A 72089-nucleotide genomic window follows, 5' to 3' on the forward strand; every position below is an offset into this window, starting at 1 on the left:
AAGCCCATCAGAATCACAGCAGACTTCTCAGCACAACCCCTCAAATCAAGGAGAGCCTGGAGTGAAGTATTTTAAGCCCTAAAAGAAAATAACTTCCAACCAAGACTGTTGTATCCTGCAAAATTATCTTTAAAAATCGATGGGGAGCCAGGGATTTAGCTCAGTGGTTCCGCACCCTGCCTCACAAGCACAAGGTGCTGAGTTTGATCCCTGGTACCAAAAAAAAAAATCGATGAGGAAATTAGATACTTCCATTTCAAAGAACAGCTGAGAAATTTCATGAACACCAAAACAAGTACTCCAAACAATCCTAAGCAATATTCTAGAAAAAGACAATGAAAGTCACAACTCCATGAGGCCCAACAGAGGGAAGCCACCAGGTAAGGTAAGAAACTAAGGGGAAAGGGGGAAAAAATAAGAAATAAAAGAACCAACAACAGCAAAACATCATGACAAGGATGAGTCAATATCTATCACTTATAACTCTCAATGTTAATGGCCTCAATTCACCAATCAAAAGAAATAGACTGACAGAATGTGTTGAGAAGCAAAATCCAGTAATATGCTCTATACAAGAAAGAAACACACCTAACTCAAAAAGAAATTCATACACTGAAAGTAAAAGGATGGAAAACAGTTCTCCATGCGACAGGAACCCAGAAAAAAGGAGGGGTGCAATCTTATTTGCAGACAAAGTAGATTTCAAACCAAAACTAATTAAGAGAGACAAAGATGGTCACTACATACTTGTGAAGGGAACAATCCAAGAGGAAGAGATGAAAATCCTAAATATATATGCACCAAATATGAATGCCCCCAACTATACAAAACAAATATTAATGGACATGAAAAACCAAATAAACACTAATACAATTGTAGTGGGGGACTTCAATACCCCACTATCACAAATAGACAGATCATCTAGACAAAAAATTAACAATGAAATTCTAGAACTAAACTAAGCTATTGAACAAATGGACTAAATAGATGTTTACAGAGTAGTACACCCCACAAAATCAGAATACACATTCTTTTCAGCTGCACATGGGTCATTCTCCAAAATAGACCACATGCTAGCTCATAGGACATGTCTAAGTAAATTTAAAAGAATTGAAGTTACCCCTTGTATATTATCAGACCGTAGTGCAATAAAATTGGAAGTCAATAACATAAGAAACTGCAAAACTCCCACAAACACATGGAAATTGAATAACACCCTCCTGAACAACCAGTGGCTCACAGAGGAAATTAAAGAAGAAATCAGACAGTTTCTACAAGTAAATGACAATGCCAGTACAACATACAGGAATCTATGGGACACAATGAAAGCAGTTCTATGCAGGAAATTCATAGCAGTCCATGCCCATATTAGGAAAACAGAGAGAACTCAGATAAATAACCTAATGCAGAACCTCAAGCTCCTAGAAAAAGAAGAGCATAACAAACCCAAAGCTCGTACAAGAAAGGAAATTATAAAAATCAGAGCAGAAATCAATGCAATGGAGACTAAGAGAACAATACAAAAAAATAATGAATCAAAGAGTTGGTTTTTCAAAATAATAGAATCAATAAACCTTTAGCCAACCTTATCAAAAGAAGGAACTAAAAGGCTCAAATCCATGCAATTAAGAACAAGAAAGGTGAAGTCACAACAGACCCAGCAGAAATCCAGAGGATCATCAATACCTACTTTGAAAACCTGTACTCTAATAAAATGGAAAACACAGAAGAAATGGACAGATTCCTAGATACATATGAATTGCCAAAGTTAAATGAAGAAGATATAGAAATTCTAAACACCCCAATTACAATGAGTGAAATTGAAAATGTAATTAAAAAATTTACCAACAAAGAAAAGCCCGGGTCCTGATGGCTTTATGGCTGAATTCTACAAGACATTTAAAGAAGAACTATGGCCATTACTCTTTAAGCTCATCAAGGCAATTGAAAGGGAAGCAGGGCTTCCAAATTCATTCCTGGAAGCAAGTGTTACTTTGATTCCAAAACCAGAGAAAGACCCAACCTAAAAAGAGACCTACAGGCCAATCTCCCTAATGAACATAGATACAAAAATCCTCAACAAGATACTGGCAAACAGAATACAGAGGATCATCAAGAATATCATACAGCCTGACCAAGTCGGATTTATCCCAGGGATGCAAGGATGGTTCAACATTCATAAATCAATAAATGTAATACACTATATTATCAGAGTCAAGGACAAAAACCACATGATCATCTCAATAGACGCAGAAAAAGCACTTGACAAAATCCAACACCCATTCATTATAAAAATCCTACAGAAAATTGGAATAGAAGGTCTCTATCTCAACCTGATTAAGGCTATCTATGAAAAACCAACAGCCAACATCATACTAAATGGTCAGAAACTGAAAACTTTCAAGCTAAAATCAGGAACAAGACAAGGATGCCCACTATCACCACTCCTGTTCTATATAGTTCTGGAAACATTAGCCACAGCAATTAGAAAAGAGAAGAAATAAAAGGAATAAAGATAGGAAAGGAAGAAGTGAAGCTGTCATTATTTGCTGATGATATGATACTTTACATAGAAGACCCAAAAAACTCTGACAAAAGACTTCTAGACCTAATTGACAGATTCAGTAGAGTAGCTGGATACAAGGTCAACACTTCAAAAACAATAGCCTTCTTGTACACAAATAGCAGACTCGCTGAGAGAGAAATTAGGGAAACAATTCCTTTTACAATAGCATCCAAAAAAATGAAATATCTAGGAATCAACCTCACAAAGGAAGCAAAAGACTCTACACTGAAAACTACAGCACTCTGAAAAAGGAAATCGAGGAGGATATAAGAAAATGGAAAGACATCCCTTGTTCCTGGGTAGGAAGAAACAATATAGTGAAAATGGCCATACTTCCAAAATGACTATATAGATTTCATGCAATGCCAATTGAAATTCCAACAATGTACTTCACAGAACAAGAGAAAACAATCCAAAAATTCATTTGGAACCAGAAGAGACCTAGAATAGCAAAAGCAATTCTAGGTAACAGAGAAGTGGCAGGAGGTATCACAATCCCCAATTCGAAACTATACTACAAAGCTACTGTGATAAAACAGCATGGTACTGGCAAAGAAACAGACCCAAGGATCAGTGGAATAGATTAGAAGATGCAGAAACAACTTGAAACATACTCAGCCACCTCACCTTTGACAAAGGAGCCAACCATCCGCATTGGAGGAAAGATAGCCTATTTAATAAATGGTCTTGGCAAAACTGGATTTCAACCTGCCAGAGATTAAAACTAGACCCATACCTATCACCATGCACTAAACTAAGATCAAAATGGATTAGAGATCTAAATATTAAGACAGAAACACTAAACTTGCTGGAAGATAAGTTAGGTAGAACTCTTGAAGACATTGGCATAGGAAAAGACTTTATAATCGCTTCTCAGCCTTTTGACTAAGATCAACTGTAGGAAAAGACTTTATGAACAAAACCTCAGTAGCACAGGAACTAGCGCAAAGAATCAACAACTGGGCTCTCTTTTTTTTCTTGGTACCGGAGATCAAACTATGGTCCTTGCTCTTGGGCAGCAGGTGCTGAAACCACTGAGCTAAATCCCCAGCCCGGGATCTCATTTTATTAAAAAGCTTCTGCACTGCAAGAGAAACCACCAACAAAACTAAGAGACAACCTACAATGTGGGAAAAAATTTTTAGCAGCTGTATCTCAGATAAAGGTCTACTATCTAGAATATACAAAGAATTGAAAAAAATCAGATCCCTCAAATTCAAAGACCCAGTTCAAAAATGGGCATCCGAAATGAACAGACATTTCTCAGACAAAAAAGTAAAAGCAGCAAATAAATATATGAAAAAATGTTCAACATCACTGGTCATTCAAGAGATGCAGATGAAAACAACACTGAGATTCCACCTCACCCCACAAAGAATGGCTTCTATCAGGAAATCAACCAATAACAAATGCTGGTGGGGGTGTGGAGAGAAAGGAACCCTTCTCCATTGTTGGTGGGAGTGCAGACTGATGCAACCACTGTGGAAATCTGTATGGAGATACCTCAAAGAACTAGGGCTAGAGGTCCCATTTGACCCAGCTATTCCCCTGCTGGGAATCTTCCCCAAAGAATTAAAAGAATCATACCACAGTGATATATGTGTACCCATGTTTATAGCGGCACAGTTTGTAATAGCTAAAGCTTGGAAACAGCCCAAGTGCCCATGAATTGGAAACTGGATAAAGAAGTTGTGGGATTTTTTATAAAATGGAGTATTACTCAGCCATAAAGAATGAGAAACTAGAGGCATTTAAAGTTAAATGGATGCATATTGAGGCCATACTCTTAAGTGAAATAAATAGGACACACATGTGTAAATACCGAATAGTTTCTCTAGTGTGAGAAACTGAAAGTGTAAATAAGGACTAAAATGATTAAAACAAATAATTGATAATTTGAAATATTAAAAGGTACAAAGGTGTAGGGGTGGTGGGAGGGGAAGGGGAAAGGAAAAATTATGAGAAAAGAAAAAAATGGAAACGAAATCTATGTAAATAAGGAAGGGTGGAGGGGATGAAGGGTGCACAGGTAATGGGGAAAAAAATAAGAACCAAGATACATCATCTACAGGTACAAGCATCCAATGATAAATGTAAATGTATTGTATACCTAAAATGTACCAATAAAATAATTTGAAAAAAAAAGAAATGCAACTTGAGCCTATCGGTCCTTAGTTACTCCTTTGAATTTTCTGAACTCAGTGTGCTTGCTGGCTGTCCAGGAAATGGGGACCACACATAGCCGTGAAAGGTTTGGCACATGTGATTGGCGTGCAGACATTGATAGGCCATGCATGAAATGTTCTGTGACCATCCTGAACCCTTGGTGTGTGATGCTGGACCTCCCTATTTTGAAATTAGGAGTGCATAATGCTAAAGTGCTCTTGGATGAGCCTGGGCCCTTTGAGATCATTTCAGCAAACCTAACATTGAATGCTGTGGTGCAATCCATTTGCTAATCATCCCAAATGCCATCCATGCGTATGGCTCACAGACATAGGCTGGGGAACAAATCTACCCATGAGGAGATGGTACCTGGGACCTTGGTACCAGTGGAATTGGATGAAATCATGCTCCCTGGAGGTGGAGAAGATGATCCTCAAACTTGTGTTTTCACCTGGATAGAAGACCTCAGCTGCTGAGCTCCAGGGCAAGAGGGCTGAAGATTCCATCAGGGGCATGAAGGGGACCTAGTTTAAGTAGTCAGGAGCATTCAACTGTCCAGTCCACAAGAATAAAGCACACATACACATATGCACACATCATCTATGTACTTATTTGCCAGGTGCTGTTAACTTCCACCTCCACTCTGACTCAGGACTTTGCAGCCACTTCCAAGATGTGGCCTTTGATTATTACCATTCTGCTCCTGCTGGTTCCTATTTTTGTGAGTGATTTTCTTCTTCCCAGATGCTTTTCCAAAAGAGTCCACAAGGATGGAGATGTGGTGATTGGTGAGTTTTTTCCCCTTTATACATATTTAGATGCTAATACATACTATGAAAAGCCTAACAAGGACACTTTATTTCTTACAGTAAGTGCTTTCTTCATTTATTCATTTCTGCTTCATTATGAAGATAGCTAAGGCCCATGCCCTAGGGCCTAGGGATCTGTCCAATCATGTCTCCACAGGTTTGTCCCTAATTTATTCTTTTCCTATTTTGTTTTATCCTTTTCAGAAATGGGAGGAAAACATGTGTGTTTCACTTTTTTACACCAGAAGCTGAGGGAAACACTATTCTTCATCTTATCCCACTATCTTCATTTCCCCTCCTGCCTGGGCTGCCACTGCAGTGAGTCTAGTCATGTCCCTTAGAACCCCAATCCAAACTACCAAATTAATCCCCCAATACTTCCCACTGCCCAATTTCAGATGCCAATTGCAAGCCCCAGTTTCTTCAACCTTAGCTTCTAACTGACCAGTTGTGAGCTGGCGATCCCATCTCCTACCCTCTCCTTAAGTTAGACTAACTGGCTAGAGTGGCTGAAAGAACTCTTTTTTGGGGTCGCAGGACTCAAAGAAACACTTATGTTTAACAAATTATTATGAAGAATATTTCAAAGGATACAAATAAGCAGCCAAATAAGGAGATACCCAGGGTGAGATCTGGAAAGATCCTAGATGTAGGCACTACTGTCTCTGTGGAGTTGGGCTGCACAATCCTCCTCACACATGGATGTATCCTTGTTCACCTTCCTGGTGTTCACGTTCAGGCCCACACATTTAGCTAAATGCAAGCTCTCTGAACCCAGTCTTTTGGGAAATTTCATGGAAACTTCATTACACAGGAGTGAATGATTAAACTCCTGGCCATTGGTTATCCGTTTAACTTTCAGCCCTCTGCCTGCTCAGAGGTTGGCGGTGATGTATTACAATAGTCTTCCTTGCCAGTATCAAGATAAATTATCTTTACTACAGTTAACAAAATGATGTCCCTCTCCAAAAAAACCTTGTTATGGCCGGGACTAGTGGTGCACATCAATAATCCCAGCACTTGGGAGGCTGAGGCAGGATTGTCAAAAGTTCGAGGCCAGCCTGGCCTATAAAGTGAGACCCTGTCTCAAAAGAAAAAGAGAAAGCCTTGTATGGTTTGGCTATGATATGCCTCCTATTGGCTGCTGACAGGCTTTGGGGAAATAGTTGGATCCTGAGGGCCATAAGTCATCAGTGTATTAATCCACTGATTAATTTCTTGGCCTTACTAGGAGGTGAAGGAAACAGGAAGTGGGGTCAAGGAGAAGGGAGTGGATCATAGATCATGGGGCGTGACTTTGGGGACTGTATCTGGTCCCCTTCCTCTCCTGCTCTGGCTTTTTCCTCTTTCTCTACTTCCTGGCCACCTCGGAGTGAGCAGCTTGCCTCTGCCTGGCCCTCTTGCTGTGATGTATTTGCCTGGAAACAAGGAGCTAAGTAAGCATGGACTGAACCAGGAAAGGATTCCAGGCATCCCTCAGTTGTTTCTTCCTCCTCTCTTAACACAGCCTGTTCCATCTGTGTTAACCAGAGAAGACCAGGTGATAGATGAGTGTGCTGTAGTGCAGTATTCCCAGTCCACTCCCCAAGGTGCTCAGTTTGAATCCCAGCTCTGCCATTTGCCAGGAATGTGCAAGTCGCTGTCTGCCTCATCCTCTGTGCCTGCATTTTAAGGCAGCAAGGGATGAGCCCTGCTCCAAAGTGCATCAACAGGCCAGGGTGAATGCTGGATGTGAGCCCATGCAGGGCATGAAGAGGACCTCTGGAAATGGGCATCCTTCTAACTTCCCTTCCCTGTCTGCCCAGGGACTCCTCAGCTGAGTTCTGAAGACCCAAGTGCTCCCTGATGGGTCCTTCGCTCCCCAAGACCTCTGAGGGCAGAAGACACAGGGCCTAAGGGGGTAGCTCCTGAGCACTCCTCAGAGCACTAGCCTTGGGGAACCACCCGGAGCATAGCTGGGACCACACTGCCCCTGCCCTCCCCTGAGACCAGACTGGGATCTGCTCAGAATGGAAGGAGATAGGTGAGGATGGGGCTGAAAAGATTTCCACCATAGAGGGCTTGCCCTCACCCATGAGCCTTGGTCCCACTATTTTGGTTTTTTAAAAAGGCTTCTCCAAAGCTCCTACCACATCGTGTGCTTCCTAGCAGCACCGGAGAGGGCTCACCCCCGGTCCAGTACAGTGCTGTCTCCCCAAACTCTACCCAACCAGGGCACCTGAAGGAGCTTCAGGGTCACATGCAGCATTGCAGAGAGAAGAGCTTGCTTCTGGGTCCAGTGTAGAAGGGTCAGCCTCCTTGCACTGGGCTCTGTCCGCCCTCCCCACTGCCTCTGTCCTCCGGTTTTGAGCCAGCTGCTTTCCTTCTCATCATGACTGTGACGGTTTGGATCGCAAATGACCCCAGAAGGTGGGTGTGGGGGAGGCTTGGTCCCAGAGTGATGGTGTTCAAAGTGGGGCTTTGGGAGATGATTGGCTCATGAGAGCTCTGACTTCACTAGCGCATTAGCCCACTGATGAGCTCATGGCTGGAGTGGCCATTAGGAGCCTTGGGGACGATATCTTGTTCTCAGCCCTCCCTCTCCAGCTCACTCTCTGCTTCCATGAGGTGAGAAGCTTTCCTCCACCACAAGCTTCCATGGTGATGATCTGTCTCACCATAAGCCTAAAAGCCACCAGGCCAAGTGACAATGGGCGGAAACCTCTGAAACCATGAGCCAGAATGAATTCTTCCTCCATTTAAGTTCTTTTTCTCAGGTACTTGTCACAGTAGTGGAAAGCTCATGCTTGTTTCTCCTTCCATGTGCTTCCCCTCCACTCCAGCCTCCCCAGAAAGGCTTCCTTAGAGAACTTGGGTGTGCCACACTCCAGCTTGCATCCCCAGGTGCCCCAGAATTCTGAGGTGCAAAGAGCACACAGGGAATATGCCAAAACAGAAGTATGATTGGACTGAGTGTGACTAAGCCAGGAGCGGGTGCCACCACAGGGTGTGTAAGGACCAAGTTCTGTGGGTGTGAGCAGCAGGAGAGCAGGAGCCCTGGGCACACAGCAAGCAAGTGTGTTACATGAGCAAGAGGGTGAGTATGAGGCATGACTATGAGAACAGTGTCTTTGGCTACTACAGCACATTACCAGACCTTGGCTGGCTGAGAACCAAAATCCATCTCAAGCGTTGGAGGCTAGGGGTTAGGGTCAGGGCACTGGCAGATGGTTTGGGGAGGACCTGCTTCCCGGTGCACAGATGGCTTGGCTGTCTTTCACTGTGTTCTGCATGGCCTGAGAGATGAGGGTCCTAGGCCCCCTCATGAAGTCCCTTAGACTGTTTCATGGTGCTATAACAGAATACCACAGACTGGTGGCTTTTAAAGAGAAGGAACTTATTTCTCAGCTTTGGAGGTTAGGAAGGCAACATCAAGGTGCAGGGATCTGGTGAGGGCCTTCTGGCTTTGTCATACCATGGCAAAGGAAAGCGGGTGACAGGGAGGAGGGAGAGAAAGGAAAGAGAGAGGAGAGAATAACTGCAAAAGAGCAACACTTGTGTAATCAGCATTAACCTATTCATGAGGGCAGAGCCTCTCAAAGACCCCCTCTTAGCACTGTTGCTTTGGGGAGTAAATCTCAACAGATGCTCTTTTTGGGGACACAGTCAAACCACTGCATGAAGGTTCTGTCTTCATGACCTGATGACCTCCCAAAGGCCCCCTGTCGAATGCCATCACATTGGGGATTGAGATGGGGGAGGGAACACCACACTTGTTCCCTAGCAGTGTGTCTGTGTGAGTGTGAGGCTGCCTGGAGGGCAGGATGGTGTGTGAGTTCATGGCATGTGGGGGTAAGTCTGTAAAGCGCAGCGTGACCAGATGCTACTTAGCTATTTTTATAATAACAAAATGTAAAAATATACTTCCCAAAACTTGTTGGCTTACAACATCAATCATTTGTTTCATGCTCATGAATCTGCAGGCCAGCTGAGTCTGGTTAATCCAGATGGGCATAGGTGGGCTTGGCATCAGGTCACAGGTTGGGTTCAGACCTGCTGCCCATGTCCCTCCTTCTTCCTGGACAAGAGGACTCCAGAGCATGCTCTTCTAGAGGCAACAGAGCGAGTCCAACCCCACATGCATTCTTAACCCATCTGTTGCCATGACATCAACCACATGCTATTAGGCCCAGCAGGTGACATTGCCAAGCCAACACCAGTGGCCTGGAATTACATTCTTCCTCCAGCAAAACCTGAAAATTCATGTAAGAAAGAATGTGAGTAAGCAAAGAACTAAAACAAGCATTTCTGGTTCCAGCCCCATTTCTCCAAGTCCTCTCTCCTACAGTTAAAACATCCTGGACGTCACACAGGACACAGTCCCTGGAGGACACTTCAAGTTAGGAAAATAGGCAGACTGCCCACGTTGACTGGGGCCTTGGGCCTGAAGAACAACAGAGAGCTCCAAGATTTTATTTTTCAGACCAAACCCAGATCCTCAAGAATGCTAGGCAAACACACTACCACTGAGCCACAGCCCTGCCCAGTTTCCATGTTTTCTTTCGTGCTTCCCATGTATGGCAGACTTGGCAAAAACCACCGTACAGAACCACCCACAAGCACAAACCAAAAAGTCAAAAGCTCCAAGAAAATCTGGTCTCCAGGACAAAAACCTGGGACAAGAAGGTCAACAGACAATGCTTCCGGACACTGCCTGCCCCACTGCACCTAGGCCACAGTGGAAACTGACTTGGCTCCTTCCCATCCCACACTTCAGCTTCAGCAGACCCAAGCGAGTGGCTGATATTGCACCCACTCCACTGCCCCATGCTTCAGAGGTATCCAGTGATGCTCCAGGTTACCTGCCCCTCCCTGCAGTGCCCAGGAGGGAGCTCACCTGTGCTGTACCTGAGCTATGCCACCAGCCTAAATAATGTTTATTTTTTTGAGGTAAGACCTCACTTTGTAGTTCAAGGTCGCCTTGAACTCACTATGTAGCCCAGGCTGGCCTTGAACTCACAGTGATCCTCTTGCCTCAGACTCCTGATTACTGGGATTACAGGCATGTGCCACTATACTCAGCTTAAAATATTTTATTCTGAACTTACACCACTGAAGTGTAACGACAACTTTTCCAATGGATTGGTAAGGAAAAACACTTAATCACAGTGGTTTAACAGAATATGAAAGGTATTAGAATTTATTCCTAACAAAACATTTTGAGAGGGTTTGTTATAAAAGGAAGCAGAAAAATAGAGGGGGAATGGGGGATGGATAGTCTATAGAAAATAGGGGGCCGGGGATTTAGCTCAGTGGTTCCGCTGCCTGCCTCGCAAGCACAAGGACCCGAGTTCGATCCCCAGTACCAAAACAAAAAACAAAAAACAAAAAACAATAAAAAAAGAAAATATTGCTGTGTATTCATTAGTATGTTGGTAATTCAATGTTTGATTTTCACAGGGACACAGAAAGTAAAGTCATCAGTTATCAGCAAGTGGAGAGGAGTTACTGGAGGCTTGGAGGAGCACCGTGAATTAGTTGCTTAGAATGGCCAGACTAAGAAAACGGAGAATAATACCTGGGCAACATGAGAGGTTGTATTGGTCAGCTTTCCCACTGCTAAACAAAATACCCAATGCCCACAGCTTAAACAAGGACAGGTGTAACTTTCCTCCTCATGGTTTCAAAGGATTCAGCTGGCTCCAAGGCAGGAGCATCATGGGGAATGGCCTTGTGAAATAAAGTTATATAGTTCATGGCAGCTGGGGAGTAGAGCAGGGGACAGTGCCAGAGATGAAAAATCAGAGACCAGATATAGACCCCAAAGTCAGGCCTGCATTATCTACCCAGACACACCCAGAAGTGTGCTTTACAAATCCCTCGGGTGGCTCCCAAGCCAATCAGGTTGACACATTTAAGCTTAACCATTGCAGAAGCCCACGTGAACTTTGTGGTCATAAATTCAAAGTGAGACCAGTCTTCAAGGGTCATGTATTCTTCTCAACCCACATCTTCCACATGGGCCCAGGCAAGGAAGAGACAGGGAGTTAGATTCACTTAGGATTTGTAATTTTAGAATAAGATCAAGTGAGAGAGAGCGGCAAGAGAGTTAATAGTTAATCCAAAGAGACTGATCTTATTATAGCAATGGCCTCTAAACTGGATGAGGAGGGAGAGATGTGAGGACATGAAGGGTGAAGGTCAGACAAGAGTGACAGACTCAGAGGATAAGGGAAGAGCTCTGCTGTTTTCCATTTTTAAAATGTATTTTCCCTTTTATTAGAACATGCTTGTGATATGTGATTAATACTTGTTTTGTGGCGAATTGGCACATACATATATTGCAGTTGTTTGCCATTAAAGATTGAGGAGTGAGGTCCAAGCGAGGTATCTCATGTTCCCCAGAGCTCAGAGGGGAAATACGTCTGTCCATGCATGCATGATGGGCTGAAAATTAGGTCCTCCAAATGCGTCCATCCTGTAGTCCCTGAAAGTTGTGAACTTTTATGACACAAAATTCTAAAAATGTCATTAGGAATTTTGAGATAGATTATCTCCTAATATCCAGCTGGGCCCGATCTTCACAATAGTCATTATTCCAGAGATGAAGAAGGTGTCATTTCCTGAGAAAACAGTGTGGTGGGGAAGCTGAGACTGAAGTCATGTACTCCAGAGAAAGGGGCCACAACCCAAGGAATAAGGGAATGGATAGAAATGGTCTCGTCTAGAGCCTCCAGAACCACACAGCCCTGTGGACATCCTGACTTTTAGCCCATCCTGACTTTTATCTCAGAACTGTAAGAGACATTTGGGTTTAGTGTACATCATTGTAGTTATCTATTACAGGAGCAACTGGAAACTAATGCACCTAAGAAGACAGAAGATGCAGAGGAAAGGTGCATGCCCCAGCCCTGCCTTCCAAAGTAAATCTGAAGGGAAGTGAGGAGAGACAAATGGGTAGCCTGTGTCACACAGTGAGAGTAGAAGAGAAGAGAGGTACAGCTGGAGAACGTAGGTGCCACTAGATGAAAGCATCAACAACTAGAAGTGTCTCCAGAGCAAACTTCCTATTTCCTCAATAAATCTGACATATCATGGTACTAAATTATAGAAAGGAAACTGCAGGCCCACACATATGGCAGGACCACATTTTTGTTTAAAAAGTCTACCTGTATGTATCAACAGGCCTGCGTCCATTCAGAGTCCTAACTACAGAGCCTCAAGTGACTGTCCTCTGCCTCTTGTCTTTGCTAATTTCCCCTAAATAAATTGCAAAGAGCCAGGTGTGGTGGCACACGCCTGTAATCCCAGCACTCAGGAGGCTGAGGGAAGAGGACTGCCGTGAGCTCAAGGCCAGCCTGAACTACATGATGACCCTGTCTCACTCAATCAATCAACTGCAAAAAGTGCATGGCCAACCCACACACAGCCATGCTCATCCTCCTGTCCCTAACACTTTATCCACAACACCTTCCCATAACATTTTCACATATTGCCTGTGACACACTATGCAATTTACTTATATTTACAGATTGCTTTTTCTCTCCACTAAAATTTAACAACCACGAGGGCGGGGATTTGAGGGAATTTTTTTTTTTCTTAGCGGTACTGGGGATTGAGCTCAGGGCCTTCGAACTGAGCTACATACCCAGTCCTTTATTTTTTGAGCCAGGGTTCGCTAAGACGAGAAACTGGGCTCGAACTTGCGTTCCTCCTGCCTTGGCCTCCTCAGGCTCCCACAAGGTTAAGGCTTTGAACAGCTCTGGTTAAGAATGAACTCTGGAGGTGACAAGATGTCAGGTATTTGATATTAATATTAATTTATCCATGTATGTAAATGTAAAGACGAAGTTATGGCGGACTGACCTCTTTCTCCGCGGTATTTTACTTTTTTTTTTTTTTTTTGGTACCGGAGATCGAACTCGGGAACTTGCGCTTGCGAAGCAGGCGGCAGCACCACTGAGCTAAATCCCCGACCTTCTCCGCGCCATTTTAACACCTAACAATCGCCTCACAAGGATCGCTAGGATAACGCTCAAAGCGACTTGTCTAAAAACCCCCACGCTAACCGGAAGCCCCGAAGGCGCCGGAAGTGGTCTCCGGAGGAGGGCGCCGGAAGTGGTCTCCGGAGGAGGGCGCCGGAAGTGGTCTCCGGAGGAGGGCGCCGGAAGTGGTCTCCGGAGGAGGGCGCCGGAAGTGGGCGAGCCCGCTCGCGGCTCGTTGGGACTTGTAGTTCGGAGCCCTCGGGGAGGGCAAAGTGGGTATCCGGAGTCCGCTTGGCCAGGTGTGGGCGCCAGGCGGGAGGGAGGCTGCCGGGTTGCAGTCGCTGCGGGCGGGCGTCCGGGGCCGGGGAGGGCGGGGACTGAAAGGTGGAGGGCAGCCAGCCGCAAGTGTGTCCGCGCCTCGTTACCAGCCGCCGCGCAGGGCCGCGGTCACAGGCAAAACCCACGCGAGCAAGGCCGCAGCGCCCTGCCGGCCTTTGCTGCGCCTGTGCCCGGCCTTGGGCTGAGAACGTTTTCACCGGGCGTCAGGGGCTGAGGAGAGGAATGTTGGGTCCCCGGAGCCCTGCGCCCCAGAACGAGACAGGCTTGGAAAGAAGGTCGAGGAGGGGGCCTGAGCAAAGATACCCCACCCCGAGCTCCAGGGCAGAACCTGGGAGTCCGAGGAATTGGCATATCTCAGCGATGCTGGCGGCCCCTGGGTTCGTTCACCTGAGGATTTGCGGGGGAGATTTGGCGTGTTTGATCCAAAGCCCACGAAAGGGCTGAGGGAGGAAAAGGAGCCAGGGCTGGAGCTGAGTGACTCCCCGAGTCTTGTTGAGCTTACTGTTCACGCCCTTGGAAGATGAGCTTGGTTTTCATGCATGGCTTTCCCCCCCGACTGCCTTTCCAGGAATCTGTCCTTCCCTGAGCAGAGGACATGACCAAGTTCCAGGTGAGCTGGGCTTTCTCCTGAAATGCCTTCTGACACTAGACATAAACTTGCTTTCTCCGGAGGAAGGTAGGCATCGTCACTAGGTGCCTGTTTCAGTGTCTGACCCTGTTCCTGTACCATGCGTTTTCCTCCTTGTTGTCAAATTTCAATGTGAGACCTGGAATTTGCTGTACATGGGCATAGGGATACTGAGGCATTAAAATACTAAGGGCACAGAGCTGGCAGATGATGTCTCCGGGCTTCATACAGGTATCCACTCCGCCTCCATAACTTTGGTCCACTTCTCAGAGTGTCTGGCTGTGTTCTGTTGCCCAAAGACTCCGTAGAGCACCTTCGCTTGGGCTTCTCAGAGCTGGCATTTTCTTTTTATTTTCTTTTCTTTTTTTTTTTTTTTTGGGTACTGGGGATTGAACTCAAGACCTTGCACTTGGGAGGCAGGTGGCAGAACCACTGAGCTGAATCCCCAGGCTCATGGCATTTTCTTGTCAGACATTTCACTCAGGCAATGTCTTAGCTTTCCCTGTCGCTGACAAAGCCCCTGAGGTAATCAGCTTAGAAGGAGGAAGGATCGATTTAAACTCACACTTTCAGAAGTTTCAGCCTATGGCTCTTGGCCTCCTTCCTTTGGCCTGTGGTAGCAGGAGCATTTTGGGGAGGCGCTCTGTTCGCCTCATGGTGACCACAATGGTGAGGGAATACGGGCTTGGGATCCTAGTGTTCCCTTCAAGGTCACACCCTCAGTGTCCTAACATCCTTCTACCACCTCCAAGTGGTGCCACAGGATGGTAATCGTGCAGTTAGCCTGTGGGCCTTTTGAAGACACTCCAGATCCAAACTCTAGCATGTCAAAAGTCATTCTGAGTGTCTCAGGAAAACAAGTAGAATGATCAACTGTGGTGCTTTTCTTCAAGAAACTCATCCTCTTGATGAGCAGATTGACTACATGTGTACATGCATGTTGTGATCATTTATTTACCATGAAAAGAGTGAAAAACATGAGAAAGTTTGCTAAATGGCAGCACAGTTATTACACAATCAGTCCTAGAAATCCTCTTCAACCAATCTGTGCATCAGAATCATCTGTGGTGGTTTTTAAGAATTTTGCATTTCCTAGCTTCCCCCGTCCAGACAGGAGATTTTCCTGGTTTTGTTATCCCATCGATCCAAAGATTTACTGTCTAATACTTCTATGTGTACGTGATGCCACTGTACCTAAAGTGGGTAAGATGAGTTACTAACCAGAACGCATCTGCACACTTAACTGATGCAATCGATTTTGAATTACCAAATACCACTTTGTTAAAAAAACACTTTGTCATTTGTTTCCATAAAACCATTTTAGGAGAAAGTCACCTCCAGGGCCAGGGAGGGATGTAGCTCAGTGTTGTGGCACCTGCATGGCAAGCACAAGGTCCTGAGTTTGATCCCTGGTACTGGGAGAAAAAAAAAAAGAAAGTCACCTCCAGATTAGCACTTAACATCATAGAGTGTCTGGTGGAAGGGGTTGACCAGTCCCCTCCCTGCCCTGCTGCTACTGTCCGATGAAGAGCTGTGATTTGGGGGGAGGGGAAGGGCCTCATCATTTATTGCAGAGAGCAGCAGAGCCAGAAGTGAACCCCATGTTTTTTTGTTTTTGTTTTGTGGTACCAGGAATCAAACTCAGGACCTTGTGCTTGCGAGGCTGGCACAGCACCACTGAGCTAAATCTCCAGCCCATGAACCCCATGTTTTATAGGTCTGGGCTGCATTCTCCATAACTAAGCAGGTTGTCATACCTGAAGATGTTTGAATAAAATATCAGGCTGGTGGGCTGGGGATTTAGCTCAGTGGTTCCAGCGCCTGCCTCAAAAGTGCAAGGTCCCAAGTTCAATCCCTGGTACCAAAAAAAAAAAAAAAAAAAAAAATCAGGCTGGAATATTTCTTCCTTAATGAATAGAGTCTGCTATGTTACTCAGCCAGGCGGAGCTCAAACTCCTGGGCCCAAATGATCTTCCTGCCTCAGCTGTCCAGGTAGTGAGACTACAAGTGCACACTACCATGCTGAACTCAGGCTAGAGGGGAAGAAGTTGGTTTTCTCTGCAAAATGAGAATGTTGGATTTGATGATCTTTAGGTCCTCTTCTAGTTGTTTCATTATTCATTTAGATTGTGAATTTATAAATACTTATCATTTATATTGCAAATCATTTGTGCTAGCTGTGGGGATTTAAAGATGGACTGAGGCTCCCCTAACCTTCAGGATCTTACAGGCAACTTGGAGACAGACTTAATAGTTGTGGTAGAGGTGTGCAGACAGTGCTACAGATCTCAAAGTAGGAAGCACCTGACTCGTCCTCATGCATCAGAAAGGGGCATTGGCTGTCCTGACTGAAGAGCTGGCAGGGAGGGGACAGTGTACAGAGGCTTCGCTGGACTAGAGCATGCTTACATGGTGGCGCTGGGTAATCCAGCATGACCACAGTGCTTTTTCACTTGTGCACTACAATTTCCTTCCCCTCAGTAAATTACCAGATTGGGGAGGGGGGGTCTGTAATGGAAGTGAAAAGCTACATGGTGACCTGTCTACAGCTCTAGAGTTTGACATTTGTCAGGTGGGGATGAGAAACTGCTGTCCTGTTTCCTCCCTCCTTGGCTGGCCTTCAGGACCTTGAGTCTCCTTCCCTATAGTAACCAGGCGTTCAGTCCTGGGGTGACTCATCAGCTCACTGATAAGGGAGACTTCATTATCAGATACTTTCAATCTCAGCATTGTCTTGCTGTAATGGGAGCACTGATATTTCTCTTTCTTCTTTCCCTGACCACAGCGATTCTTCTCACTTCTCTGCTTTTGTGCCTTATGCCATTTCTCCTCTTGAAATGTTTCACACACTACAAAGTTGCCAGTCCACCCACATAACCATCCTTCCTGGCGTGGAAGTCCCCCACCACTTTATTTGCAAAATCTTTAAAACTTAATAATCCTGACTCTGGGTTGGAAGACAACAAACCCTATACTATGGAAACTTGGTGAGGAATGATTACGGTCTAGGGTTTTTATTAATACATGTTTGCAGTCTATAATGTTTACATTCCTTGTGTGGAAGTGACATATGTACATAACACATCTTAATTTTTTTGTTCATCCCCCTTCGCTGTCTTGATCCCCTGAGGGCCATTCTAACACAGTGCAGCAGCACTGGAGGAGAGAGGACATTGGAGGGAAATTTAGAGGGGAGAGTCAGAATCTGAGGTGCTATATTGTTCAGGTGAAGAAGGCTTAAACAATCCAGACAACTGGTAGAAAATGAGTAAAAAGTAAAGGGGAGAAAAGGTAACGAATGGATCTAAACCTCTGAAGAGAGGAAGGATTCAGTGTAGAATGCACAAGGTGAGATCAACTGGAGCAGAAAGAAACCTTTCTTCTCTGAGGTCTGGTTGAGAGGAGCAGCTGATCCACCTTCTTTTTCCTTTTTGGAATGCTGGCCTCATGCAGGCCAGGCAAGCGCTGTACCTCTCCACTCCAGGATCCACTAGCCTGACATGCTCCTGGAGAGCATGTGGTTGGGGCGCCAAAGCAGCACCTTACAATTCTGCTTCTCTGTCCTGCTTCCACCCAGCATTCAGACAGTGGAGACCCTCACTGTCTCAGTCACTTTTTTGTCACTAAGACTCAAAACCCAACACCCCCAACTTAAAAGAGGAGAGGTTTGTTTTGGCTCACGTCACTCCAGAGGCAGGATGGCATGGCAGAGGGGCCTGGTGAAGGAAAGCTACTCCCCTCAGGGCAGCCAAAAAGCAGAGAGAAAAGGAAGGAGCCAGGGATGAAGATAAACTCTTCCAGGCCACACCCCCATGACCTGCCTCTTCCAACCAGGCCCTACCTCCTAACAGTCAGCTATGGACCCCCATAATCTAGTCACCTTTTTTTTTTTTTTGGTACCAGGGATCGAACTTAGGACCTTGTGCTTTCAAGGCAGGCAGTGGAACCACTAAGCTAAATCCCTAGCCCGTGGCTTTTTTTTTTTTTTTTTTGAGCATATGAGGCCCTCAGGGAACATCTAGATACAAACCGAAATACTGACCTTCAAAACTTGGGAGAGAGAAAGCTGCTGCTCTCCCTCACTGTCGCCTTCTCCGTTGGCGACCCTCTAGGTGAGTCCCATCTCACCCAGGGCAGGCACTGTCCTGATCCTGAGGAGGGAATGCTGCTTCCCCATCCTTTCGGGGGAAGCCATCCAGCGGATCCAGTGTTGTAGGACAGCAGCCTTCTGAGGCCAGAATTGGACATAGCATGTAATTTGGCCTGTTATTTGCACTTTGCCACTCTGCTTTTCTTTCTTTCTTTCTTTCCTTCTTTTTTTTTTGCCACTCTGCTTTTCAAAGCCTGGCCCACAAGTGGGTGTGGCCTGTGAACTTGCAGATTTTGAGAGTAAATGTTTGTTAAAAAACAAAGCCTGGCACCAGGGATTTAGCTCAGTGGTTCTGCCACTGGCCTCGAAAGTGCAAGGACCTGAGTTCTATCCCTGGTACCAAAAAAAAAACAAACCCAGGGCCAGGGATACAGCTAAGTTGCCCCATGCCAAGCACAAGTCCTGAGTTGGATCTCCGGTACCAGGAAAAAAGAAAACCAAAGCCTAGCTTGCCCCTGCATGCCCCATCAGACCCGTGGCAAGAGCTGTGCAATCTGAAGGACCTGAAGAAGTACAGTGTCTGGCTCCTGTCCCCTGCCAGCCTCAAACTTGAGGTTACAGTGACCAAGTCACTCTCCTCTCTGTCTTGGTGATCACAACTTTGGGGGAGACACACAGTAAACAAGAAAGCAAGCACACAGGCAAGATGGCCAGGGTAGCAGGGAGAAACGAAACTCCAGAGGTGAGAGCTGCTGGGTGCTCACGTGGGCTACATGATCAGGAACCCCTGTCTCTAAGGCAGAGATGAAGCTGAGACCCTGTGAGAAGGAATGGCATGAGAAAACAGGGAGCAAGCTTTCTGGGCAGGGTAGGCACTGCCCCCCAGGCACTGAGCTAAGAAGGAGTCTGTTGTGGGTTGGGACCTACAAGTATCAGAGGAGAGCAGTGGCTGAGGCTCAGAAGGACCCAAGACCACATCTGTAGGTCCTCATGGGACAGGATGAGTCTGGGTTGTACTCTGCCCCCTCAAAAGCCCTGGAAGGGTCTCAGGCCTGGCCTGGCCTGGTAGGTATTCTCCAAGGTCATCTGGCCGGCAGCTGTGTAAGACACTGAGGTGCAGGAGCTCGTAGAGATGTGCTTAGGAGGCAGTACAGGGGCAGCTGGCAGCTGGAGAGGCACAGGCGGGTGTGGATCCAACCTTGGGGGATGGCGAAGAGACCTGGGTATGGAGACATGGCAGAGGGTCAGTAGTGAAGGCACCCCCTGCTTGTGGTTGCTGCACTGGCAGGAATGGAAGGGCTCCTTGGCACCTGGAGACTGGGAAGTGGCAGTGTGGTGGGAATGGGACCACAAGGGTACAGCGGCAGTGGAAGGCAGCCAGGCGAGAGCTCACATGCACAGGTTGCAGGTTTAAATGGAAGTGGCCACATCATTGTGAAGGGAGGATCTTGCTGCACAGCCCGCTCCCTGACCCCAGCCCGCAGTGGGACCTGGTGCTAGCCCCACCAGCCTCCCCTGCCCTGGCTGAGGATGGATGTGCTTCATGTTCTAGGAATCAGCAACACTCGGTGATGCATCTGTGGACCCCGTGGAGGCAGAGCGAGGGTGCCTGGGCCCTACCCAGAAGAAGCCAGAGGGTGCTATGACTGCAGGGCTGCAGGAGCTTGGCAGTAAGAACAGAGTGGAACCCTGGTTGCCCCATTCTTTTTTTTTTTTTTTTTTTGGTACCGAGCATCGAACTTGGGTCCTTGCGCTTGCGCAGCAGGCAGCAAAACCACTGAGCTAAATCCCTGGCCGACGATTCTTTCTTGTCACTGGTGTGCTAAGAACTAGAGAGTGAATGGTTTCTCAGCCTAGATCTGGTCTGTCCCTCCCGAGCCCAGCTTGGGACCCATTGTGCTTTCTGCGGTCAGCCAGTTGCCATGTGGCTCTGGGATGAGCTCTCAGAGCAGAGACCATGAGGCAATGCACAGCATGCTCCAGGAGCCCCCAGCACTGCAGCAGTGATAGCCAGGCAGGCCCCTGGGGGGAAGAAGCCCCGTGTGTGGCTGTGGTTAACGTGTTCTCTGCTGACTGTGCAACCTGTGGTCCCACCAGTCCCCAGCTACCTCTTCAGGAGATTGTGGTCCTCAGCACTCACTTTTATCTTTGCGTTCACATCTCCCATCGTGTCCTGAGCCCGTCTCATCCCACCTGTGCTGGCTCTGCTTTCCTGTGCCTTCCTGCCCTCCCAAACGTGGTCAGAATGTGGGGTAAGGCGCTCTCACCTAGGGACAGGTAGCGTCATCAGTGATGCACTTTTTCTGGAAAACACTTTGAATCAAATAGCATTTTCAGGTGTTGTCTTGAATTTTAGGTATCTGTCCTAAGGAATTAATCACTCATTTCACCTGACAATCATGGCCAAAGACACTATTAGTTATTTAAAATAGTGAAAATATTAGTTTCTCATTAAATACAAGAAGATTTGTCAAAGAAACGATTGTGCATCTTAGAAAAGGTATGTAGAGCTCAGTGTGAAGGATCCAAGTTCAATCCCCAGTAACATGATAATAATTTTTTAAAAAGAAGAATTTACCAGATGGGAAGTTGGACAAGCACCTGCCTGCCTGGCTGAACCACGTGAAGTTGCCATTCTGTAGTGAAAGCAAAGACAACTAAAGAGAAGCACACCACTGTCCGTGGCTGTTGGGTCCTCCTGCCTGACTCCCAACAGGGCCCTGGCCCTCCTGCCTTGGTGACCAGGGCTCTGGCTGTCCTTGCATCCTGGCTGGGGAGGCAGGCACTGCAGGGAGCTGCTACCCCGGGTGGGATGGGTGGACAGCGTTCCCTCCACACCGTGCATAATCAGGGCTCGCTCTGCCTGGGCTGGAGTTGTTCACTCAGAAGCCACTGCCTTCCAGGAGAAAGCTGGGCATGTGTTGTGTTGTTTTGTTTTCTGTTTTTGGAGATCACATCTCACTCCTTTACCCCAACTCCTGGCTCAAGTGGTCTTCCCGCCTTCCCAAGTAGCTGGGGCTCCAAGTGTTTGTCCTGTTTCCTCTGGCCTCTCTCTTATTCCCTTTCTCGGCAAGTTCATTTTTCTTGTAAATTTGGAAATCCTAGAGGGCTGTGTGTTGTGTTTTGTTGTTTTTGCCATGCTGGGGATGGAAGCCAGGCCTTGCACACACAGGTCAGCGCTTCCCCTGAGCCACACCCAGCCCATGTTCCCTTTTGGATCACTGTATGTCCGGTCACAAAGTCAGTAGGCACAGCCTTTCATGTCAATCACCATCCCCAAGGAGACATTGAATTAAACTTTCCTCTGAGAAAAATTAAGTACTAATGAGGAAGACTTTGTCCAGTATGCTGTTTTGCCACAAGCCAGTGTAATGTGTGGGTTTCTCCTCTGTACCCAGAGAGGCCTTTTCGGGCCATAGGGTTGGTGTGACCCATGGAGAAAGTGTACCATGTGTGCCTTTGTATACAGAAAGCCCTCTTACATACAACACCTGTGTATGCCCCCTGTACACACCTCTGGAAGGCCTTTCCATTCTGACAGCCGGGTCTCTACCTTCCTGACTTCACATAAACTCTTCTCCACTGTGTGTGCTTGGTGGGGCCCCTGTCTCCCTAAATATCCAGGGCCACTTCCCGTTCAGTGCATTGGAAAACTTCAACATTCTTTTCCTTGTTTAACTTACCACATCCTCACTTTCATTAGTACTGAAGTTCTTCCAGTCCCCTAGTTTAGATATAAATGAGTTATTATTAAGTTTCTTTTTCCTCATAATCAGTCTCTGCAAATCTCACACCAGTTGTTGTTTTTGTTTTTGTGGTGGGGATTGAACTTGGCCACATGGATATGTTCTACCACTGAGCTGCATCCTCAGCCACCAGTTCTTTTTCTTTTCTTTTTTTTAAGTTTAAATTTATTAACACTGTTTAAAGAGTACTCTTTTTTTGTTTTTGTTTTTTTGAGACAAGGTCTTGCTATGTAGTTCAGGCCATACTGAGCTTACTGTATAGTCCAGGCTGGCCTCAACTCCTGGCGATCCTCCTGCCTCAGCCTCCTGAGTGCTAGGATTATAGGCATGTGTCACCACACCCGGCTCAAACTGTTTAAAATTTTTTTTTCTTTTTTTTCTGCCTTTAAGTACCAAAGATCTTTATTCTCAATTCTGAAACTGACTCAATTATGAAATGGCGGATAATACTCACTGTGAGAGTAAAAGTAATAGTATTATATCCCACTGTCAGTGTATGAGATATATTAATCAATCTGAAACATACAGCAGATGAAAGCCAAAAGGGGGCAGACATTTCTACAGGCAGATGATCCAGCTGCCTTAAAGGTTAATTTTCAAGTTTACATAGTCACAGAACTAATTCCGGTGAAAATCAAAAGATCAGTTCAGAAATACTAAGTCATCCAAGCATGCAAAATTCAGACTATTAAAAAAATGCAAGTCCTGGTTGCCCAAATACATTCCTCAGGCGAAGGTGAATTTGAAGATGCTGAACAGAACCAAAAGAACAAGAAGCTGAAAGGGACACATCAAAAATCATCAGTGAGAGAGCCGGGGGTTTAGCTCAGTGGTTCTGTCGCCTGCCTCGAAAGTGCAGGGTCCTGAGTTTGATACCTGGTACAAAAAAAAAAAAAAAATCAGTGATTCCCTGGTTTTATAAATGAGGAAACTGACCAGACATGAACTAGTGAAGCTCATATGGGGAGATTAGGTACATGTTATCTAATTCCCAGTACTATTTGTAGTTAAAATACAAGGAAATAAATATCCATAAACATTAAGTATGTTGATTTAAATAAAATAGTTCAAGACTGATAAAGAGGGAAGAGGTGGAGCCATTAGTACAGCACAGCAGCACACCACATATCTTTAAGAGTAAATGGAGAGAAAGGGTCTCATTTTAACACCCTATTCAAAAATACAATCATATCTAACTTATAAGAAAATGTGCTAGCTTTAAAAATGTACATTCTCCACTCTCCTACACTTTTTCACTGTTTTCCTTTTTCATGGTGCTAGGGCCAAACCTAAGGCCTCGTGCACATTTGACAAGCACTCTATACTCAGCTACAATCCCAGCCCTTTTGCTTATCTTTTAAAACTAAGCCCTTGGTTTTTAAATGTTGTATATACATTTTAACTGCAGGTCTAAGGAATAAACAAAATCCGCATTTTGGTAACTCACAGTGTTTTTATAAAATAAAAGGCTATTAAAATACACTTTTCACTGGGAAAAATAAAAAGACAAATGGATCTACACAAAGTAAACATTAACTTTGGTAGATTTCAGTGTAGGACAGTCCATAAACAAGCATATTTGCCCTTATTCCCCCACAGCTGTTCAACTTCCAAGCTAAGAATTTTTTTAAATCTTTTTGAGATTTTATTATTTTCAGATTTGTTTTTCATTCCACATCATCTTCAGCCAAGCTCTGAGCACTTACAATTCTCTGACTAATTGTTGGGAGCTTAGTGAGAAGCATCTGGAACATTGCTGGTGGAAGAGTTTGCTGTAACACCTGCAGCAACTGCTGTGGCTGTCCACACACAGCAGCTGCATTTGTCAGATGGTCCACAGCCTTCTCATATTCACCTTGAGCTAGTAACTCTTCACCGAGCTATGTTTCTTCAAGGAAGAATTTTTGTACCAATCTTTTTTTTTTTTTTTGGTACTGGGGATCAAACTTGGGTCCTTGCGCTTGCAAGGCAGGCAGCGGAACCACTGAGCTAAATCCCCGGCCCTAAGGAAGAATTTTTGAACAGCTTCAGCATCTTTAAGGTCAGGTAACTTGGAAAGCCCAGCTTTCTCCTTGGCAAGCTTCTGTTTCTTTCTTCGTTCATGAAGCCTGTTCTTGAAGTTGGGATCACTTTGCCTCTTGCAGTCAAAGTAGATGCAGTATCAGATGAAGAGGGATGTTCCGACCCACCATCTTCTCTTGAATAAAGTGTGTGCCAGCTGCGGCAGGCTGCACAGGAGCTCTAGCCCACAAACCTTGAGAGGAAATCATGCCACCCGCAGCCAAAGCCTGCTGAAGAGGACCAGAAAGTAAAAATTATTTTAATTATATAAATGTATGGCATACCGTGTGGTAGGTAATTCAGTACATGTATACAGTGTGTGATCAGATCAGGGTAGTCAACATTTCCATCTCCTTGATCTTTTTTTTTTTTTTTTTTTGGTACCAGGGATTGAACTCAGGACCTTGCACTTTCGAGGCAGGCAGGGTCGCCACTGAGCCAAATCCCCAGCCCTCTACTTGATCATTTTTTAAAATTTTGTGTTAACACTCAGTGCACTTTTGTGGGGTGCAGTAGGATATTTCTGTACATGTATCCACTAGTGCTCATCAAATCAAGGTGGTTAATGCGGCCCTGCCCTTGGTGTTTCCTAAAGTCTGTACAGGTTCTTATAAAGGACAGCCTCCCCACTAGTACCACTTCGTCTGTGTTGGGTCCCTGTTCTCGATCCTTCTGCTGTGCCCCGCATAGGCTCCATCCAAAAAGGGTGTACTTAATGTTTTAATCTCCAGATCTCAAGGTAGATCTAGTAAGACTTATCTCTTTAATGTTACGGATCACACCACCCTAGATAAAGCTGGAGTCCAGTCTCATGTGGAGACTCTAAACTCCTGGCCTGGCTTTCAGGCTGCTCTTCTTGCCTGGTGTGACCCAGAAGTAGCAGTCCCCTGAGTCTAACCCAAGGAGTTGACCTTCCTTTCCAGCCTCATCTGTTCTCCTTTGGTCCTCTTGCTTCCTTGGCTATAACCTTTGATTTTCCACGCTCTGCTTCCTGACTAATTTTGCCCTTTAAGACTTTATTTGAAGTCCATTGCCTGTGTGAAACCTCTGACCTCCCCCTTCTACTTCACCCCTTCTTGGAACTTTATCTCACAGTCTCAGACTTGCTTACATGTTTTCTTGTAACCATTCAACATGCAAGCCTGGTTTTCCTTGTTTCCAGCCAGGCTCCTGGAGGAAAAGAAGCATACCTGATACCATTGGTGTTTACTGTCTGTAAGTAATTGGCTCCAGGACCCCTGCAGATACCAAAATCCAAGCTAGTCAAGCCTCTCATATCAAATGACATAGTATCTTCATATAACATATGCACACCTTGTAATCATCTCGAGGGTGCTTACAACACCTAATGCAGTGCAGTCTATATAGATGCTTATTCTGTTGTATTCTTTAGAGACTAATGAACAAAAAAAGTCTATGAACATTCAATACAGTCGCAGTTTTTTTCCGAAATATTTTCAGGGTGCAATTGCTTGAATCCATGAATCGGAACCCAGAGATATGGAAACTATTTTCAGTGCTATGTATACATAGTCAATATTTAATAACTGACTGCAGCAGAGTTGAGCAAACAAAAAATATTTCTTAGGGTCTTGTTGGAGGAACATTATACGAGCACAACATATTCCTATAAATCTGGCAGGTCTTGTGAAGGACACAGCAGTACTGTGAGACAAGGAAGGTATGTGGTGGGCTAAGGTGAAGATTGTGTCTTGGAGAGGTCTGGGGAAGCCTCTGACGTGACATTTAGGCTGAGAGCTAAAGGATTAATGGTTTAAACAGATAGCTATTCAGGCAGAGAATCATGCAAGAAGTGTAGAGACCTGGAATGGGCAGTGTGGCCAGAACACCTCCTTGAGGATAGAGTGGGGGAAGTGTGGGCAGGGCTGGGCTGCTCATGTTATCAAGGGCAGTTAGGAGAGTTTATGTTAAATGCAGTAGGCAATGGCATGCTCGCACTGACCCAGTGTTGCTATGGGTTTGCAGAGGACACATAAGAGGAAGGTGTAGGCAGCCAGCTCCAAAATCTGCCCTGTGTCTTCTTCACTGGTATAAAATTGGACATAACAGGCTATCAGAGACCTCTGCAGTAGGTTCTCCTGCTCGGTGCAATGGCTCAAGGCTGAGAAAAAAAAAAGAACTAAAGAGACAGAGAAACTAGGGAGCCAAGACAGCCAATGGTGCTTATTCAGCAAAGGCACTGGTCAGTCCGCGACATTGATATTTATTGGTAATCCATTGGGTTAAAGGCAAGCTATGTGCAAGAATGGGACTAAATGCAAGGATGTGCAGTTTCTATGGAAACTAATGCAGCCAAGGCTTGTAAAGGAAAAAAACAAAGCACTCAAATTAGAAACTATATGGTTATAATTAAATCATTGTCCTTCTAGTCAAGAAGGTTTTAATTGTGGGAATGGAATTTGGGTAAGTCACTCTGACCTCAGCACGAAGGCTTCAGCCAGACTTGCTTCTCAAAACGAGCCAATTGAGAGGTTAACTCTTCGCAGCATGCACTGCTTACCATCTGCTTTGGGCATAATCAGTGTTGCAGTCCCTTACATTTGGCCAGGTATAGTGGCACACACCTGTAATTGCAGCACTCGGGAGGCTGAGGCAGGAAGATTGAAGATTGAGGTCACCCTGGACTACAAAGCAAGACCCTGTCTCAAAAAAAAAAAAAAAATCATTGGACATAGTTGTCCAGCACTTTTGCTTTATGCTAGTAGGACATAAAACTCTAAAAACAATCAAACAACACAAGCATACTGTGAAATGAAATCTCTGTTTGTGTATCCCATTTTTCCTATGTGCTCCATGTTTAAGTATGTATCAGTCAGCTTTCCCATTCCTGAGACACAAAACCCAGTACCTACAACTTAAAGGGGAAGAGGTGTAATTTGCCCCATGGTTTCAAGAAAATCAGTCTGTGGTTGGCTGACTCAAGGCAGGAACATCATGGTGGAAGGGCATAGTGGAGCAAAGATGCTTACTTAGTTCACGGTGGCCAAGAAGCAGAGCAGGGGAACAGGCCAAAGAGGAGTGAGGCTGGACATAGACCCCAAGGCTGTGCCTCCACAGCCACCCAGACACAACTAGAAGTGTGCTTTACTAACTCCCTGGGCATTTCTTAATCAAGTTGACATATCTCAGTTAAGGGTCACAAAGTATATGTATTAAAATTTTATGAGTGCCGGGGATTTAGCTCAGTGGTTTCACTGCCTGCCTCGCGAGCACAAGGACCCGAGTTCCGTCCCTGGTACCAAAAAAATAAAAATAAAATTTTATGAGATGATACTATATTTTTCATTTTTCTGTTTTACACAGTGTTATGTTATAACTCCCTATAAAAGGACCTTTTCTAAATGTCAGTGCTTTTCTAATGCTGCATAGTTATTCTGCATATTATTTTAATCTTTGAAGACAGGCATCACAAAGTTTTATTATTAAAACCTTGTCATCAGTAAAATTTCTCCCCTGTTGATTCATACACCTATAGTTTCTGCACCACTAGCCATCCCAGGTATTCACAGTAAGGGTGTTGAAGCAGTATCTTCACCATTTAATAGCCTACCTTACAATTTAACTGTTCCAAACTGCAGTTTTTCTTTTTCTTTTTTTTTTTTTTTTTTGGTACCAGGGATCAAACTCAGGTCCTTGTGCTTGTGCAGTAAGCGATGAAACCACTGAGCTAAATCCTCAGCCCCAGTTTTTCTTTTTCCTTTTTCATTGTTTGTTTTGGTTTTTCTTTTTGTTGTTGTTTTTTCTGTTTTTGTTTTTTCTTCCCCTTATTTTAAAATTTGTAAACACAGGACGCATGCACCCAGGTAAACATATTGCATGGAAAGGCTTCTAACAAAACAACACTCCCTGCTCTGCTGCCCCTGGGGCCACAGCAAGGCTTCTAAAGGTGCTCAGTTGTGATCCTATTTTTCATTCTAAACGAAGTGCTTATACAGCTGTTTCTCTCTTTCTCTCTCTCTCTCTCTCTCTCTCTCTCTCTCTCTCTCTCTCTCTCTCTCTCACACACACACACACACACACACACACACAAAGTGCATTCACATGGTATCTTTGTTACTGTTTGTGTTGGAGACACAATACCCAATGCCCAAAGCTTAAGGGAGGAGAGGTTTATTTTGGCTCAATGTTAGTTGGTTCTCAGGCAGAACATAATGGCACAGGTGCATGGAGGACAGGAAGCAGAGAGAATCAAGGAAGCGCTGAGGAGGGAGATACACCCTTCAAGGCCATGCCCACACTGATGCCTACAGTGACTGTCTCCTCTAACCTGACCTCGCCTCCCAGAAGCAAGCCAGCTGTGTGACGTCCTCTATCTAATGAGCTTTTAAAGATCAGACTTTGGAGGCCACTTTAGATCTAAACTATAACACCTGGTTTTCAAAAGTGTGGAAAGGTACACTGTGAAAATCACACCCCTAACTCCTGTGGTCCTGCAAGCTGTCACAGTGCACAACCTCACTCAGACACCACAGCCCTGCCGGCCTGGAGACGGTCACCTCCACTGAGACTCCACATGCACACCTGAGCAACTCTGCCAGGTGCTGGCAGCGTGGCCATCCTTCTGCTCACCAGCATCCTGTCATCAGTTGTTTTCATGTACTATAAAAGGTGGAAAATGCTCCCACAGTATCAGTTAAATCTGAATATATGGTATTGTGATGTACTACCATTTCTAATTTTAGCAGGACTTGATATTTTCTGTTGACTTCTTCATATCATAGATGAAAATACAGCGTTTTAATATTACCTGTTCTAATGTGACCATCCTCCCAAGAACCTGTGTCCATGCCTTCAGTAATTAATGCCAATGTTACTTTCATGATATAACAGTGGGTTGCCAGAAAGTAGTATACTGTGATTAGAATCCCCTATCCCAAAGCTTATGGGGAAAGGGTAATGGGAGTTGCCAGAGACCCCTGCAGTGGTCCTGGCCTCCTCCAAGCCAGTACAACGTCCACAAGATGGGAGAGCAGGAATTAAACACAGAGACAGAGACTTGAAAGAAACTGAGTTTTGGGCTGATCTAAGCTGCTCTGGGCAGCAAAGACAAAGGACATCCAGTGTTTTATTCATCACAAGTGTGGGAAGGGGGGAAACTGAGCAGGCCTTGGGACACCTGGTGATAACAAGTATCAAGCAGGCAGCACTGTAGAATGAGGGCACAAACACATCTTTGCTGAAGAGAACAAACAGTTAATTCAGAGGGGAAGAATTTAGCTAAAGTGGAGTTGACCTTGGCTGGATGTGAACTTGGCTGGATGTGAACTTAGCTGATCAGACTACTTCCAATGTAACACAGCCGAATTAGAGAGGGCCCAGAAGCTTGTGCCACTATAGCTTGCTAATACCAGATGAAGGTGTCTGGTACAACAGCTGACACTTTTTAAAGTATATCTTATTCGGCGGGATTTTCTTTCCATACTAATATTGTGGAGTTTTGGTTATTTTTTTATGTATAAATAATTGATTGAACCTAACTAGGTATTTTATTGAAATATTTGCTTACTTATATTTCTTAAATCATGCATCTTTCTAATTTAAAAAATTGCTACAGTTCATTTCTGAGTGATTGTTTCAGCAATTGAATCCTTTATTGTCTGAAAAAGCATGTATTTTTTTTCCTCCCATTGAAATAGTTGATTGACTAGATATAGAATTCTAATTTCACAATCACTTTGCCTCTAAAATTTGCAGATAACATTGTTTATCATTAGGTCTCCAGTACTGCCACCTAAGAGTTCAGTGTCTCTGTAATTCACATTTAATTGTACATAATCTGGCTTCCTGTGGGAATGCTTGTAGGGTTTTATGGGAGAGGAGTAGTTGGGTTTTTTGTTTTTCTTGTAGTGTACACACCTTACAAGGGTATGCTTACTTATGGATCTTTTCACACATCGGGTTTAGCACTCAGTGGGCCCTAAGTCTTGAGTTCTGGGAAACACTTGGTTTTTTATTATTTCCTTGATCATTCTCTCATGCTTGACCTTTACTGTTCTAACATTCTCCTAGGAAATGGGCCTTTGTCTTCCATCTTTCCATGTCTATCTTTTAAGGCCGTGTTCTGGGGAATCCCTGGGCTGAGTCACTGTTTCCGTTTTACTCTCCTCCTGGTCTGGGTTGCAGTCCTGGACAAGGAGGCCTGACAGTCCTGTCGGCCTTGCTGCCTTAGGAACAGATGAGCCCTCAGCATTCTATAGCACTATCACTTGGGATCCACATAATAGCAGTTTAGATCATTTCAATCACTTTATTAGTTTAGAAGAATTATGATTATTTTGGTAGCAGTGTGTTGATATTTTATTAGATTTTATTTAAATGCATTATTCTCTCCACTTTCTCTAGGATTTTAATTATGTACCCTTAAAATTATATTTCTTCTTTATTTCTTGAAATTATGCCTCATTAGTCCCCCTCCTTTTTTTTTTCCACTTACATATTTTTTTGGGGGGGGATTGAACTCAGAACCTTGTGCTTGTGAACCACTGAGCTAAATCCCTGACCCTCCATTTACATATTTTTAAATTGTCACCTTGGAGTTTCTCCAAAAGTCTGCATTCCTAGGTCAATGTGGGATTGGGTATCCTCAGTCGGTCCCTGATGCCTTCGGTGTGTGTGTGTTACTTTAGGGGATACCTCTGTAACTGGGGCCCAGGGGAGTGGCTCAGAATCCCGTGGGTGGCCAGTGAAGACACTGCTGAAGGTCGCCTCTCTGTACTCAGTCCCAGGGCCAGGCCCTCTGCCTTGTCACAGTGTGCAGGTCAGAGGCTGCCTGGAGGCGTGCACATTGTTGATCCTGAATTTGCAATTTGAATTTATGAGCCTTCTTGAGAGAATCTCTAACACTCTTTCTTGTGTGTGGTTTAAACTGTGCATATTTTCTCTGGCTTTTTCGACATTCTTAATCCATCTGGCTTTGCCATGTAGGAGTCCTCAACATTTCTGCTGCTGGTGGCAACCTTTCTTTCCCCAAGACTGTTGGGGATTTCTTTTTTGTCATTTTGTTGTGGCAGAGCAGAGCAGCTCAGTGCTATAGCCAACTGTTATAGCTCAGTGTCACAGCTAAGTGCCACAGCTCAGAGGCACAGCTGAGAGTTACAATTCAGCGTTGCAGTCTAATGCCACAGCTCTGAGCCACAGCTGAGCTTTACAGCTCAGTGTGGCAGCTCTGGAACACAGCCTCTTGTCATTTGAAGACTCAAGAATCCGATGGTCAGTTGAAGAGGTGGAAAAAAACTATTACACCAGTGAGGCCCCGGCGGGCTCAGAGGAGTCAGAGCTCCCTACCAGAAATGAGAGCCTCCTTATGTAAGGATCTACAGGATAGGCAAGCATGCTCAATGAAGCAGAGGGGAAGAGTTACAGAGCATTCCTGAGAGGGGCAGATTTTAACAGGACCTTCTTGTGAGAGAGCAGAGTTTAACAGAACAGTCCTGAAAAGTCACACAATTCAAACAGTCACAAACCATTTTGATACATTGGGCAGCAACACAAACTTATATTTCCAAAGCAAAACATTCTGTGGGAAAAAAAATGGAGGCAAGCCCTATCTTATTATATAGCACTTCTCTATCAGTTTTAGTATAGTAGGATAATTCACATGAATCATTTTAACCAACATGCAAGGCAGTTCTCTCGGGGCTCCAGCTGGACAGGGCTAAGCACACCTTGCCAGCACCTCAGATTTTTTTTTTTCCCTAGTACCAGGGATCAAACTCAGGACCTTGCACTTGCAAGGCAGGCGTGGCACCACTGAGCTAAATCCCCAGCCAGCACCTCAGATTAATGTCAGACTTGTCTGCCTCCCAACCCCAACCTTTTCCTCATTCATTTCCTGTCGGATTATATGGCACCCAGTCCCTCACTCCAGCAGGGAGTGCACTCAGAGCCTCTTTTCCCTTGGCTTCTAGGCTTAGTTTCTCACTACATGATTTAGAATCTACTCTTTTCTCTCCACAGCCATCACTCTCACTGTTTTTCTTCCAAATTGCTATCGTAGCCAACTCTACCTAAAATCTTAACTTTCCAGTGGTGTCTATAATCCTTTAATAGTTTCAGTCCCTGCAAGGGTTAACCATAGGTCCCAGTGCTAGACATAAAGCCCTTTGCTCTGGCTCTGCTTCCCCTCCAGGGCATTCTTCACACCACTATTATGCACACGCATGTGTGTGGTATGTGGTGTGGGGCAGCAGGGTGGCATGGTGTTGTTAGGGAGCAAGCCCGGGGCTTTGTACATGCTAGGTAGAGTGCTCTGCCACTGGGGTTTTTTCCTTGTATCCCCAATACCTAATAAAGTAGAATACCAATTAAGTGGAAGTTTAATCAAAGTAGAATGAACTAGAATGAAAAGTTATAGGATTCATAGCCTTGTCAGGGTTAGGAAAGGAATATTTCACTGGCTGTGGTTAAAAGCAGAGTGGGATCATGTGTCTTTGAACCCAGGTCTTCAAACCCGGGTCTTCCTCTCTTTGTAACATTAACACAGATGACATGACTGTAAGGACAAGTCAAATTTTCTGTTATGAAATATTAAAATCCACCCTTTGTTCTTATCACTGAGCTTTGTTTGTTTCCTAGGAGACTTGAAAGAGAATTCTGTGGAGAGTGTTTGGAACAAAGGACTCTGGGACCTGTCACATACATAAGCTTCCTGCACCTGATTTCAGAGGAAGTGGCCAGTTAGCACCTGGGAGTAGGGTCTGTATTGTGACTCCTCAGGGAAAGAGCTAGATCCCTGCCAGAAGTGGAAAGAAGCATCTTGTCATTTTCCAGAAACAAGAATGGTGTGGTGATTCTTCAGTGACTTTACAAACATTGAAAGTGAAAACTACCTGTCTTTAACAGTCCCAGATGGCCACACAAGACTCCCCTAGGAAACTGTGTAAGAATGAGCCCCAAGACCCTCAGGAGACCAGAGGTCTTTTTCCACCTGAAGAGAGCACCAAGAGGTGGGTTGTGAGGAGAGAGAGCCCTCCCATGGCCCTGGGTTCTGAAAACCTGCAAGTTAAACTTGCATCTGATAGAACAGAGCCAGTGTCACCACTGGTTGGTGGTGAAGCCACTTGCCAGAGTGGCCTGGTGAAAGAATCTTCAGATCCCTTTGTCTGTAACCGAAAAGACATTTCAAGGTGGAGGTCACAGTTGGTCAGCTACAGCCACCAGAGAGCTCACACAGACCAGAAGCCTTGTCACTGTGCTGAACATGGGAAGATGCTGCACACCAGCCCAGATGCTTGTCCCGGCACAAACACCCACACTGCAGAAAAGCTGCACAGATGTGACCAGTGCAAAAAAGACTTCAGTCAGAAGTCAGAGTTCCTGCTACACCAGAGGAGCCACACAGAGAAGCCCTACATGTGTACACAGTGTGGCAAGGGTTTCACCAGGAGCTCCAGCCTGCTTGTCCACCAAGCCATCCACACTGATGAGAAGCCCTACAAGTGTGACAAATGCGGCAAGGGCTTCACCAGGAGCTCCAGCCTGCTCATTCACCACTCGGTCCACACAGGGGAGAAGCCATACAAGTGTGACAAGTGTGGCAAGGGCTTCAGCCAGAGCTCCAAGCTGCACATCCACCAGCGTGTGCACACCGGGGAGAAGCCCTATGAGTGTGAGGAGTGCGGCATGAGCTTCAGCCAGCGCTCCAACCTGCACATCCACCAGCGAGTGCACACCGGGGAGAGGCCCTACAAATGCGGGGAGTGTGGAAAGGGCTTCAGCCAGAGCTCCAACCTGCACATCCACCGGTGCATCCATACTGGCGAAAAGCCCTACCAGTGCTACGAGTGCGGCAAGGGCTTCAGCCAGAGCTCGGACCTCCGCATCCACTTCCGGGTGCACACAGGGGAGAAGCCCTACCACTGTGGCAAGTGCGGCAAGGGCTTCAGCCAGAGCTCCAAGCTCCTCATCCACCAGCGTGTGCACACCGGGGAGAAGCCCTATGAGTGCAGCAAGTGTGGCAGGGGCTTCAGCCAGAGCTCCAACCTGCACATCCACCAGCGTGTGCACAGGAAGGACCCAGACCCGTAACGCGGCCGGGCCAGGTCTCTAGTGCTGTGAGGACTTCTGTGTTTCTAATGTATCTCTTGCCTTTCTGTTCCTCAAAGGAGAAAGATAAAGGGTCAGTCAGATTGATCCCCAGTACCAGATATGTGCCCTCACTGAAAAGTCATTCATTCATTCAAAACACCAAGCACTTGGCTATGCTGCACATCGGGTAGGGTGTTCTGGTCCTTCATGTGGGTAGAGTAAAATGTCTACATTTCAGTTCAGCCAGTGTTACTAGAACTACATATCCACTCAGCATTTTTAACTGCAAGAACTTTATATTTATCCAGGCTGGGCATGTTTTCCTTTGTTCATATTCTGTGCAAAATTGGAACTCTTGTTTCTCTTCAGATGATGTGCCTTGTGTTTTTTATATCTCCTTTGAGTCCCAAGTAGCCTCCCTTAAACTCTGATTATATATTACATCCATTTTATGTTGGGAGGGATAAACGTTGGAGATACAATGGATGTGAAAATTTCCTGTGTTTAATGCCAAAATGTACAGTTTGTGGCCACACAATAAGGAGCTGGAGAAGAGTTACTCCTCTAGTGGACCCCATACACTGTTTTAACAGAAGTCTTGAACAGACACACACCTGCCCCAGGTAGCCCCTCAGGAACATCGTTATTTTTCCTGAATGCAGCCAGCTTATTGGGGTACCTCCAGGCTGAAAGCAAAGTAAGGTCCAAAGCAACATGCCCAAAGTATGTACCAGAGTACAGCTGGCACTGAAGGGTGATTCTGAGAGCTAAGTTCCAGGCAGAACTGTTTCTCCCCAGTGTAGGGAGCATGTGGAGGCTGATTACCAGAGGCTGCAGAAACTTTGTTGAGGCTTAGAAAACTAAAGCAGAGAAAGTGGTAGCCAGTGTATTTTTGTTAAACATGTCTGATTTCTCAAGACAGCATTGAAATGCTACAAAAATATTCTTAAGTTCATAAAACCATAGCAAGAAAGATCAAGAGAAAGATCACTAGCAAGTGAAATCTCAGAAAATGAGAGATGGAAGATAGAAGCTGGGGTGGTGCACATCTGTAGTCCCAGCTACTCTGGAGGAGTAGGCAGGAGGACCACTGGAGCCTGGGCATTGGCAGGACTCCTAAAAAAAAAAAAAATTAATGGGCTGGGGATTTAGCTCAGTGGTTTCACCACCTGCTGCACAAGTGCAAGGACCTGAGTTCAATCCCCAGTACCAAAAAAAAATTAAAGATGGAAGGGCAGCTATCAGAACAGAAGCAGACATAGTTTATGCTGCCTGCATATGCTTATTTTAGATAAGACAGATTTCAGCTGGAGATTTAGCACAGCGGTTCCACCACCTACCTTGCAAGCACAAGGTCCCAAGTTCAATCCCTGATACCAAAAAAACAAACAAACAAAAGCACATTTAGCACAAAGCAGGCAGAGATGGGGATGATAAAAGACAGGAACTAAAAATCATATTGCAAATGTACAAACAATAAAGAAAATTCAATGGAATCAAAACCTGGCTCTTTAAAAAGATTGATAAGTCTACGGCCATACCTTACCATTCATTCCAGGTGAATGCACCTGATCTTGTCTGAAAATATTGATTAAAAGTCTCCATATCAGAAATGAAAGAAGAAACATCACTACAAACCCTACAGATGTTAAAAGGGTAATAAAGGAATGTTACCAACTTTATGGCAAATGCACATATACAAGAGAAGAGAGAACTCGGCCCCAATAAGTTGAATTTGTAGCTGATGAAATTTCACAAAGAAACGTCCAGGCCTAGATGGCACAAATTCTATCAAACATGTAAGGGAAATATGATTCTACACAAAATCTAACCAGAATAATCACTTCCCAGTTGATGAGACCAACGTAACACAATTCCCAAAGCCAGAAAGTACATCAAAAGAAAAAAATCAGGGCCGGGGATTTAGCTCAGTGGTTCTGCCGCCTGCCCCTCAAGTGCAAGGTCCTGAGTTTGATCCCCGGTACCAAAAACATCAGATCAGAATTTCATGAACACAGATGTGGAAACTTGTTTTGAAAATGGCAATCTATAATAGCATTACATCATGATGAAATAAGGTTTATTCTAGAAATGCACAGTAGCATTAGCATTCAAAAAGCAGTGTTCATTGAGTGCGGTAACACATGCCTGTAATCCCAGAACTCTGAGACTAAAGCAGGAGGATGGCAAGTTCAACCCCAGCCTGAGCAACTTACTGAGACGGTCTCAAAACTTTAAAAAGGGTTGGGTGTGTAGTTCAGTACTGCCAAAAGAAAAAGTATTTTAGCGTTTCATATTACTATATGAACTATATTATATTTCATATTATTATATATAAGCTACAGTATTGGCCAGGGATGTAGCTCAGCAGCACAGTGCCTCCCTGGCAAACGTGAGGCCCTGAGTTTTGATTCCCGGTACAAAAAAAAAGATGTAAGAGAAATTTGAGAAAATACCACCCATGCATGATAAAACTCTCAGTTGACTAGGAATTAAAGGAAACTTTGTCAATCTAACACAGAGTATTTATGGAAGAACTTACATGTGACACCATGCTAAATAATGAAATAAGAGCACTTTCCTCCTAAAATAGGGGATAAGGCAAAGACGCATACTCGTTGCTTGTCAACACTGTACCCAATGTCCCAGCCAGTGCACTAAGGCAATAGGTAGAAAAGGAATGCAAAATTTGAAAGAAAACAATCTATTTGTTGTGATATTTTTGTCTATACAGAAAATATAAGAAGTATATGATAATTTTGGCCAGGCACGGTGGTGCATACCTATAAGCCCAGCACTTGGGAGGCTAAGGCAGGAGGATCCCCATGAGTCTGAGGCCAGCCAGGACTACATAGTTCAAGGTCAGCCTGAACTACATAACAAGAGCCTGTCTAAAAAAAAAAAAAAAAAGTATTGATAATTTTTAAAGTAAAAAATGAGTTAGTAAAGTCAAAGAATATAAGCTCAGTATATTGGCATCAAACATTTAAAAGTTAAAATACTATGTATAGTACCATCAAAGTCATGAACTATATTTAGGTATAAAATCAGAATATGTCTTGAACAACCAATGGGTCTCAGATGAAGTTAAAGAAGAAATTAGACAGTTTCTATAATTAAAAGATGATGCCAATACAACATACCAGCACTTATGGGATACAATGAAAGCAATCCTAGGAGAGAAATTTATAGCAGTGAATACCCATATCAGCAAAACAGAGTGGGCTCAAATAAACCATCTAATGTTGGGCCAGGGATTTAGCTCAGTGGTTTTGCCACCTGTCTTGCAAGCACAAGGATCCGCATTCAATCCCCGGTTCCAAAAAAAAAAAAAAAATGTTGAACCTCAAGCTTCTAGAAAAAAGAGCAAGTCAAGCCAAAAGCTCATACAAGGGAGGAAATTATAAAAATTAGTGCAGAAAGTAATGCAATGGAAACCAAAAAAAAAGACGAATCAATGAATTGAAGAGCTGGTTCTTTGAAAGATTAAATAAAATTGGCAAACCTTTAGCCAACCTTATCAAAAAAAAAAGCAAAGAGTCAAATCCATGAAATTAGGAATGAAAAGGGTGAAATCAAAACAGGTCTTACAGAAATCCAGAAGATCATCAATACCTACTTCAAGAACCTGTATTCAAATAAGATGAAAGACACAGAAGAAATGGACAGATTCCTAGATACATATGAATTACCAATACTGAATCAGGAAGATATAAAAATTCTAAATATACCAATATCAGCCAATGAAACTGAAGATGTAATTAAAAACCTACCAGCAAAGAAAAGCCCAGACCCTGATGAATTCACTGCTGAATTCTACAAGAAATTTAGAGAAGATCTAATGCTGCTACTTCTCAAAGTCTTTAATGAAATTGAAAGGATTTGGCTCAGTTATTCCGCTGCCTGCCTCATAAGTGCAAGGTCCTGAGTTCAATCTTTGGTACAAAAAAGAAAAGAAAGAAATTGAAAGGGAGGTGATACTCCCGTATTCATTCCTAGAAGCAAGCATTATCCTGACACCAAAACCAGAGAAGGATCCAACCAAAAAAGAGAACTACAGGCCAATCTCCCTAATGAACACAGATGCAAAAATCCTCAATAAGATACTGGGAAACAGAATGCAGAAAATCATAAAGATTATACATCATGACCAAGTAGGATTCATGCCAGGGATGCAGGGATGGTTAAAAATATTCAAATCAATAAATGTAATACATTATATTAACAGATCTAAGGACAAAAACCACACGATCATTTCAATAGATGCAGAAAAAGCATTTGACAAGGTCCAACATCCATTCATGATTTTAAAAAAAACCTACAGAAAATTGGAATAGATGGTCTTTATCTCAATCTGATAAAAGCCATTCATGACAAATCAACAGCCAACATCATACTAAATGGACAGAAACTGAAAGCTTTCACTCTAAAATCAGGAACAATACAAGGACATCCACTGTCACCACTCTTATTCAATATAGTTCTGGAAACACAAGGCAGAGCACTTAGACAAGAAAAAGAAATAAAAGGAATAAGGATAGGAAAGGAAGAAGTTAAGTTATCATTATGGGCAGATGACATGATACTCTACATAGAAGAACCCAAAAACTCCACCCAAAGATCTCCAGATTTAATAATCAAATTAAGTAGCATAAAAAAATTAAGTAGCATAGCTAGATATAAAGTCAACACTCAAAAATTAATAGCCTTCCTGTACATGAATAACAAACTCACTACGAGAGAAATTAAGGAAACAACAGCTTTCATGATAGCATCCAAAAAAATGAAATACCTAGGAATCAATCTACCAAAGGAAGTAAAAGACCTCTACATTGAAAACTACAGCATGCTGAAAAAGGAGATTGAAGAGGATATCAGAAAAGGGAAAGAGCCAGGGATTTAGCTCAGTGGCACCACACCTGCTTCACAAGCACAAGTTCAATCCCTGAGTTCAATCCCTCTTGTTCTTGGGTAGGAAGAACTAATATAGTGAAAATGGCCATACTTCCAAAATTGTTATACAGATTTAATGCAATTCTGATCAAAATTCCAACATATCTCACAGCATATCTCACAGAATTAGAAAAAAAAATCCTAAAATTCATTTGGAACCAGAAGAGACCTAGAATAGCAAATATAATTCTAGGCAACAAAGGCAAGGCAGGTAGCATCACAATCCCTGACTTGAAATTATACCACAAAGCTACTGTGATAAAAACAGCAAGATAAGGCCAGGGATTTAGCTCAGTTGCACTGCACCTGCCTGGCAAATGCAAGGTCCTGAGTTTGATTCCCAGTACCAGAAAAAAACAAACAAACAGCATGGTACTGGCAAAAAACAGACCTGAGGATCAATGAAACAGGTTAGGAGATACAGAAAAACTCCAGACATACTCAGCCACCTTATCTTTGACAAAGGAGACAAACACCTTCACTGGAAGACAGCCTCTTTAATAAATGGTGCTGGAGGGCTGGGGATTTAGTTCAATGGTCTCACTGCCTGCTGTGCAAGCACAAGGACCTGAGTTTGATCCCCGGTACCAAAAAAATAAATGAATAAATGGTGCTGGAAAAACTGGCTTTCCATATGCTGAAGATTGAAACTAGACTCATATCTTTCACCACACACTAAAACTCATGAACAAAACCTCAGTTGCACAGGAACTATTACAAAGAATCAACAACAGGGATCTCATCTTTTTTTTTGTACCGGGGATGGAACTCAGGACCTTGCACTTATAAGGCAGGTGGTGGCACCACTGAAATACATCCCCAGCCCTGCAATCTCGTTTTATTAAAAAACTTTTGCACAGCAAGAGAAACCACCAAAAGAGTGAAGAAACAACCCACAGTGTGGGAAAAATTTTTTGCCAGCTGTTCCTCAGACAAAGGACTACTATCTAGTATATATAAGGAACTCAAAAAATCAGACCCCCAAAATTTAAAGACCCAGTCCAAAAATGGGCATCTGAAATGAATAGACACTTCACAGATGAAGTAGAAACAGCAAATAATTATATGAAAAAATGTTCAACATCACTAGTCGTTTGAAAGATGCAAGATTTAAGAAACAGAGGAACCAAATAACATATGAAATAGGCCCAACTGCTGCTAATACCAAAATAGAAAGGGGGAAATGTAGGAGACCAGATAATGAGAATCAAAGCTTAATTGACCTTCTCTGGGAATATACAGGAAAAAAGCAACAGGCTGTGCTTCCTTTGCCAACACGTAGACATCCTAGCATGTTACAAGTCCTAGAGAAGAGTCTATATAGCAGAGATTTGGTTGTTTACCTGGATATATGTTATGGATAACAGGAAGTAGATGAATCTTCTATTACCCTGATTGCTTGCTCCCATGTCTAAGTGAATAAAAGCTCGATGAGGGCCAGGGATTCAGTTCAGTGGCACCGCACCTGCCTCACAAGCGCAAGGTCCTGAGTTCAATCCCCAGTACAAAAAAAAAAAAAGCTAGTTGAGCCAAGCTCCTGGGCACTAGAGGCAGAGAGCCCTCTGGTCGCCTTATTCTAAATTAATTCTGTGTCTTTTTGTTATTCATCCTCCAGTCAGGAGAAAACTCATGGGCTGACCCCTACAAATAACTCTAATTAACTTACACACCAAAAAAATGAAACAAATTTTCACCAACCAAATTCAATAATGTATAAAAGAGTTATACATCATGGCCAGGAAAGCCATTGTACAACCCACCATTCCAACAGGTTAATGAAGAAAACCATATGATCATGTCAAATGTAAGGAAAGCATTGACAGGAATCCAAGGAAGGCCAAGATTTAGCTCAGTGCCACTGCGCCTGCCTTGCAAGTGCAAGGTCCTGAGTTCCATCCCTGGTACCAAAATAAAAAAAAGAAATCCAACACAGGAATAAATCCCCCACCAGTTTGAGCAGTAGGTGTGCAAAACAGGTTAGCAGAGCAAGCTTGAGGCTAGCATCCTTCAAAAGGCCTGTTTACAAGGCTGCCCTCAGGCTGGTCCCTGGGAATTTGGAAGTGTATTCCCACAACTCCCTATGAATGCTTGATGTGCCTCAAATGTTTCTGAAAATAACAAGGCCCATGCTGACCTCCTCCTGTGAATCCTCAATGTCAGTGCTTGCTTGTAGGGCACTTTGCAGTCTCTAGACAACACTTCCTGTGTGTTGTCACAGTTGATGCTGGAAGCAGGTGGAGCATTCTGTGCAATTTCACCAGGTAAGGACTCCCATAAGCTTGTCCCTGTTTTCCTCTGAACTCTGCCCCATGTGTCCATTGCCTTTTCTGATTTTACTTTTTATCCTTTCACTCACTCAAAAATGTGGTTAAATGAAACTCCAAATAATTATGTCCTACGTCTCATAGGACTTCATTCATATAATGTGACAGTTAATCTTACCAACTCACTTGGTTGATAGATGCCTAGATTAGTATGATACACTTGTGCTGGTGTCTGTGAGTCATGAGATGTGGCCTTTGTAGGGGACAGGGGAAGGGGACGTTACCAGAACCTCTGCAGTGAGTCCTGGTCTCCTGCGAGCCACGGCAGCACACGGCGAATTACAGGAAAGGTAGAAAAATGAGACCGAGAAGAAGCTGAGCTTTGGGTCTGATCAGTGCTGCTCTGGGCAGCAAAGACAAAAGCCCCCAGCTTACCACACCTTTTATTCAGTACATCGGGAGAAACAAATGTAACAGATGACTTGCAGAGCGTTCAATAGTTCACATTGGGATAAACAAGGTGTAACAGAAAGCTTGCAGAGAGTTCAGTACATCTCCGGCAAACAAGATGTTAATCAGTCCAAGAACAATGAGGAACTGAGCAGATGTTTGTTCTCCCAGGATGTTTCTTGTCCGGGAGAATCACAGCATCACTGGATCACTGAAGTCTCAGTTGTGACCCGAGGCCAAACTGGAGTTATTCTGTAGCTGGGCTGTAGGCAAGAGAACTAGGCTAACCAAATGATTTATCCCTAGAATTATGTAGCGTTGCTCCCAACAGGCCTTCAGGACTACTGTATCTGGTCCCTGATCCCTTTCTTTCTGGCTCCTCTTCTGCTCCCTGCTCCCCAGCCACCATGAAGTAAGCTGTGTTCTCTGCCACACACTCTTCTGCCATGATGTCTCTGCCTTATAGAGCCAGGTGACTCAGGCAAAAACCTCTTGAAACCATGAACCAAAATAAACCTTTTTCTCTTTTAAACTGTATATGTCAGGTATTTGGTCATAGCAACAGAAAAGTAATATAATTTGGGGGTGCGTACTGGGGATTGAGCCTAGGGACTTTATAATAAGCTACATCCCAAGGCCTTTTGGGAGACAAGGTCTTGCTAAGTTGCCCAGGGTAGGCTTGAACTTGCAATCCTGCCTCCTCAGCCTCCCAGAGTGGAGGGCTGTATTGGGATCACAAGGTCATGTGCCACCACCGTGCCTGGCTCATGTAATTTTTTTTTTTTTTTGAGACAGGGACATACTGTGTAGTATAGGCTGGCCTCGAACTTGAAGTGATCCTCCTGCCTCAGCCTCCCAAGTGCTGGGATCACAGGCATGCACCACCACACCCAACTTACGTAACATTTTTTAAGTGACAAGATTTTAGAAATGCTGAAGAGATGTGTAGTTGCCAGAAGTTAGGAAGGTTTAAAAGAGATGGAGGTAGGTGTGGTTATAAAAGAGCAACATTCAGAATCATTATGGTGATGGATCTATTCTCAATGGTGACGGAGAACCTTACACAGAACTATAGATAAAATTGCGTAGAAAAAAGTGTGCATATACTGCTGGGATAGTTAACTGTGGTGTCAACTTGAATAGATTAAGAAATACCCAGGCCAGGGATTTAGCTCAGTGGTTCCAGCGCCTGCCTTGCAAGCGCAAGGTCCCGAGTTCAATCCCCGGTACCAAAAAAACCAAAACACCACAAAAACATAAAAGATACTTTAGGGCTGGAGATTTAGCTCAGTGGTTCCAAAAAAAAAAAAAAAAGATAATTTAAATTTTTGTTATTAACATAAAATCTTAAAGATATTAATAAGTTTTCTATATCAATTTTCTAAAAAAACATATCAGTTATTTGCTGTTCAAGAAAATGTCACATCTGGGCAAAGGTTTCTCATATTTATTAGGTGGCCCATGCCCACCCTAGGTCATCCAATTTGAAGGGAAATGTTTCTCAGTCTCCAGGAAACCAGTGGGGGTTTCGTCTATGAGGCCTCATTGATGTCTACTGAAGGTTTCATGGGAAACCAAGAGTTTCCCCGGAGTGTGGGTGAGGACTTCCCACATCCCTTATACTCCTAAGGCCTCTCACGAGTGTGGGTTCTCTGACGCTTTGTGCGGGAGGGCTTGTGGTAGGAAGTTTTCTCACACTCAGAACAGTCAAAGGGCTTCTCCCCTGAGTTCTCTGGTGTTCTCTGAGTCTTGATTTCACAGAGAAGGATTTCTCACACTGGTTACACCTGTAGGGCTTCTTCCTTGTGTGCGTTATCTGCTCTGCTTCTGGGAGGTTTTCCTGCGCTCCTTACACACATAAGGTTTCTCCCTAGTGTGCACTCACTAGTGCAATGAGAGTCGACCTATCATCAAAGGCCTTCGGATACTTTACACTCGAAGGGTTTCTCCCCTGAGTCCTCTGACGCTCACAGAGATTTGACCTCTCACAGAACATATTCCCACATGCATCATACTCACAGGGCTTCTCCCTGATACGTGTCCACTGGTGTACTGGGAGGCCTGATCTACAGCCAGAGGTCTTCCCACACTCACTGCATTCACAGGGCTTCTCCCCTCTGCACATCCTCTGATGCAGGATGAGGGAGGTCTGTGGCTGAAGGCTTTCCCACATTCACTACATTCCTGGAGTTCTCCTCCAGTATCTCTTTTCTGATACATAGTAAGCTTGGCTTACTGCAAAATTCACTCACATGCTTACTGACCTTATGGTCTCTTTCCTATACGTATTTCTTGATGCACAGTGTAATTTAGCCTCCTGGAAAATACTTTCTCATCTCCATTTCATTCAAAGGCTGTTTCTCCTCTGGGAGTTTTCTCATTACAAGAGGGAAATGTCTGCCTGCTGAAACCTTACTCTCACTGCACTCACAGCATTTCTGCTCAGTGATAATTCCATGGTGTTTATCTGACACGGAGTTAAGGGAAGAGCCTCTTGGTAAAGTCACGCATTCAAGCTTACTCATCTTGCAGGCCCGGCAGGCTGTGGCCGAAGGAGATGAGAGGTCATTCCCCAGATAGTTTGCTTGTGCTGCTGACTCTGCTCCAAGAAGAGATCACGCCCCCTGTCATACTTCCCATAGCTGCAATCCTGTTTGTCTTGCCTTGGTTCCCTTGAAGGAATGGTTCAAGGATGGGAACATCCTGAGAAGTGTCTCGGCCCGTTTCTGTAGAGATTAGAGTGCATTCATAGAGAAGAAAACATTAAACAACACCTGCTGTTTATGCATTCGCCTTAAATAACCGCTGTAAGTACTATAGAAGAGATGTAGGACCCGAGAATAAACGTCCTGCTGGTCTTCAGGACCCCCTGTGTCCTGCTTCTGTCTCTTTGCCGCCCTCCACTCTCGGCCCCTATTTTCTCCACGCCGAACAACAATTGGCGCCCGAACAGGGACCTGGAGAATGGTCCCTGCGAGTGGAGAACCCCGATACCTGAAAATCTGGGGACGTTGGCCGTGTCTTCGCCTATTGAGGTTAGTACATATCACAGGGTCGTGGGACAAGGTAAGTCTACTCCCTTTTCTACTTTAATTCACTGCCTTTTAAAACAGCAAGGAATAAAAATGTCTCAAGAACGTATAGATCATTGTTTGAGTGTTGTACTGAAATATAATCCTTGGTTTCCTGATGAAGGTACTTTTGATGTGGAGGTACGGCATAGAGTTAGTGTGGAGCGAGCCTATCGCCAAGGTGAAAATATCCCTGTAGATGTCTGGGCTTTGTGGGCCATTGTAAAGGCCATCCTTACTCCCTATCAGGATGAGAAGGTTCCTCTTAAAACTTGGGAAGACACGGCTCGACAATCCATTTAGGAATATGAGTTACCTGAGGAACAAAAAACTAAGATTGAACAAGTACAGGCTGAGGTTTTACAAACCAAAACTGCTTCCCCACTCCCGTCCGCCCCTGTGGTGGAGGATTCTTTTACCTCCCATAGCGAAGAGACACTCCTCAAGGTAAGCTATGACCCTCGGGGAAAGCGAAAGTAAAACGCCTACCTTCGAACCGGCCGAATTTGGTTTCTCTTTTGTCTGGATTGAATTTAAAAGAGCTTTCAGATACCGAGGATGAGGATCCTCTTTTTCCTTTTCCTATTATTAGAGCCCCTGGGGCTCAAAATAGATATGAAGGTCTTCCTATTGATGACATTGGGCAAATGAAAAAAGCCGTATCTTTGTAGGGTCCCCAATCCCCTTTTGGGATCGAGGCTCTTTCTGGTCTAGCTCGTCATTTTGATAATCGGGCCCCTCCAGACTGGGCTATACTCGCCCGTTCCTTGTTGTGTCCTGCAGAATATTTACAATTTTCTATGTGGTGGGCTGAACTTGCTCGTGAGAAGACACAACAAAGTGTTTTAATTGCGGACAGATTGGACACGTTACGCGCCTTTGTCCTTCCCTGCCTTTGATGGCGGACGAGCCACGAAATCGAAAACCCCCTGGCGTCTGTCCAAAATGTAAAAGAGGAACTCATTGGGCTAGGGAATGTAAATCTAAGACTGATATTAACGGCCAGCCTATAAATCAGTCGGGGAAACTCCTGTTTGGGGGCAGTCCGAGCCCCACAGTCACAACCTCGGGCGTCTTCCCAGAACCCCGCTCCGTTTTTAATTTACACCATGCCACCAGGGGGAGCGCAGGCCTGGACCTCCCCTCAAATGTAGACATACTTCTTCCCGCCTCTGGAGCCCCAAGTAGAGTAAATACGGGCATTTTCGGGCCTTTACCCTCGGGAACTTCTGGGTTAATTTTAGGACGGTCCAGTCTTAATGCTAAAGGCTTAATTGTTAGTCCCTGTGTTATTGATCAACGTTATAAAGGAGAAATTCTTGTCCTTATCAGTTCCCCTGTCCCATATCAGATTAGGGAAGGTGATTTCATAGCTCAGCTTTTACTTCCTTATTTTCAATTAAATGCTAAAAATGTAGATAGAATTGGTGGTTTCGGGAGTACTAATCAACAAATTTTTGCAGGATGGACCTCCCACTTAAAACAAAATGAGAGACCTCAAGTTACTTTTGTTTTAAATGATCGCCCCTTTAGAGGGCTCCTAAATTCTGGCTCAGACATAACTATTATTGCTCAAAAGGAATGGCCCTCGGATTGGCCATATTACACTGTTGACTGTGATCTTTTTGGAGTAGGAACTACCGGCCCCATTAAAAAAATAGCTCAAAGTACTGAAATACTTCGCTGTAAGGGCCCTGAAGGACAATTTGCCACAATAAAACCTTATATTTTACCTCTACCCTTGACCATTTGGGGCCAAGATCTTCTTCAGCAATGGCAAACTCATATAATAATTCCTCAGTTTGAAAATTTTTCGTAGGGGCCACTGCCGAAATACCAACTTTCCCTTTGCAGTGGACGCCTCATACATATGTGTAGGTTGAGCAGTGGCCCCTAACACAAAAAAAATTGCAAGCTGCTAAAACTTTGATTCAAGAACAACTGGCTTTAGGACATACTGAACCATCTACTTCTCCCTATAATTCTCCTATATTTGTAATAAAAAAAAATCTGGAAAATGGCGACTGCCTACTGATTTAAGAAAAATTAATGAAATCATGATTCCTATGGGGCCTTCGCAGCCTGGTTTGCCCTCTCCTACGATGATTCCAAAAGATTGGCATATATTAATTATAGACTTAAAAGATTGCTTTTTTACAATCCCCTTAGCCAAAAATGATTGAGAAAAATTTGCCTTTTCCTTACCTTCTATTAATAATATTTCTCCAAATGAACGCTTCCAATGGAAAGTTCTCCCCCAAGGGATGATGAACTCCCCTACTATATGCCCAGGCCGTTGTTGCTCAAGCTATTCAACCACTTCGTCTTGCTTTTCCAGATGCTTATATTAGTCACTACATGGATGATATTTTACTAGCCCATCCATTAATAGAAACTTTAAAATTAATAAAACAAACAATCACTCCATTGCTGACTAAAAATGGACTCTGTATAGCCCCAGATAAAATTCAAGAAACTTTTCCTTACTCTTACCTGGTTATCTTCTTGAACAACAAAAAATTAAACCACAAATAACACAAATTAGACAGGATTCATTAAAAACCTTAAAAGACTTTCAAAAATTACTAGGAGACATGAATTGGGTCAGACCTGTGTTAGGAATTGCTACTTATGAACTGACACATCTTTTTCACACATTGCAGGGAGATTCTGATCTCCAAAGTCCCAGATGTTTAACTCAAGAAGCTAAGCAGGAATTAGATTTAGTCCAACAAAAGATAAAATCCTTTTTTGTTACCTATATTGATTTGACCCAACCTTTGCAAGTATTAATACTAAATACACAAATGGTGCCTACTGCAATTTTCTTTCAAGACCAAGGGCCCTTAGAATGGATCCATCTTAAACATCAAATGTCAAAAACATTAACTCCTTATATAACTTTGTTAGGCCTCATCTTACGAAAGGTACGACACAGAATTCAGCACCTTGCTGGTCGCGACCCTGCTGTGCTATATTTTCCTATTACTTTACAACAGCTTAATAATGCCTTTCATAACGATTTAGACATTCAAATTGCATTAACTTATTTTTTTGGTCAAATTAAATTCCAAACACCTCCTGGAAAATTTTGGGACTTTCTTAAGAGGACAAATTGAGTTATTTCCCAAATTGTTAAGACTGAGCCTCTAAAAGGGGCCCTAACTGTCTTTGTAGACACATCAAAAACTCAAAAGACCTCTTATTGGACATCTCAAAAATATAAAATAATACAAACCCCATACCGTTCTGCTCAGCAAAATGAACTCATGGCCATTGTACAGGTTGTTCGAGACTTTCCAGGACCTATTAATATTGTCTCCAATTCAGCTTACTCCATGTACGTTACTCAGGTTATAGAGACAGCTCTTATATCTAATGTTAAAAAACCTTTACTTTCATTATTTCAGGAACTTCAAATCAATTTACAACAACGCAATCATCCTCTTTATATTACTCACATACAAGCCCATTCTAACTTGCCTGGACCATTGGTTAAAGGAAACCATATGGCTGACAAATTGCTGGTAGGAATCACAGCTTTACAAGATCATAAAAAATGGCATACTAATGCTCAAGGCTTGCATGCACAGTATCGGATACCTCTAAAACAGGCTCAAAATATAGTTCGAACTTGTTCTATTTGTAGACCTTTACATTTGAAACAAAATCATACAGGCGCCAATCCTAGAGGTTTATTACCTAATCAACTGTGACAAATGGGTGTAACACATGTCCCCGAGTTTGGACGTTTTGCTTTTGTACATGTCTGTATTGATACCTTTTCACATTTTCTATGGGCCTCTGCATTAACTGGTGAAAAGGTTACTGATGTTATTACTCACTTAATAGAATGTTTTGCAGTAATGGGAATTCCGAACAAAATAAAAACTGACAATAGTCCTGCTTACAGTAGCCCAAGATTTAAATCATTCCTTCAAAACTGCGGAATAAAATTAATTACTGGTATTCCATAGAATCCACAGGGACAAGCTATTGTTGAAAGAGCACATTTCACTCTCAAATTACAAATACATAAAATAAAAAAGGGGGAAATATATGCCTCCTTAATACAAAATGAATTTCACATCCAACAACCACGTCCTGCCTTAAAATTAGCTCTCTTCACAATAAATTATAAAAATACATATGGAAGTCAAACAGCAGCAGAAAACCACTTTTCTCTTCCAGCCCCGCCAGCTGGGCCGCAACCCATACGGTATAAAGACACACTAACGGGAAAATGGTGTCCCGGCATTTTGATGGTAAAGGGACAAGGTTACGCTTGTATAATTACAGAAAATGGTGACACGACCTGGGTCCCCCTCCGTGCTGTTGGTGCAAGAAGTCAGGACGGCACCTCGCCGTGAGCACGGGCGACCTTCTGGTCCTGTCCGAACGGCACTGCCTCCGCAACCTGCTCCTCCGCCTTCTGAGGTCCCCACACAAGCTATGGCCGCTCTGCAGCTGGGAGGAGGGCGACGTTCGCAACATCGCCGCCGCCGCCGCCGCCGCCGTCATGGTACTATGGCCCCCTTACGTGGGGACAGGTGAAGGCCTTCACTGCTAAGCCCACTCTTGTGCTCCGCACTTCCAAGCAGCCTCTGACCGCTGAAAACTAGTTCTTGGCTTTTTCGGCCTCTCATCACTGTCGGGCTTCCGTTCCCCATCCTCCCTTGATGGCGCCTGTTGAATGGACTCAACGACTCCCTCCTGTTACTATAAATGATACCTTGTTCCCTTCGCCTTGGGCTTCGGGTGAGCCTCAACTTCCTAGAGAGGAGGTCTCTCTTTATACTTTCCGATTGGGATTTGAAAATTTACCACTATGTCTAGGGGAAGATTCCCCGTGTCTCAGAATCCAGACTCAATCTTGGCTCTCTTTTCGACATCCGGGACCTTCTGAACGTACTCGTCTTTCTCAACTGGTAGTCTCTTCCGTAGAAAGCTCTCCTCCAGTCGAAGTTGTTCACCCCTTTCCTGACTTGCCTATCTGTGAGACCGTTTCCTATCAGACATTACGAAATTGTTCAGAAATCGTTTGTAAGCCTTATCTTAATGATACAAAAAACTTCGAAATTACCATGTGGCCATGGCAGCAGTGCCGGTCCGCCTGGCCTAAATTATATGGTAAAGGCCCTGACAAAAATCCTTATAAAATCCTGGATTGGGGAGTTCGAAGAAGTTTTCTCAGTGATTGTTCTGAGGAGGGTTTAGGATGTAACCCTTTCCTTCCTCAAAAATTTTCCGTTGATCATTACATGTTTACAAAAAACTATTCTGCTGATAAGCTTATGCATTGGTGGGATGCCGGATTTTCTACACCTAAACCTCAACTTGTTTATAACAATGATACTGTTGGACCCATTCAACATCATTTATGGAGAGGGGCTGCACTTACTGGTGTGAGCCAGATTTGGCATGGTAACTCTTCTGGGGCTAGTGTAAGTCCTCCTCCTCTTACGACTTTAAATTGGTTGATCAGAGACCTCTTTGAGGCTGCCTTCCTCTTCCCTATTGTCTTTGCCTTAGGAAACATTTCATTCGACTGGGATGCAAGGACAGTAAGTTGTACTAATTGTTCTCTTTTTACCTGTTTAAGTCATACTCTCTTGGATCCCCAAAATCATAGTCTACTGACTCTTAAGGCCCGATCGCATGCCTGGCTTCCTGTTGACCTCCAAAGACCGTGGCAGTCTTCCCCTGCAGAAGGCTTAATGATGATTTTGCGGAAGAACATGCTGAAACGCTCGAAGCGCTCTCTCGCTGTACTTATCCTCACAATTCTTGGCCTTATTGCTGTGGCCACCACTGCTACTGTAGCTGGAATAGCCTTGGAGGAATCTATACAAACAAAGCATTACGTCGAACAGTGGCGTAAAAATTCACACGAACTTTGGACTCAACAGTTGAAAATTAATAAGGACTTACAAACACAAATAACTACCCTTGAGAACTCTGTACAATGGTTAGGAGACCAAATGTTACTTCTACAACAACAAGTAATGTTAAAATGTGATTAGACTACCTCTCAATTTTGTGTTACCTCTCATTGGTTTAATGTGACGGTGTATAATTGGACAAGTGTTAAATATCATTTACAAAATATGCATAATAATATTACCTTAGAAGTACAAGCTTTAGAACAAGAGATCTTTCATGCTTTCCTCTCCCTACGATGTCTCCTGTGGGTTAAAAGAATTAGCTGAGTATATTAATCATCGTTTGGAAGGTATGGACCCTAAGGTGTTAATACAGAGTCTTTTTCATAGCGCTAGTACAAGTTTGATCCCTTTTGTTCTAGTACTTATAATTGTCCTCATTTTATATTTTATATGTAAAAAAAGTGAACGGCACAGAAAGTCTAAACAATGGGCCATGGCTATGATCACCAGCTTGCAAAATAAACTGCAAAATAAAAAAGGGGGAAATGACATGGAGTTAAGGGAAGAGCCTCCTGGTAAAGTCACGCATTCAAGCTTACTCATCTTGCAGGCCCGGCAGGCTGTGGCCGAAGGGGATGAGAGGTCATTCCCCAGATAGTTTGCTTGTGCTGCTGACTCGGCTCCAAGAAGAGATCACGCCCCCTGTCATACTTCCCATAGCTGCAATCCTGTTTGTCTTGCCTTGGTTCCCTTGAAGGAATGGTTCAAGGATGGGAACATCCTGAGAAGTGTCTCAGCCGTTTCTGTAGAGATTAGAGTGCATTCATAGAGAAGAAAACATTAAACAACACCTGCTGTTTATGCATTCGCCTTAAATAACCGCTGTAAGTACTATAGAAGAGATGTAGGACCCGAGAATAAACGTCCTGCTGGTCTTCAGGACCCCCTGTGTCCTGCTTCTGTCTCTTTGCCGCCCTCCACTCTCGGCCCCTATTTTCTCCAGGCCGAACAACATTTATCTAGAGTCGGCTTCTCTCCAGCAGACTTCCCAGTCATTAAACTCACAGCAATTCCCCTCAGTGTCAGCTCTCTGATGGACAAGGCGTGTGGGCTTCTCCCATGAACTCTCCTTGGGGTGAATAAGACTGCTTTCCCATGCTCACTGTACTCCAAACACTGCCTCCAAGTTCCCATATCCTGGTGCAAAAACAGGTCTTCAGGGGCCGGGGATTTAGCTCAGTGATTCCACCACCTGCCTCGCAAGTGCAAGGTCCCGACTTCAATCCCTGGTACCAAAAAAAGAAAAACAGGTTTTCATTTTGACTGAAGGTTTTACTGGGTCTCTCAGGCTCAAAAGGCTTCCCTCTGCCATAAGAATTTCCATGCTTTGTCCACAAGAGAAACTACCCATGGGCACTAAACTCCACAGGCTTCCTCACAGGGGCTGTTCCATGACTAGAAATTACTTCTGAAACAGAATTCAAATGCATGCTGCGTGAGTCACATTTATCAAATATTGTTCTTGACAGAAGAGGTTGTGTAGCCCGGCATGGTACTGCATGCCTGTAATCCCAGCACTCAGGAGGCTGAGGCAGAAGGATTGACACGAGTTTGAGGCCAGCCTAAACTACATAATGAGTTCAAGGCCACCCTGAACTGCATAGCAAGACCCTGTCTAAAAAAGAAGAGGATGTGTGTCCAGATAATATATAATTCCTAATGGACTATTTCTCTCCTCAGTCAATGTGTTGTTGTTGACAAACCAACATTCTACCAACACCAGTCTTGGTTTTCTTTTTTTCTTTTCTTTTCTTTTTTTGACACAGGGTCTCACTGTGCAGTTCAGGCTGGCCTTGAAGTTTTGAACTCATGGCAATCCTACTGCCTCAGCCTCCTGAGTGCTGGAATTACAGAAGTGAGCCACCACACCCACTTTGGTTTTCCTGGCTCTTCTCCATCCAGTCATCAAATATTCAGAAGTCTATAAATAAGAATCATTTATCATACTTTATAACTATTGATAATTTTATGAAAAACACATATCTACATGCCTTATTATAGTGTATGGTCCCCCACACCTCCAATTCCAGCACTCTGAGAGGCTAAGCAGAAAGATCACAAGTTTCAACCCAGCTGAAAAACTTGGCAAGACCCTGTCACAATATGCAAGATCTAGTTCAGTGCAAAGGCCCTGGGTCAGACTTGGTTATCACACAGCTAAAAATAAATAAAACTAAAATTGTGCCCACTGGAACCATCACATCATATCACAGTTTAATGCTCGATTTTGTTTATTATTGGACTGTACAGCATTATTCCTTTCATATTCCAACATTATCTTAATGCTGTTAAGGTCTCTTGTTGCTTTTGCTGACTTTTGCCACTATGAACTGTTGTCCCTCTGCCACCCTGCCTTGGAGCCAGCCAATTATGGACTAAAACTTCTATGAACTGTAAGCCAAATAAGCCTTTCCCGCCTTTAACTTTGGATGTGGGGTATTTTGTCTCAGCAATGAGAGAAAAGTAACTAAGACAGCAGGCCTAACCTAAAATCAAATCAATTTTTAAAGTATAAAGATGAATGAAAGGCTAGTCCCAGTTGAGGATAATCAGTTAAGAAACACATTTAAACACAAACACTTGCAGATCAAGAAAATGAGAAATACACCATGTGATCACTGAATACTGTACAGTGAATATTTAAATTTTTTAAAGTTTATTACAATACAGCCAGGCATGGTGGCTTGCATCTGTAATCCCAGCACTCAGGAGGCCAAGGCAGGAGGATCACCTCGAGTTCAAGGCCAGCCTGGGCTACACAGTGAATTCAAGCCCAGCCTGAACTATAGATCAAGACCCTGTCTCAAAAAACAAAACAGAAAAAAACTTTATTACATTAAAGGACACATTTCCATAGACTACTCCTCAAAATCTTCCCCCTCACTCCAAACACACTTATCCCTTTGTGAGTGTAACTGAAGAGCAGAGATGTGCCCAGCTCATGAAAGGCCTTGGGTTCCATCCCTACACTGAAAAGAAGACTGTGGAAAGGCTGGAGAAGTAACTTCCACGGAGCCCATGTGAGAACTCTACAGACGCTGACATGTGATGGGAAATGACTTGCATGACAACTATAGGCCACTCTGTATGCTCTGCAGGGCCCAGGGCTGAGCAACACAGGGCCTGCTCTAATCCAAGCCACCAACGTCAAAGGGAGGACAAAAGAGGCCAGGCTCCAGGTGCATTCTGGGTATCCAGCAGGATAAACTGAAAGATGTGGGATGTGAGAGAAGAACAGGTTGAAGAAGACCCAAAGGGGGTCTGGCAGATAAGAAAGGAAGAGAGGAGGCTGGCAGAGGGAGGCCAGGAGGCAAGCTTTAGTGATGGTCAAGTGGAGAGGCAGTGCATGGTGGCACATGCCTGTAATCTCAGCAATCTAGGAGGCTGAAGTAGGAGGATCACAAATTCAAGCCCAAGGCAACTTAATGATTTAGGGAGACCCTGTCACAAAGTGAAAAATGAAAAAAGAGTTGGGGGTGTAGCTCTATGGAAGGCCTGAGTTCAATCCCCAGTATCACAAAAATATAAATAAAACAAATAAATGAAGCTAAGAAGACAGAAGTCAGAACAGTCACCCTGAGATGAGAGCAGGCAAGCAGCTTCTTGGAGAGTACACAGGCAGACTTGGGGGAGCAATGGCCCCCACAAGGATCGGGCTGCCAGCCACCCGCTGCATATCAAGGCCAAGCTCCTCAAGTTGCATGCTTAGGATGTGTCCCCTGCCTGAAAAAAAAAGAAAACATTAAACCTTGGGAGTCACAAGTCTTAGACACTGGCTAGATGTCCAGTAGCCAGTAAAGGCTAAGCAGGCTAGGACAGGGTCAGGGTAGGGTGAGGACAGAAGCTGGGCAGGTCAGGCGACAGGCTGGCTGCAAACAGAGGAAAAACAGGAGCTGTAAGTAGCCACTATCCCTTTGGGTCTACGAACTCTGAGGGCCTTTGGATGAGCGGCACATAAACATCAGTGGAGAGACCCCAGTGGGGTCCAAGGGCACCAGAGGTCTCAGGGACTAGAGAGCCAGCAAATGGTGTGACTCCAGAGATGAGAGCAGGTGGCAGGACAGGAGGGTGCGGACAACCAGAGAAGAGCACTCCAAGAGAAGAAAGACAGAAACCAATCCAGGAGACACTCCAGCCAGGTGTTGTGGTGCACACCTGCAATCCCAGAACTTGGAAAGCCTCAGCAGGAGGATTTAAAGTTCAAGGCTGGCCTGGGCTACACAGCAAGACTCCAGGAGAGACGAAACATGGGTATCAACTAGACAGAATCCTCAGTGAAGGCAGGCAGTGACTTTTACCATAAGAAGGTCATTGGTGTCCCTGGGGTTCAAAATGTGAAAGGGAACAAAAAATATAATCTTTTTTTTTTTTTCAGAAAATATAATCTTAACCAATCTACACATAACATTTAAGGAGTTTTTTTGAAGCTCACATATTCATTCTTTCTTGCAAATGCCCCATGGTCTGTGCCAGGATGGAACCCAACCTCCAAAGGACCCAGGCATCTGTCTTGAATACCCTGGACTGACTGATTCTCCTGTGTACAAAGGCCTCTGCTTCCCCTGGAACGTGATTCTGGGCAGCAGGCGGCACTGATTTCAGCTCTCATGGAGAGATTACTGCTCTGTTACCATAGGAAGACCAGAAAAAGAACAACGCTTGGACTTCAGTGCCAAGAGCACTTAATGTCTCAGGAAAAATTTCTGATGATTTCTTCTTTTTTCCTTTCAGTACTTGGGATTTAACTCAGGGCCTTAAACATTCTAGGCAAGTGCTCTGCCACTGAGCTACTTCCTCGGCCTTGCTGACCTGGAACTCACGATCCTCCTGCCTCAGCCTCTTTATCTGCTGGGATCACAAGCATGTGCCACCACTGTGGCCTGGTGATTCTTTTAACAGCCAATGCATATCATGTAACAGAACATCTGTTTGCCACAACCAATGGAAAGACCAGATCAATGTGCTGGAAGCTCATGAGGCCTCCCTACTTCTGCCCACCACTGTGTCCTAATATCAGTGAATGCTTGTGTATTTTTCCCACACATTAACTCCCTTTTACTTCCACATTCCCATTCTAAACTGAGACACTGTAAACAAGTAAGGAACTAGAAATAAACAACTCGGGAGGGGGAGAGGAAGGAAAAAATGGAAACAAAGTCATTGTAAACAGAGAAGGGTGGAAGGGGTGAAGGGAGGGCAGGGGAATGGGGGAAAAAATAAGAACCAAGATACATCATGTAAAGGTACAAGATCCCAATGATGAATGTAACTACATCGTATATCTAAAATGTATCAATAAAGTTAATAGAAAAAAAAAGAAATAAACAACTCACCTGAGACTCATTCATTTTCTGCTGCTCTAGGAAACAGGTAGAGAATTAGCAAAGTGCACCTGCGGAAGAATGAATCACAAGCCAGGCCTGGTAGGGCATATCTTGTTATCCCAGCACTGGGGAGGCTGAAGCAGGATTGCCTCCAGGCTATATAGTGAGTTCAAGGCCAGCCTGGGCTACACTACCATATGCTGTCAAAACAAAAACAAACAAACAAAAATCACAAGAGGCATGGCCCACCTTGTCCTCCTGGATTCTCTGCTTAGAAAGCTCTATATCCTGTGGTCAGATATTAGTAGGAGAAATGTTATAAACAGCACATGTGAAACCACTAGTTTAAAACAGGCTTTTTTTGTGAGCAAAGTAAGTTTATTCCAGTGAACAGACTAAAACTGGGGACTAAAATCAGGGAGAGATTTTAGCAGGTAGCTGGGAAATGCTGAGTGTATCACATCTGTGTGTGGATGGGCTGATGTTGGGAGAGAGAAATAGCAGCGGCTAGCCGGGAGAGATTTCATCCATGGGTGGGTGGGCTAACATTCAGAGATATTAGCAACTAACAGGGAAAGGAATTTGGCTTATATAGGTATTGAAGAGGCTAAGCAATCTGGGGTGAAATGTTTATGATTGAGTCCAAGGACAGTCAGCACAGGTGTGTAGACAATCACTGGACTTTTTGGTGCCTGGGAAATTGTCTCCCCTTTACTGAGAAATAGCCTGTTGTTTGCTGAAAGCAGCCTGTTTGCTTTTGTCCTGTTTGTGAAGGACTCAGTTGGGTCAGGCATGACAAGAAAGGCACTAACCCTCAGCTAACTTGGCGATGCTTTCCCAGCTATTCCCTAGAAAGTGCTTTTGATGTTAACTGTCTCAAAAATTCTGACTCCAGGCGTGAACACTCACCCTTCGGCATCTGACGCTTTTGTCCACCATGCTGGACAGAAAGAGGCAATCCAGGAAGTTCCTCACGCAACGGCTTCCCGACTTCACACCTGGGTGGCCTCTCAGGCTCAGAGGAAGGGGTTGGCTGGACACACACACACACACACACACACAGTTCCAGACAGGAACTGCCAAGAACCAGAGAGGAGTCAAGGGCAATGCGGCAGGGGGGCACAGGCCTGTAATCCCATCATCAGAAGGGTCCCCAAGGCGAAAAAGGGGAGCCTGGTTCATTCCCCGGCAGGGTACAGGTGTGCTGACCTCCATCACAGAAAAGGAGTTTCAAGACGCCATCAGTGGGAGACATAAAACGGTTTATTGGTCAGAATTTTAAAGTCCACACTCAGAAATAGAATGTGGAGGCGCCGGGTGGCCCCAGCTGGGGGTATGTACCGGGCTTAGAGTGGAGATGTGCTCTTGTCCATCTGTGGGTAGAGGTGACTCCCTTCACAGATGAAGGTGGGCCCTTTCTCAGGGGAAGGGCAATCCCCATTCTTAGGGGACAGCCAGGAGCCATCCCTAAGACAAAGGCCGGTTTTCCATGCGAACCATAACTATCTACACTGTGAAAAGGGCCCATTTACAGCCAAAGGAATAGCCAGGTTTATTGAGTCTTTCAGGACCTTAGGAATTTCTGACGGGGTCTGAATCGCTAAGTCACAGTTGGGGTTTTTTTTTTAAGTACACTTTAAAATTACGATTTTCGTTGTCTCCTATCTTTATTTCTTCTATCCTACCTCAATCCCAGCCCTGGGGAGGCTGAAGCAGGAAGATCCCGAGTTCGCCACCAGTCTGGGCTACACAGCAAGCTCACGCCCAGCTGACTACGTGGCCAGCTGGCTCAAAAAACTAAAAGCCTCTGTGAAGGACCGGTGGTGTCCACGCGGCGGCCCTGTCCTGCTAGGTCCCGCAGCCCGCGGCTCTCAGAACCCCGGGTCCTGATCTCCGCGGCACTGGGGCACGCCCGCAGACCCAGCTCCGCCTGCTTGCGCAAGCGCGAACCCCACCGCGCGCACTGTTTCCCATCAGGCTCTGCGTGGGCAGGAGCGACGAAGTGGCCTGCCGACCGACAGAGGGCGCACCAGGCAAGCGCGGCGCCTGCACGCGCGGGCGAAAGACCAGGACGACGCAAGGAAACAACGCTGTTTTCGCGAAAGAGCATGCGAGAGGCGGGATTCGGCAGGATGCAGCGCCTCGCAGAGCACTGGCCCCGAGCACCGGAAGGTGAACACAGCCGCGTACAGCCTCCTCGCCCGCGAGGGGCTTCCCAATGTCGCGGTGTAACCACTGGCCGCGTTTCCGGGAGGAGCCTGAGCGCTTCCGGGTCGGCACCCTCCCGGGCGGGGAGGGGCTCCGCGCTCTCGCGCGATCCAGCCACGCCCAGCTGCGCTCGCCCCGCCCTCCCAGGAGGACGGGTCTCTTGTTGGAAAGGAAGACGTTGAGGAGGTGTCCGGTCGAATAGCGGGAGTGAGCCGAGCGTTCTCTAAAGTTCGGCGGCGCAGACAGCACTGCCGGAGCCTGATGCCGGAGTCAGGTGTGTGTGCTGGTAAAGGGGCTCCGTGTGTGACTTACTACCAGAGTTTGGAATTCTGCGAGTCCCAGTGTTTTAAAAGATTAAAAGACCAGATCTCAGGGCTTGTGCAGACATACTACTTTCAGATCTTTATTCACTTTTCTGTTGTTTTTTGAGTCATGGTCTCACTATGTAGTTCAGGCTGGCCTTGAACTCACCATGTAGCCTAGGCTGGCCTTGAACTCCCCGCTCTCCTCCTGCCTCAGCCTCCCCGAGGGCTGAGGTTACAGACATGCGCCTTCACACCCGGCTCACGTTATTTTAAAATTGCACCATTTAAATCCCTGTCACGTGACAGGCAGCCCCTGCTCTGCACAGTTGTGACAGCAATTCCAGGCAAGCACACTACTCACATTCCAGGTGACCATGACGGTGCAGAGAGCCCAGGCTTGGCCGCGAGCCCTCTTGTCAAAAATTGCAGCACCCACAACAGCTGTGCGGCAGGACTGGTCCCCATTCACACTGCTCTCACGCAGTCTGTCAGTGACTGGTCACTGTCCCTTCACAAAGAGATGAAACGTGTGCCTTGTGGCCTGGTTGCCGTGGTCTCTTGCCATACGGGGTCGCTAAGCACTGACACCTCCCTATGAACCTCAGTGCAAAGGCCCTGGATTCAATCCCCAGTACCACAATAGAAAAGTCCAGTGTCCCCTGCACAAATCCGAATGAAGCTTAGCTCTCCCCTACTGTCAGTAGTTACCGAACAAAACTTTTCTGACACAGTCATAACACAGGGCCCACAACAGAGATGGGGGACGGACAAATTCCTGGGCCTTAGCATGCAAATCACTAAAAGCAAGATTTGTGTTTTCTTCTGGAAACTTGTCATTTTTTTTTAACACAAGCAAAACATTTATTGGTACATTTTAGATATACATAGTGATAACATGCATCATAGGAAATTTGTATCTGTACATGATAAATCTTTTGTTTTTTGTTTTGAGACAGGGTCTCACTTTGTAGTGCAGACTGGCCTTGAATTCACATCGATCCTCCTGCCTCAGCTTCCCAAGTGCTGGGAGCATGCGGCACCATGCTCTGCACCTGTACATGATATATCTTGCTTCTTCTTTTCCTATTCCCTACCCCCGTCAGCCCTTCTTCCCCTCCTTATACACAAAAGCTTGTTTCTATTTTCTTTGTCTCTTCTTGCCTTTCCCCTCCCCCTCCCTTGTTCCCCTTCTCATTTGAACATTTTCTTCCCATTTCCCAATATCTATTTTACATTTTAGTCCTTATTTCCACTTTCAGTTTCTCACACCAGAAAAACAATACAGTATTTAAACATGTGTCTCTGATTTATTTCACTTAAGATTATGGTCTCAAGCCTCATTCATTTAGCTATAAATGTCTGAAGCTCTTCCTTCTTTATGGCAGAGTAGTAGTCCACTGTATAAAAAAAACCCCACATGTTCTGTATCCATTCCTCCATTAATGGGCATTTGGGCTGTTTCCAAGATTCAGCTACAACAAACTGTGCCGCTATAAACATGAGTGTGCACATATCCCAGTGGTATGATGTTAAAAGCCATTTTTGCTATAAGCCAAGACTTCATTTGGGCCTACCGATGCCCAACAGGTAACTAAAGGGAGACTAAAGTTTAACCATTTTGTATCCTTTGTTACCTTAAAACTTTGGATCACATCCTTAGTTCTGCTGACGGGCTTGTTTAACCATTTAGGGAGTGTCTGTCCAAAAGTTGGCAAAACAAGGTCAACTGGCCTTGAATTTATGTAATCTTGCTCCTTTGAAGATTGTGGCCCCCAGCATGGGGGATTTCCAGGAACATTCAACATTGCCAGAAGTCTGCTGTGAGCTTGCCAGCACCTGGAATCCAGGAAAAGCTGAGCCACCTGCCTGAGACCACAGAGATAAACCTTTCCTACAGAGACCACGGCTCAGCCATGAGGACTTCAGAGCTAGGACACCAAACTGAGATGATGCTGCCCACCAGAAAAAGTTTTGTGACCAAGGATGCCTAGTATCACCTTATTATTTAAGGGGTTTTTTTTTTGGGGGGGGGTTGTTTTGAGACAAGGTCCCACTGCGTAGTCCAGGCAGGCCTTTGAATTCACTATGTAATGTAGCCCAGGCTGATCTCTAACAGGCTGCTCCTCCTGCCTCAGCTTCCCTAGTGCTGGGATGATGGGTGAGCCACCATGTCTGGGTCCAAAATGTTTATCAGTACAATAATTCAAAAAACCAAAAGCGGGGCTAGAGGTGTAGTTTAGTGGTAAACCACATGCTTAATGTGCTCAAGGCCTTGGGTTCAATACCCAGCAACAAAAGACATTATGTTTATAAAAAATAATTAAAAACCAAGAAAACTGGGGCTGGGGGATGAACTTTTGGTGAGTACTTGAAATATTTAAGCAAATCATCTACATACAAAAAAATGTGCAAAATCAAAATCACTTTCCTGTATACCAATAATAAAAGCTAAGTCTACTTATGTGGCATTACAGATCAAGGTACAACATTAATATAAAAGCATGTTTTGTTCCTTTGTTTTTCATTAAGTCACTCAATTGCCCAGGCTGGGCTTGATCCTCCTGCCTCAGCCTCACAGATAGCTGAAAATACAGGTGTGCACCTGAATACAGGTGTGCACCACCTCGTCCAGCAAAGCATGACATAAGGACAAATCCAGAGATACAAACTAGAACACGTTAAGTGAGGTAACTGGACAGCTCAGTGGTTTGACCTCCCAGGGGGCAGTAAGGCCAGGGCAGGATCTGAGCAGCTAGTCCAGATGGTTCATTCCCATCCAGCCATACAAGGGCTGCGTGACAGTGGACACTGGGTAGGGACACCCAGGAATCCACAGGGCCATTTTCCAGATGGGCGCTGCATGACCCAGGACAGAATCAGCAGGGGAAGCAAACACTCCAGGAGCTGAGACTCCCCTGGGGAAGTCTTCCAAAATATCTGCTTCCCACTCTAGCCTGATGGCAGCTCACAGCACGGTCTCTCCTGACCTTACCATCTGGTGTATCTGGAAGCCCTGTGCCCCGCAGCTACCGACCCTCTCTGTGCCTGCCTTCATACCGTGGTGGTTGTCCGACACTAACATGCACACACCGCGAGGGAGGTACTCAGGCTTCGTTTCAATTGGAGGTCCTTCAATGCAGTCCCAGAGGTTTAGCCAGTGGAGCCTATGTGTGGATGTGAGCCCACTGCATGCTGAGCTAACTCGGGAGGTTTCAGATGAGCTTCATTTGGTTTGCACATACAGTTTTTCTACACTTTTCTACTGAAGTGCTGCCCACTCAGTCAGGAATCAGCTGGCCCTACTTTTTTGTTTGTTTTGGTTTTTTGAGACTGGGTCTTGCTATGTGGTTCAGACTGGCCTTGAACTCACTGTATGGCCCAGGCTGACCTCAAACTTGCGGCAATCCTCCTGCCTTAGCCTCCTAAGTGCAGGGATTACAGACAAGCGCCACCATGCCTGGTCAGCTGGCCCTACTTGTGTACATCAACATCGGGACTATAGATCCCTTCACGATACTGTGCTACCTCAACTGTAACTTCATAAAAAGCCTTAAAGCTTGCCAGTGGGTTTCTTCTAAATATTCTTTCCCAAAATAGTTTTGGCTACTCAGTCCTTTTACCCTTTTTCATTACATACTGCCCCTCTTTATTCCGCATCATGTCCATTGCTTTAAAGTCCAATTTGTCTAATATTAATACTTACATCAAGTTTCTTTCACCTGCTGTTTACATCATTTCTTTTCCCATTCCCTCACCTTTAAACTACTTTATAGTCACATATGACTTTCTTAGAGACAGCGTTAAGAGTCAGGCCACACGTTTTCTTCATCCATTTTGGCAGCCTGTGTCACTAGTTGAACTGCTGATGTCATTTACACTTTATGCCTAAATGGGTTAATACCAAGCCCCAAACAGCTCTTAGGAAGGTCTGCTTATAAGGGTGGCCCTTGACTGGGCTTTGGTAACCAGGAACTGTGGTACAACTTCCCTTGAAGGAGAAGGCTGGCTCCCATTCCTACACTGCGGGGCAACACTCTGTGGAGCAAACACCTCCTTCCCTTCTGTGGTCCACACTGCAAACACGGTGGTTCATGCTCAACGGCCACTTCCTGTCTGGGCATCCGGAGCTCAGTGACTGTGTCAGCAGCCCCCATGCTTGGCCTGGCCTGCACCACCTGCATGACCTATACAACCAGCCCTGTGGAGAGCCTGGGGACACAGCACACCATTGGGCCACTGGCTCACATGCATGAGGTCCTGCACTCCAATCCCAGCACCACAGAAAAGGGGTACAGACCTCAGACTCCTAGCCCCAGCCTCTGGCCAGCACTTCACAGAGCTTGCTGCCGGGACTGAGCAGGCCTGTGCGGCTCCCCTGTGGACTCTGAGAAGCTTATGCCTGGACTCCTGCATCACATGCATCTTCTTGCCTTCTGCTGACTCTGTTATAATAAATCTTAGCCACAAGTGTGAGTTCTTCCTGTGAAAAATAAATCTCGTTTTAAAAATTTCATCAGGGATGGGGTGTAGGTCAGTGTAGTGTTTGCCTAGCACACACAAGGCCCTACGTTCTATCCCCAGAAACACACACACACCCACACACACACACACAATTTAAGTTTCACTTAGCAAACAAGACACATCTAAAATTAAAGACAGCGGGGTCGGGGATTTAACTCAGTGGTTCCAGTGCCTGCCTTGCAAGTGCAAGGTCCCGAGTTTGATCCCTGATACCGAAAATAAATAAATAAATAAAATTAAAGAGAGCTTCAAAATCAAAGACTTAAAATTCCGTGTTATCACAAAGACCAAAACCCTACAGTATGAGTATTGTTTTGTCTTGAGACAGGGTCTTGCTCTGTAATTCATGCTGTCCTTGAACTATGTAGCCCAGGCTGGCCTAGAATCCTGGTGATCCTCCTGAGTGCTGGGATTAGAGGGGTGTGCCACCATGCCCAGCGAGTACTGTTTTATTTCGGATTTAATGTTTTAAACTCTTAAAATCTTAAATTTGACCCAGGAATATAACTCGGTGGTAGAGTACTTGTCTACCATCTCCAATGCCCTGGCTTCAATCCTAAATGCTACAAAAATAACATCTTAAGGGATTATAAACACTAAAAACTTGAAAAAAGTCAAAATTTTAAAATTATGGAACTAACAATCTTATCTTTAAATTGTTCAAAAGCCAGAAATAGGTTTCGAGTGGGTTCAATGCAACAAGATAAAAAATATTCCTGTGACGGAAATAACTTCAGTGTACATATACAGCTGCTGATGTATGCTGCAACATTTTGAGGAATACAAAATAGTGAAAAAGAATTTTTTTAAATAGGTGCTCCTCGAGCTCACAGATCCACATGCACGTTAACAGCTGTGCACCACTCCTTGGTCACCTACAGGATGTTGACAGAAGTGCAGTGTTTCCACAACACCACCCTCACACCTGGAGCTGCTCAAACCAGTACTACCCGGATGCCTCTGTGCGTCAACATCCTGTCCTTTTCAGCTCTGTGTGACTTCAGAATGTCCCTATTCCTGTGTCCCACAGGCTCTCCTTTTGCAGGGCCATTTCATACAGACTTCTGATAAAACTTCAGTGGGAGATGAATACCTGATATCTGCAATTATAACCACTTCTGGGAAAAACAGACAACGCGGATGGGGTTCAGGAACTAGATTAACTTTACCACTTGAAACAATCCAAAAAATTGACAAAATATAGGAAAAAAATGGTTTCAAAGAACATGGACCCCAGGCAGACGTGGTGGCACACCCCTGTCATCCCAGCACTTCGGAGTCTGAGGCAGGAGGATCATTTTAAGTTCAAGCCCAGCCTATATATGAGTTAAAGGCCAAAACTACATAATGAGACCGTTTCAAAAAATAAATAAATAAAAAAGAATATGACCAGAGACAGCAGAGTAAGCCCCCTCAGGACAGTTAACAGTGATGGGTATGTAGCTCAGTGGTACAGCACCTGCCTGGCAAGCATGAGGCCCTGAGAAGACAGGAAACAAATGAAATAAGTCCTACAAGTGCCCAAGCTCACTCCCTTGGGAGATATTTCTTTGCAAGTAACTAGTTTATTTCTTTACTGGCAGTTCACATCCCCTTTTTTTGGGGGGTAGTGGTACCGGGGATCAAATTCAGGACCTTGCACTTGCAAGACAGGCGCGGTGCCGCTGAGCTAAATCCCCAGCTGTCCGGTTTTGTTGGTTTTTTTTTTGGTACCGGGGATCAAACTCGGGTCCTTGCACTTGCGCAACAGGAGGCAAAAGCACTGATCTAAATCCCAGGCCCCAGCTGTCCCTTTTTAAAATTTTGAGAGAGGGTCTCCCTAAATTGCTAAGTAGTTGCCCAGGAGAGGCTGGAATTTACAATCCTCTTGCCTCAGCCTCCCAGACCCTGGGATTTCAGGCATACACTACCATGTGTAGCTTCCCTTGGGAAGTGTTTAGATGGTGTACGGGGAAAACACTGAGGTGGCACCTAGACCACTCCTTGAATTACGGCATACTGGAGAGTTTGGGGAGACTGAGGTAGGTAGAGGTCACAGAGGTGAGCTAGATGGAGACCAGACACCTGCAGTGTCCCCTTGAACATACAGCAGAGTATTTATTCATTTTGATGACGGGAAAGGAACCCAAGGCCTGGTGCATGCAAGCACATGCCCCAAGCTCCCAGCAGAGATATTTACCAATTAGCACGTGAATGAAGGAAAATGAGCCACATCTGGGAAAAGAATAATCCAAAAGGACAGGTGTGGGCCAGGTAAAGCCGCACATGCCTGTAATCCCAGAATTCAAGAAGTTGAGGCAACACCTTATATAGTGAGACCTTGTCTCAAAAAAAAAAAAAAAAGATCAGTGCTGTGCCCTGTGGGCACACGGTGCCTGCCAGACCAACTGCAAGAGGCTGTAAGTCTAGGCCTACTAGGCAGAGCATGCAGGAAAACCTCCCACAACAGTGGGATAAAGAGCCCTAGAGAGTCAGACATAGTGGAATACACCTGTAATCCCAGCACTCGGGAAGCTTAGACAGGAGGACCGCCATGAGTTTGAGGTCAGCCTGGGCTACAAAGCAAGACTATGTTTCAAAAAACCAAAAGAAATAAAAAAAGGAAATGAAGACTGCCAATTCAGGAAAAGATAGAGTAGACACTATTTCATGTTTCCCCACCAATGCAGCTAAACACTCTGGACTTTATAAAAAAACATATCAGGGATTGTGGCCAGGGTGTAGCTCCATGGTTGGGCCTGTATTTAACATGCATAGCCCCTGGGTGTGATTCCCCAGGACCACAAATACAAGCCAACCAATCCACAGACTGAGAGTTAAAGAGAAAAGGAGACCAGCTAAGGACCCTCAGCCCAAAGGCTGGCACAGCATGGCAGTGGTTCCAGGTTTGCTTCTGCCCGATACTCCAGGATAGGGGCAGAGAACCCAGCAACCTGAAATGTAAGAGTAGAGTGTAGGTCTGCTCTACAGTCAAGTTCACTGTAGAGTGAACACTTGCTTGATTGGTTTTAATTACTCAAAAAGAAATAAAAAAGTTGTTCACAAATGTACACAATGCTGGAATGGATGACATGACTAAGGCTAGACTGTGAAGTGAAACAATCCAATTTGCCTTTGAGTCGAACGTCTGTCTGACTGTAACCCTAGTCCACACCCATACCACCCTGAACATGCCCGATCTCCTGACTATAACTCTGTACATTCCTTTGGAAAATTTACAGGCAATGAATGTATGCCAAATGAAAATGCCAGTGCAAACATGCCAAACCTTGTAATTGTTTTCAAAATCTTAAAACCTATCTCAAACTCCTGTATCGAAACAGAAGGAGGGCTGGGGATTTAGCTCAGTGGCATCATACCTGCCTCGAAAGCACAAGGTCCTGAGTTTGATCCCTGGTACAAAACAAAACAAAAAAACAGAAGGGAAGGCTGAATAATTTTCATTGTTCTCAGGACTGGGGTTAGCCAGTTTATGAAAACAGTTATTTGTCATAACTTTAATTTGCTATAATTCAATTTCATTTTGTACACTCTTTTTTTAAACTATAGAACTTGTTTTGAAATTAAGTTTCATAAATTGAATTAAGAGTATCTTTTTTTTTTGGTACCAGGGATCGAACTCGGGTCCTTCCACTTATGAAGCAGGCGGCGGATAAGAGTATCTTAATATGTTAAGAAAAGCTTATTGGTTTTTTTTGGTTTTGGTACCAGGGATTGAACTCGAGTCCTTGCACTTGCAAAGCAAGTGGCGGAACCACTGAGCTAAATCCCCAGCCCAAGAAAACCTTATTGTTTTAGACATATAAAGTTTAATTTTTTCAATTATAGCCAATTTAAAATTTTTTACAGCAAAACATTTATTGGTACATTTTAGGCATACATAATGATAACACTCATCATTGGGAATTTGCACCTGTACATGGTACATCCCGCCCTTTTTCCCCATTCCCCCCTCCATTGTGTACACTGTATTGTACAATGTATTGAAATACAGCACAGATAAATTGACTTTCACCTTGATGACACATTTATCCCATTTAAATGAGTAGTCAAATAAAAAAAAAAATGGCTGGGGATTTGGCTCAGTGGCACTGCACCTGCCTTGCATATCCGAGGTCCTGAGTTCAATCCCTGGTACCAAAAAAAAATACAAAACTGGTGATGAACTTTTCATCTTCAAATTCCTTGGTTTCCATAAATGACAGTATCATTTCACAATTCACAAAATCTTTCCAGCATTTTACTCCAACTTGGCCACCTCACTTCAGCAAAGTAAATGATGTCCCCATAATCAACATCCTTACTCTTAAAGAACTCACGGAATTGGTGATGATTCGATCCCTAGGACCTCATGAAATTCACAGCTTTGATGATGATTTGCATAACATCTTTTTGTTGTTGTTCTGGTACTGGGGATCAAACTCAGGACCTTGGGCTTGCAAGGCAGGTGAGGCAGCACTGAGCTAACTCCCCGGCTGACTCACTGTTTCAACTCATGGTGATTTTCCTGCCTCAGCCTCCGGTACTGGGATTATAGGCATGCACCACCACACCTACCTCCCATAACATCTTTTTTTTTTTTTTTTTGGTACTGCGATTGAACTCCAGTCCTTGAACTTGGGTCCTTGCGTTTGCCCAGCAGGTGGCAAAACTACTGAGCTAAATCCCCAGCCCTAGTTGTATTTTAGTTTTGTTTTCTTTTTTTGGCAATGGGGATCGAACTCAGGTCCTTGCGCTTGCCTTGCAAGCGCTGGAACCACTGAGCTAAATCCCTAGCCCCTAGCTGTTTCTTCAGTGATACTATATCCATAATCTATAATACTGCTAATTAAAAACAGCGAGTTGAACCGTATCTGCCATGTCAGCACTTTCATCTATTGCCAAAGAAAAAAGTTTGAAATTAGCAGCTTCACTCTTAAATCTTTTTCAGCAGCTTTTTCCCCATTTCCTCAATTGTCTGGCTATAGTCTGGTGAGACAAAGTGATTTCACAAAATTAAGCAGGGTGGGGCTAGGGATTTGGCTCAGTGGTTTCCCCGCCTGGGGCAAGGACCCGAGTTAGATCCCAGTACCAAAAACAAAAACAAAACAAAACAAAAAAAACAAAATTAAGCAGAGTGCCTTAGTTCTCTCAACAAAAAGCACTCATCCATTTTCCACTGAAGATTCTTCCTTCCATTTTTCTTTTCTTGAGTTGTTTTCTTTTGAACTTGAACTTGTGATCCTCCTGCTTCAGCCTTTCAGCATGCTCAAATCATAGGTATGGGCCATTGTGATGAAGCCATTCTGTAGTTAGGAAATTAATAACCATCTGTGTATTTATCTAATTACCAGTATAATGCCATGAACAAAAAACCTTTTTTGTACTTCTTATATCACAACTGCTAAAAAACCTAGTTTAACTCATAGAATTATGAAATAACACAAGCCCAAATTTAACAGTAAGAAAATTTACAATAAAATAAGGACTAAATGTATAATAGGTAATGTGAAATAGGAAGAAAAGGGGCAAAGGGGAAGGAAGTGGGAGGGCTAGGGGAAAGGATAGAAGGGAATGGGATTAATATGAGAAAATGGAAAAATAGGAACAAAATCTTTGTAAATAGGGAGGAATGGAGGGGTTGGAGGGCTGGGCAAGGGTGAAAAATAAGAACCAAGAGAGACTATGTAAAGATGCAAATTTCCAATGATGAATGTCATTATATTGTATACCTAAAATGTACCAATGATTAGAATGGATAATCAATAATGTAAAATAGGAAGAAAAGGTCCAAAGGGGTAGGGGTAGTGGGAGGGGCAGGGGAAAGGAAAGAAGCGAAAGGAAAAAATGATGAGAAATGGAAAAAATGGAAATAAAGTCTTTGTAAATAGGGAAGGGTGGAGGGCATGAAGGGAGGGCTAGGAATGGGGAAAAAATAAGAACTAAGATGCATTATATAAAGGTACAATTCCCAGTGAGAAATGTAATTGTGTTGTATACCTACAATGTACCAATAAAAGAATTTAATACAAAAAAAGAAAGAAAATTTACAATAAGCCCTTGTCTTCATAGGTTCACACACCAATAGGTAGGTTAAAATACTATGAGCAAAAAGAAAAAGGAAAAAAAAATACTATTAGCAATAATCCCTTCCTTTTACCTGCCAAGTCACACAAACTCATAGAAAATCCAACACACGTGTTTCCACTCAACTGACCTGGTGAAGGCAGAATTTACACAGCATTTCACTGTCTCCTATGCACTCCACCACAAAGCACTGCATAACCTAGACATAAAAAATATCAGTAATAGCCAGGGGTGGCGGCCCATACCTGTGATTGGAGCATGCTGAGAGGCTGAAGCAGGAGGATCACAAGTTCAAGACCAGCCAGGGTAACTTAGCAATACCCTGTCTCAAAAAAACAAAATGATGGCCCAAGGATTTAGCTCAGTGGCACTGCGCCTGCCTGCCAAGCTCAAGGTTCTGAATTCCATCCCTGGTACCAAAAAAAAAAAAAAAAGCAAAAGGGCTGAAAATATACAGTAGCTCAGTGTGAAGGCCCTGGTTTTCATTCCCTGTCCACAAAAATAAAATAAAAAATAAAAAATAAAGACAAAAAATGGATCATAAAGATAATACATACAGCCTGAGAAAAGCCCTGGCTTTACCCTCAAACTGCTAAATTTCGGTTCTTCTGAGATGATTTTTCAAGACGAATCAGTCCAAATTGTATTTCTTTTTTTTTTTTTTTGGTACTGGGGATCGAACCTGAGGTCCTTGCACGTGCAAGGCAAGCGGCATCACCAGAGCTAAATCCCCAGCCCAAATTGTATTTAAAGGTATGAGTAGAAAAAAGGGAGGGAAAAAAAAAAAAAGGAAAGAAAAGTAAATGGCTGAAAGCACTAAGCACATGCCGCAGAGCAGACGGGGAGGCAAAGAAAATAAACACGGACGTACTTCAGACCAGAATACCATACACAAATTCAATGAAGCTGATGGAGGAAGGTTACAGGAAAAAGATCTGACACATGAGATGTGGAAGAAATAAAGCTCTTTTTTAAATAGCGAGACATTTATTGATACATTTTAGGTATACATAATGGTAATATTCATCATAGGAAATTTGCACCTGTACATGATACATCCCGCCTCTTTTTTCCCCATTTCCCCCTCCCCTACAACCCCCTCCCCTCCCTAGGTACAAAAGCTTTGTTTCCATTTAGAAATAAAGCTTTTAGAGATGAAAGTTTAAAGGTTTTAAAATATTTCTGCAGGAAGCAAGAGATAAGCAAAAGATGCAAAGTTCTGAGCAATAAAAGCTGGTACAAGTTTCTGACTTTAATTATGTGAATGAACTGTCTCAAAAAACAAAACTGAAGAGAGCCTTTTTTGTTTGTTCCTAGAAATTGAACCCAGGGTCTTGCACTGAGGTACATTCCAGTCCTTTTTCTATTTTCTATTTTGAGACTTTCGTTAAACTGCCCACTCTGAGTTCAAACTTGGGATCTTCTTGCCTCAGCCTCCCAGAGTGCTGGCGTTACAAGGGTGCACGACCATGCCAGGCCGACAAAGAGCCTCCGTTTTCATCACAACTCACTCGGTGAAGGAGGCCTTGCAGAGGGGTGCAGCCTGCCGTCCTCCAGGTCCTCCTACAACATCCCGACCTGAGACGCTCATCTTCAGAAATGCTCTCGTCAGGTTCCAATTGTCTCTATCTCCCCAAGGTGAGACGGCCTCTTTCGTTTTTTTTAATATGTTAATTTTTATTTTAAAGTTTATTTATTTTCGGTATTTTTCAAACTCAAGACCTTGCGCTTGCCAGGGAGACGCAGCGCCATAGAGCTACATCCCCGGCCTCGGCCTCTTTCTTTACTAAGGCCAAACAATGCTCTGGCCGTGAGCCCAACCTCTAGACTCCAGTCAGTCCCTGGGGTGCGGCCCTGGATCTCGGATCCTGCGTCCTGGACCCTAAACCCTGACCCCACGATGCCACCCCGGGTGATCAAGGTCCATTCCACGCCAGGTGCGGACCTCCCACTCGGACCTCCCACTCGGCGCCCCGGTCACCTCTCACCTGGGACTCCGAGTCTTTGAGTCTCCGCGAGCCTGCCTCACCCAGAGGTCTCTGGTGGCCCTCGGAGTCTCTGGGTGATTTGAAGCGCTGGCACTCAAGGCTGGTTTACCGTCACCAAGGGAACCACTGCACAGTGTGCGGGGCGGGACATCCGCCCTCACTCCTGGCAATTCCGGTCCCGGGCACCTGGAAGACCAACACGGTAGCCCCCCCTTACCCACCGCCATTGCCCGCGTGACCACGGGTAGCCTCCTCCGAATCCCATCTTCCCCTGGACCAAGACTAGGGACAGAGTTTCCACAGCACATATTCAGGGGCTGGGCTGCGAGGGAACCAAAGTGACGTGCCCAGATGGGGGCCTGGGATTGGTCAACAGGGAGTGGGCGGGGCCGTGGAACGAGGGACGCAGGCGCTGTGGGGCCCGGTGTGGGGGAGGGGAGGCGTGGAGTAGGCTGGGCGCCTCACGGATCCCGGAAGCGAGAGCTGAGCACGCCGCGGGCAAGGGTGGCGCGAGAGACGTGGGCCGCGCTCGCGGAGGAGGGGAACGGGCGGGAGGGAGTCACGGAGCCCCCCCCAGG

General features: G+C 44.5%; 2 protein-coding genes and 1 long non-coding RNA gene across 10 annotated transcripts; all 3 read left to right on the forward strand.

Moving 5' to 3' along the window:
• The first annotated feature begins 13706 nt into the window (after positions 1-13706).
• On the forward strand, positions 13707-34784 carry Znf239 (zinc finger protein 239). Of its 8 annotated transcripts, none has more exons than XM_021251599.2 (4): positions 13707-13804; positions 14413-14520; positions 20115-20232; positions 32965-34784. In XM_021251599.2, the coding sequence occupies exon 4, from the start codon at positions 33238-33240 to the stop codon at positions 34414-34416; it is 1179 nt and encodes a 392-aa protein (XP_021107258.1). In that variant the 5' UTR covers positions 13707-13804; positions 14413-14520; positions 20115-20232; positions 32965-33237; the 3' UTR covers positions 34417-34784. The 8 variants fall into 8 exon arrangements, with proteins under 8 accessions (XP_021107258.1, XP_021107262.1, XP_021107257.1 ...); XM_021251598.2 differs by having other exon boundaries at positions 13711-13804; positions 14413-14454; XM_087210735.1 differs by lacking the exon at positions 13707-13804 and adding an exon at positions 13864-14221.
• Positions 34785-49833: 15049 nt separating this feature from the next.
• On the forward strand, positions 49834-51981 carry LOC147828232 (endogenous retrovirus group K member 18 Env polyprotein-like). The gene is given in 1 exon segment (XM_087210733.1): positions 49834-51981. A coding segment is annotated over 1 exon segment (1530 nt). The 3' UTR covers positions 51364-51981.
• A 6469-nt stretch (positions 51982-58450) lies between these two features.
• Positions 58451-59016, forward strand: LOC147828233 (uncharacterized). The gene is made up of 2 exons (XR_015451133.1): positions 58451-58595; positions 58779-59016. It is a non-coding gene; the product is annotated as an uncharacterized LOC147828233 (long non-coding RNA).
• Positions 59017-72089: the final 13073 nt, after the last annotated feature.

This window comes from Heterocephalus glaber, unplaced genomic scaffold (assembly GCF_053883595.1).
Source record: "Heterocephalus glaber isolate CG9 unplaced genomic scaffold, H.glaber_assembly_v1.0 deba00001195, whole genome shotgun sequence".
NCBI classification, from domain to species: domain Eukaryota; kingdom Metazoa; phylum Chordata; class Mammalia; order Rodentia; family Bathyergidae; genus Heterocephalus; species Heterocephalus glaber.

Excerpts from the sequence above, each read along its gene's own strand:
- Znf239 (XM_021251599.2), top strand. The coding sequence starts at position 33,238 with ATGGCCACACAAGACTCCCCTAGGAAACTGTGTAAGAATGAGCCCCAA.